Source organism: Phaethon aethereus, assembly GCF_964289735.1.
Source record: "Phaethon aethereus genome assembly, chromosome: 2".
In the NCBI taxonomy this organism is placed as follows: Eukaryota; Metazoa; Chordata; class Aves; order Phaethontiformes; family Phaethontidae; genus Phaethon; species Phaethon aethereus.
The window spans coordinates 46,160,908-46,232,996 of record NC_138582.1 but is presented as its reverse complement, the minus strand read 5'-3'; positions in this window follow the sequence as shown (position 1 = coordinate 46,232,996).

Genomic DNA, 72,089 nt, shown 5'->3' with positions numbered 1-72,089 from the left:
TGCCTCGGATACTAAATGGCTTCCAGCTAACCTCAGCTGTGAAGGATGTTTTAAATTTTTACGCTTAATCATTGAGTTCTGGAGAAAAATAGAATTAGTTTCCCAAATTTTGAACCATCATGTCAAAGTGATTTCTTCAGTTCACAGGTAAGCTGAGTTGCAGTTGGAAAAGCAGCAAAGAAATGGAAGCTCCAAGCTACCTGTGCAAAAGGTTGTAGTAGAAGCCTCCTTCCTATTAGCTCACCCTGCACTGTACCTTCTTTAAGATCTTTTCTGATTATTCTCTGGGTATGTAGTTACAGCCCCTTGGGAACCATTTCTGTTCCTAAGGAAATTAACACAGGATTTTGATCCAGTGGCAAAGGACGAGCTGCTCTAAGAGGAAGGATAGATACAATCAACTCATTATAAATAAAACAAAAATAATGTTCACCAGATGTTATGCTTGAATTAACATTCTATTCTTCATATCTGTCGCCAGTTAGAGAAGCATACACGAGCTGGCCTGTAATCCTGTATTTCAATGTGAATAATTCTAATGGACATTTTAAAAGTACTTTTCGCAAAGAAAAAGACATAGAACCAAGTTTTTTCCTGTCTTACGTGTATGATCTTTCATTCTAATTTAATTCTGACAAAATCCACAGTTCCAGAGATCAACTATATTTAGTAAAGTACTTGCCTGTGTGGTTAAACTGGTGTACCTGCTTAAATCCAATAAGGTACAGGAAATTACTGATTTTCTCTCCTACGCGATTTAACAGCAATGCATTTTAATTTGCAAATAGTGAATTTTCATCTTGTCCCCCAATATCATTGATTTCCTTTTGACTAGTCACAAATATAAAAAACTAAATTATACCTCTGATTTTCCATAGCCGTACACAAACACCTACTTTAGAATATCTCAAAAGCCACATTTTTCAAGAAAAATGCTGTACTTGAAGGTGTTTCTTTTGACTGAAATCATCACTGGAATACTAAGCCTTGATGAAGATGCTGATGCAAAACATAATTTAACAAATGCCTGATACATCAGTATTGTTATACATTGTTTTAATACTAACCTATGAAATTTAAAGCAGATTGGTTTGCATGCTTTGACACAAATAACATAAAGCAAGTAAAAAATTTTTAAAAACAGCAATACTATAAGACATAACTATAAAGAAGCCTTTGCTTTACCTTTTATAATTTAATTATACAATGGAAATACAACATTTATAATTTGCATCACCAAAATATTGTAAATAAACTTGTTGTGTGGAAGAACACTTATAATAAGAATTTTATAGACACAACACTTAAGGAAGGTTTTACTTATAATCAAATAGTACTTAAATGTAAAGCTATGATACTGCTATGCTTTTCAGTGATAGTCATGCTCACATTACTTTGTATCTCCAGATTTACACAATTTACAGTCTTTCTATTTGGCCTCATTTTTGCCAATAATTCTGCCCATGTTCTTTGAGAGATCTGTGCTTTCAAACACAAGTGTTATCCTGCCACCAAGACAACTGACCAGTTGTCTCAAGGTAACATCTAAATTTGATCCGAATGAATCTCTACAGTTCCCCAGAGTGGCACTGTTAATAAGAAAAAGAACAATTAGGTACAAACCTCACACAATTTCTAGAGATTTCTTTCTAATATTTTTTAAGATTCTCTGTTACTTTTATTCAATTACTTTTTAACTGTAGTAATAAATGTGCACTGATTTCATTTAAGCTCATTCTGGATTAACCATCTGTGAAATCTAAACAAGGCCAGTTATCTATAGACACCTTGATGACACCCTGTATTAGGAAACAGAGGTTAAATGTAGAAACAAACAAATGCAACATTTTAATGTTGCTTATTCTGCAGTCTCAGTATTAGGCTTTTTTTAAAGTCATGATAGAGTATTAATAACTTTAATATTTCTAAATTAAAATTGAATATTTTAAGTAAAACTAGAAAATTTATTATGGAAAATAATTTTATAGATCTATAATGCAGATTATGAAGTCATATTTCAGGTATAACTTTTGCACCACATCTATATAATCATCCCAGTTTTGTTTATTTAAACCCATGTATCATACCTGAGTTTTACTATAGTTGTTTGGAGATCACAGAATCACAGAATCATTAAGGTTGGAAAGGACCTTTAAGATCATCAAGTCCAACCATCAACCCAACACCACCATGCCCCCTAAACCATGTCCTGAAGTGCCATGTCCACATGTTTTTTGAACACTTCCAGTGATGGTGACTCCACCACCTCCCTGGGCAGCCTGTTCCAGTATCTGACCACTCTCTCAGTACAGAATTTTTTCCCAATATCCAGTCTAAACTTCCCGTGGCATAAGCTGAGGCCATTTCCTCATGTTCTATCACTAGTTACTTAGGAGAAGAGACCAGCGCCCACCTCACCGCAACGCCCTTTCAGGTAGTTGTAGAGAGGGATAAGGTCTCCCCTCAGCCTCCTCTTCTCCAGACTGAACAACCCCAGTTCCCTCAGCCGCTCCTCATAAGACTTGTGCTCCAGACCCCTCACCAGCTTCGTTGCCCTTCTCTGGACATGCTCCAGAAACTCAACATCCTTTGGGCAGGGAAGGGCCCAAAACTAAAGATAATATTCGAGGTGTGGCCTCACCAGTGCCGAGTACAGGGGCACAGTCACTCCCTACTCCTGCTGGCCACACTATTCCTGATACAAGCCAGGATGCTGTTGGCCTTCTTGGCCACCTGCGCACACTACAGGCTCATGTTTAGCCAGCTGTCGACCAGCACACCCAGGTCCTTTTCCACTGGGCAGCTCTCCAGCCACTTCTCCCCAAGCCTGTAACGTTGTATTGAGGTTTTTGTGACCCAAGGGCAGGACCCAGCACTTGGCCTTATTAAACCTCATACAGTTGACCTCTGCCCATCGATCCAGCCTGTCCAGATCCCTCTGCAGAGCCCTCCTACCCTCTAGCAGACCAACACTCCCACTCAGCTTGGTATCATCTGCGAAATTACTGAGGGAGCACTCGATCCCCTCATCCAGATCATTGATAAAGATATTAAACAAGACCGGCCCCAGTACTGAGCCCTGGGGAACACCGCTTGTGACCGGCCGCCAACTAGTTAAAACCAGTTAACATATCATGTTATAAAGATTTCGAGGATAAAGAACTGGCTTTAAGATATCATGTTAAAGTTTTCAGAATATTATTTTAACAATACAGACTGCTGAAATCCTATTGAATATTGAATTCTGAAGTCTGCTGTAAATATTACTATATCAGCTTCCTTCAATATATGAATTACATATGAGCATTAGTAACTATTGGATGTACTCTAAGAAGTCATGTTGCACATTAGTTTAAAAGATTTTCATGTCAACTATCAGTATGTTCACCTTATTCTTCTTTGTTTTGGTTTGCTTTTTTTTAAAAATAAGTTTTACACAAAGACAGTCAAAGGTATGCATATCATTTATGTTCTACTGACAGTACACTTTATTTGGAAGAATTCTACTTTCAGTTAAGAATTCTTATAAATACAGAAGGGGACGTCCATAATGAAAGTTGATACTTCTTTCAGCTCAGTAAAAAAAATGAAAAAACTAACGAACTCCCCTTTTCTCCCCTAAAAAAATTTGCCCAAAAACATCTACGTTACTCATTATACGTCTTACAAGAATAATTGATTGAGATATCTGCATTTCTGCTATTGCATAGTAGGATGGATTTGAGATTGCTAAATATATACTGTAACACATTTAAAGTGTCATAACTATGAAAGCATTTAACTCAGCTTTAAACACTGATCCAGTAGATATATGTCAGTAATTACCACAGTTTATCTATTAAAGCTTTAGAGTGTTATATTGTTTTGATTAAATATTCTCCAATGAACTCAGTAAGATATAAAATCAACAGAAATGAGCATTTTCAATACAACCCATAAAGTCTTGATCTGTTTTACAACATACCCTGCAGTGTCAATAAAAAAAAAAAATCTTTACAGAATTCAGTACTTTCTAAACTATTGTGCCTGATTAGAGAGCTCTGATTTTTCTTTATACAGATGTGTGCATTAGTTTCAACAGAAATTCTTTAGCATGGTTCAGCAGGAAGTTGATTTCTCAAGTTTTTCTTTCTGATTGCAATATTTTCATTGCACTTTTTCATTGTATACAAGTCCAGATTTTTAAATGCCACATTTCTGATTTTTTGCAGGTCCTGCATAACAAGTGGATTCTTTTGTGAATAAGTATATCTTTTGTGAATATTTTGTGAATGCAGTTTAACGATCTGGCATTTGTGTGTGTGCATCAATTTTTATGTTAACTAGGTTATGTTAATTATACCATTATAAAGTAGTCAATTATAGTACTCAAATGGTGACAAAAGGTTAGAAAGTAAACAGAGGAGGAAAGTAGCATAGATTTTATCATTTCAGGTGCAGCAAATGTAGCACAGCAGTTTTCCACATCCTTTTAAGAGATGTCGAGCCATTGAAGCTCCGTAAAAAATGTACTTGGACATGCAGATATTAATGTCTAAATTCTGCTGACATATTCTTGTTTGCACAATAAAACTAATTTACAGTAAACTGCATATATGAAACAGTGATATTGTAGCAATGATATATTAAGATTATAACAATAGCACCATTGCAACAGAAGTAATATGTTTCCTGTTAGACCAACTGATATCTTGGGAAAACAAGAAAGATCTTGGGTGCACAGACCCTTCCTTGAAGTTGAATAAGCAGTCTTCAAAACTAAATCTTCAAGGTTGAGAACAACCTATTCAATTTTAATCACAGTCAGTGGGTTAATAGGGGTTAGTGTGATACACTGAATTTTGAAGATGTAGCTTTTCCAGATTTTTGAAAGAGCATCACCACCTTTACATACCTTTTAGAATATACTCTCATGCCTTTTATAGAAATAAAGGACACAGTGCTGTTGGATTTTCTTAGCTAACTCTGATAACCATATATACTCTTTGTAAACATACTAAAAATTCCATCTTGTAACAAAGTTAACTAGTATTTCTGTTGGAAGACTGTTTCAGAACCTGGGACATAGACAGTCACAATATCATAAAAGACACTTGTTAAGGGCTCTACTTCAATGTTATGCATATGGACAAGACAAAAAGACAAGTTTTTGCTGTGTGTGAACAACGTGTGCACGTGAAAGGAAAACATCTGCATAGGCCAATGCACAATTTTCATGCAAGTTTTGTTATACCTATGCACTCTCTACCCTTTTTTGAATACATGTACAGAAATGACAAGTTCTCTGAGGCACGTTTTAAATTTCTCATCATTATTTCTCAAGGAACTGTCCTACTCTACTATTACATTTTGACTCTGATAGAAAAAAACCACACATTATAATGTCGAATCAGAAAAGAGTTTTGTAAAATGAAATCAAACTGCTTTTCATAGAACTACAGAAAAGGAAAAGAAAAAAAACACAAGTCATGTACATACCTCTTTTCTAGAACTCTTGTTCAGAACAGTGCAATTCAAAGAAAACCCTACAAAACCATGTTTGAATTTTAAAAAGAACTCTCATTTGCTGCTTGAACACTGAAGTTCAAAGATACACCATGCTTCTGACTTTTCTTCCTGGCTTCTTGACCAGAATGGAAAAAGGAAAAGAAAATTTGCAGCTCAACTTATTAAACTGATATATAAGATGTTCTAATATCAGATCAGAATATATATTGAATTGTAAAGGGCTTTTAAGTGCATTCTTCCGTTATGTTTCTCACTTATCTATAATAATTAGCTATAGCAAAAGATAATTATGTGCAGATCCCCATCATCATGAAAATGTTTAGTCAGCATGCATATTCAAATCAAATATTTTAGTTCACATTTTCATAATCAGCAGTACTACTTGATGCTTGGCAGATACATAAATTTGGAAGCTATATCCTGCACCAGGTAGCTGCAGAAGTCGCTCATTTTCAGAATATTCAACTTAGCTGGTGTTTCTGCATTGTTATTATCATCTTTGCAGGCTGGACAGTATTTCCCTTTTAGCTTTGTGGAAACTGTATGCTTTGCTAAGGGATAGTTTTCCACAGTACAGAAGATTTGGCCTTTCTGGGGAGAAACATTGGAACATTAGCATTTTTTCACGTAAAGAAGAAAAGAGAAGGAAAACACCCAAATAAAGACCATATCAGTATTTTTTAACTGCAGTTTTTCAGGCCTTCAAATCAGAGAAATACAAGTCAAAACCACAAAGCAGACACGTATCACATACCTTCTTAAAAAAGAAAGAAATATAATTTATTTAAACAAATAAGCAATCATTTTAGCAGTTGCCAGACAAATTGAAAATTTTCTATGTTACCTCAAACTCTAAGACACAAACAGTTTTTTCAAGTGTTCAAATTAATACCAATGTCTTCTAATATGCCCTCTTTGGTGAGGAGGAGGCAGCAGTTCAGTTTGCTCTCTGCACTGTGCTACACCAGCGGAACTTCCAGGCAGAGCAGAGCAGAGGTTTCCCAACTGAAACACAGCTTGATGAAAAAGTTCATGTCATAAGTAGGTTCTGTTTTGTCGATATCTGTGGATATCACATTAACTGCCTATCAAAAAACCTTAGTGGTTGGGTTTTTTGATTTGGAGTTGTTTTGGTTTTGTGAGTTTCCAGTTTGGGGTTTTTGGGTTGGGTTTTGTGGGTTTATTTATATTTTACTTTGGCAGATGATTGTTTAACACAAGATACATATATAATATGATAAGAAGGCCATATGCCAAAAAAAGGACAAACCTCTGAATAAAAAAATGAACATTGATGTGCCTGTATGGCTTATAGTAACAAAATCTAAGCTAACGGGAATTATAGGCAAAGGTCCAACAAGGAACAACAAGGAACTTAGATGATTTTCAAGCGCAGTCAAACAAAATGCAACTCACTGTCTTAAGCAGAAATTATTCTGAATCCTGTATAAATAGTCCCTTCTCAAGTAATTGTATGCAAACAATTCTGCTGACATACAGTAGTTTCACTTACTCATGTATATAAAAAACCCAGGAGCAACCGAGACCTGCGGTCTTTAAGATATTTCATACAAGTGAGCCTTGGGAGCTGATGTTTTTCTGGTGTACAAAGATGCATGGAGAATGCAAGGTCCATATACTTCCTAACACTTGCACGTAGGACCTATAAAAGCTTTTCATATGCCTCATGCCTAACCTAAGGGAAACAAACAAAAGAGGTATAGAGATCTATTGCTTTTTCCCTGCATTGTATGAATTTCTTGCCAAATACGATATGTCAAGGTTTTGTATCATAAAGTAGATTTTTTAATATTCTTGTGGCTAGCTAAAATACTCAGGTACAAGGACACAGTAGTCTTTTTGAGATCACTGAGGATGCCAAAACTGGTTATATAAGAAGGCAGAATAGAGAGCATATACGTGTGGGAGATAAAACATGAGCAGTTGCTGGACCATAGCAAAAAGTGTGTAGTAGTAGTCACTATTTTTCAAGATTATAATCCCATCAAGAAGGCTCAAAATGGCAGAAACCTGGTGATATTAGAATAAACTAACTTCTACATAAAAAACCAAGAACAAGCTGCTGTTACTAGACTTACTTCCCAGAGATAGAGGAAAAATAAGAGTTTGTACCTCTCAGAGTTATTTTACTGAAGAATTATTAAAAGCATGCACAACAGCATCAAAATGGGAATTTAATACAGCACAAGTGAAGGGCAGAAGAAATTCAAGCTCCATTTTTTCCTGTTTGTTTATTCATGATTATGGTAAATCTTCACAGACTTTCTCCAATAGCTTCACACTCCCTACTGCCCTTACACCATAGAAAGTTGCAAGAAAACTTTCATCCCTTAATCCCTCACTGCAGCCGGCATAATAACAGAGCAAAGAGAAAAATAAACTGTAGAGGAACTTTCAGCAACACATACCTTACAGCTACACACTAATGCAGTCTTCCTTCCTCCGGTGTTCATCTTCTTTCCGTAGAGTCCCATTACCATCCATGCATCCTTCCTGCCTAAGGCAAGCCTCCAGTTTGTTTATGTGCAGAAAGCAAAAGGAAGCAGGGTCGGAAAAATACAGAAACTGAGACGAATATTATCACAACTTAGGAAATTACTATCCTTAGTAAGGTTAGAAAATAAAGCCTAAGAAATTCTCAAAACTTAAAACAATTTAAGCCACAAAGTTCTCAGTGCTGGTCACCTGTGTTTTCACCATTTTTTTTTCCTGCCTGTAACATGTGTGGATAATGTTTAATTTTCTTACAATTATTGCACTTTGATCTATATTCAATGTCACTGTCAGAAGAAAAATGAAAGACCTAAAACAGTAAGGCAGAATAGATACTGATTTCTGTGTTGAAATTAAGATTAAAACTCCAGTTTATATTAGCAAAAGAACATGGTTACATCCCACTTCACAGTAAGTGTGGTTCCCACCTTTCACAGCATTTGACAAAGTTGGTCTGGAAACTCTTTTATAAGTGTTTCACATGAGAATGTGAGGGGCAGGTTAAGATGCATTATTCTAGAAACAATTTATAGAGGTTTTTGTTCTCTGAATTTGAGTCCAAACATTTTTATCTTGCAGGAATGCCAAATACTAGCAAGTTTAATGAAATCTGCGTGGAAAATGAAAACATATTTTTAAATACACTAGTCTGTTCTTGATACTTGCAACCAAGTCCTAGGATTTTTAATAACTTGCTGAAATGTACAAAATAAAAAAGATAAATCATGACTGTGATGCATTTTTTTTTTTAAAGTGCTGAAACTTTCCATCAGCCCAGGATCATTTCAGCACTGGCATATTAGGAGCTCAAGTACTAGGCACTCTGCAGCAAAGTCACACAGTGCTTAAAAGTGATAGTCACATAAGCCCTAACTATGCTACAGGAGACATCTCTCTCACAGCCATGACTGCCATGTCAGCTTTCTGACCAGATCTTTCCAGAAATCCCTCTGGATCCTTGACCTTTTATACCTTTTCTACATACATGTGACACTTTTGAAGAGACAAGTTAAGAAGATGGCTTCATACTCTTCCTGATCTTGCTCCATGCATTCATACAATCAGGATCTCAGAGACCCAAAGATCAGTGCCAGGTTTCCTGAGAGATCTAAGGGCTGGCTTAGCTTGACATGTCCTGCTGATCTCACGTGACTTTGAAGAAGGCAATGCCGGCGTCTGTCTGACAAGTACACCTCTTCCTAGCTTTCTGTCCAACATCACTGCAGTGCATGATAGAGCAGGTTGACACATTCAGGGGAGGTTTAGACTAGTTATTAGGAAAAATTTATTTATGGAGAGAGTGGTCAAGCATTGGAACAGGCTGCCCAGGGAGGTGGTAGAGTCACCATCACTGGAAGTGTTCAAAAAACCTGTAGACATGGCACTTCAGGACATGATTTAGTGGGCTTGGTGGTGGTGTATTGATGGTTGGACTTGATGATTTTAAAGGTCTGTTCCAACCTTAATGATTCTGTGATTCTGATTCTGTGACATGTTCAAGTTAAAAGAGAGCAAGGTCCCAAATTTTCTTCCCTTGTGTGATGTGTTGGTTGTTAAAGTTTATGCTTGAATGTTTGTATTGATATATGTACTATGAATAGAAGATGACTTTTGAAACTGATAACGCATTGGGCTCAGAGCTAACATACAGCGTAGACTCTCCTATCCAGGGATTATCTGCAAAGCAAACCCACACACATCTGATGTGAGGACTGGCCATATAGGCACACATTCCAAAAATTTTAGCCTTTCCTCACTGGGAGGATCATTTGATCATACCAGGTGAAAGACAAGCAGCAGCTATTCCAAGATAATCTGCTTATAAAAAAAAAGTGGAAAAGTTTCTCTGTGTATGTGACCACTTAATTATAGATAATAAGGAGCATGGCATGACCTCATCACTTTCAGGAAATTTCAGAGAATTGTCTCTGAAACCAAAATGCTAATGCAAAAGAAAAGGCATAAATAATAAATATGATCGTAAGAGACTTGTAACTCAGCTCATTTCTGTTGTAAACAGGCAGTTTTAGGGTCAAAAGCTGCAAGTCAGTCAAATAATTTTGTCTTGGGAGAAGTCACCTTCAACATATCCCACAAGATATATGAAATAGTCACACTATTTAATAATGAAAGCCATTCTGAAAAGAAACATATCACTTAAGGTGTTCTTTCTCCACAGACAAATTGCTTTTGAGAGAAAGGATGCTGGACTTGACAGAAAATTCAAAACTTGATTCAATATTTAAAATAATTAGCAGCTCTACACCTGTAAGATGGACTTACCTCAAAAGTTAAGAACTATAACTCAAACAAAAAAACCTTAAAAATAGACAAAAATATATGTGGTTATATGTTCAGATGGCAGAAAGGATTGCTGGTCATTTTATGTCATTAAAGAGCCACGGCATATCTAATGAAAGGCAATTTATTAATCTGGGCTGGTGGGGTTCCAGTGCCTGATCAAATACAAGGCAAATGCATTAAGATAAGTCACTCCATTTCCCATGTCTGGCTAAGAAAGAACCCTAATGGGCTTCAGAAACATATACTGTTTTCTGAGATTTCAGACTATAATGAAAACCTATACTGAAGTGAATAAATACAATTATCTTCAAAAAAGCACATTATCTTTTGAATACAAAGAACAGTGCAATACAAGTCAGTGCAGTTGGGCACTCTGCTCACATACACTGTGAATACTTAAAAGAGGAACATCAGTAGGTTTGCACTAATGACAGTTTTCTGGTGGAAGTTCTAATCTGACAGAGCACTGTGCCTCAGAGACATAAAAGTTTTTTTTTTCTAAAATGGAAGCCTGAAATACTAATTTCCATTCCCTATTGAAGATTATGAAGTATATATTTTTAGAAGAACATATGTTAGTGAAGACTGCACATAGCTCTAATACAGAAATGTCTTATAATTTTTTCCCTTGATGTGTTCTTATATGATAATAAGCTGGAACAGGATAAATACTGACAAGTGAGTCCACCTAGCAGTGGTACCCATTGCTATATACATGGCATACAGGATTATCTTTCAGACTTTAGTGTTCTTAATGCAAAATCAAGATGTTTTATGCTTCAACATCTTCCACCACAGCAGTACTTAGAATTAGAAATGGTATACAGCTTATGTGCTAACTATGTTAACAAATCTAACTTTATATATAATAAATGGCTTAAATGGGAATAAACTGATTGAATGTTGTATTGGTTAATTTCAAATATGCTTCTGCACCACTGCAATCATTCAGGTATTGAACTGATACAGCACTGCCTGCCAGCTGCATACCGAATGTATAAATGTAATACGTGTAGAAATTACTTCTTCAAGTGCCGATCTCTCCTTTCTACTGACCACAAAGTTACAAGGTTCATATATCTGACAAATAAAGCCAAGGAGGGTCATGCTCCTCTTCTCCCTTTTACCAAAGAAGGTGAAAGGTAACACAATATATTACTGTTGAGATTAACATTTAATGCTTACTTTTGGAAACACTCACTATTACACCACATGGGTTCTCCAATTCAACTGTTTTCTAAGTCTATGTAGTTTAGCCCTTTACATAAATACTCTGTCAAAATACACACATTCTGAAACACAAACTTCATTTCAAATATGAAAGATTAAAATTTTTGTTCTAGATTCCTTAAAAAAATTCTGGGTTTCTCACATTTTTATCTCTATTTTTCTGGTTGTCACAACAATTGGAGTTTAACCTGAATTCTACTAATAATTTGTTCTTGTTTAAACTTTTGCTCAATAGTTATAGAGATGAAAGGACTCCATTAGCCCTATTCCACTCAGCTTCGTTAGATTTTGTGCGTCTGAGCTGGGCATCAAATTAAGACAATCTGTTTTTTCCAACATGATCTGTGCTCCCACTATAGATAATCATCAAGTAGGTGCACTGTATGTTGCCATGCATGATTCTGCATGTCTACTGGTACACCTCTAATAAAGATGTACGTTTACAGTGATAAGCATTTGCATTTGTACATAAGATTCCACACAGAGAGTAACTATTGTATAAGTATAGCCACAATCAGAGTACTGAAACACTTTCTTCCATTTTATGGTGAGAGAATTTCTTCCTCTTTACATGGTATTCATCTGAGCTGTTTTCTAAACTTCAACCTACACTACCCTTCAACAACTGTGAATTGCATGTCACCTCAGTGCTTTGTTCTTTTCATAATTCTGTACTACATAATTTACCACAAACTTGCAATTTCAGATTCTCTGTGATGATGTACTTCTGGGAAAAAGAGTTTGTTGTAGAAAAACAGTGTTAGGAAACAAGAAACCAGAAAAGGAGAGGAGAAACAGAAGACAGAATTCACTTATAATACATTCAGTCAATTGAAATTAATCTTCCTTCATCTGTTTTAGTCCTTGGAAAAATCTCATAAAATTACCTATCAGTGTGTTTTCAGTGTTGATGTACTATTTAATCTTCTCTTTCCTTCAACAGAAATTTAGCTAATAAACACTTGATTGAGTTTGAAAATAAATGGCAACAGCAAATTTGCAAAGTCATTTGGATCTTACATCAAATAATTTTAAAAGCCCTAGAGAGGAACTTGGTAGGTATATTTGCAGTTAACTCAGTTCCTGAGCTTCAGACTCTTTCCAAGTCTGTGAAAGCCACGAACTGCAGCAGTTCATGTAGTTCTTCAGCAGAAGCATGTCAGGAAAAGAAGTTCCACATGCACAGAGGAATAAGAGAGATGCCTCCCATGGGTTTCATTTTATTATAAAAATAAAAGGAACTCCAGGCTTTTCCTAGATATGAAAGCACACACTTTCCCCAGCTCAGGGAGGTTCTTGAGAAAACTTTTAAATTTAAACATGTAGTTGCCTATTAAGACTACTTGTACATAGGCCCAGTAGAATTGGGCCCAGTGTTTCCACCTTTTCCTCAGAAACTTTCTATGCTGATTGCTTATTCTCCCCTCTCATTTCACCTAGATAATGTCTGAAGAACTTCAGAACTACATTAGATAATAGTGGGTTGGAGAGACTCGCTCAACACAGGTGTCTATTCAAGCAATTAGAAGGCAGAAACTTGTTTCATAAGGACAACTGCCTTTTGCACCAAAGCTTGACTGCTTTCCTCTTAGACTACTGCTCCAAAAGTAATACTGAAGGAGAAATATTTCCTCATTATCAAAGGGCAGAGATTAAACTCAATTTTTTCTGGAATTGCTCAGAAGCTACTCTCTACTTTCTGGTAATGGGCAACAGGTGACTAATGGATGTAAAGAGGAAGAGGTATTTTCCTGGTTACCTGCTGAGAAGGTAAGGATACTGGTTAATTCTGTAGGTCAAGTGCTAGAGAGCAGCAATGTGAAAGTGAGTATTATGACTTTATTGATGCTGTTAGAGTTTATTTCCTATTATTAAGCCTATTATTTTCAATGTATTTATTGAAGGGATGCAGTATTACAACATCCATAGCATTATGACAAAACTCAGGGAAACAAGGGAGGTTTTGAAATTATGCTAATTTGTTTTGTGTTAAGTAATTAGTATAGCAGTTTAAGAAATTTGAACAAAGCATGAGATGAAGTCACAAACACAGTATAAAAGCCTAACAGTGGGTGCTCTAAAGAATGCTCATAAATGATAAATAAAAACCTCATAAATTTAAATATATTATTGCAAACAACTGTCTGAACAAATGTGAAAAATTCCTACTGAATCACTCTCTTTTTACAAATAATTTAAAAAAAGGAAAGATAGGAAAAATAGCAAGGAATAGTTCCATTATCTCTACTCATTGTTTACCTCATTATTCTTTGAAATTCTGGGAATTCCAGTAAGCTATTACCTGACAGCCACGTGGTGCTGGAGGAGGTCAGGCACATAGACAGACATCTATAAATTTTATCATCACTATCTCACATAATAATATATTCCTTTTCAAAGTTCTCTTCTGTATGGCCAGCGTGCAGTGATGTAAGAGTTTCCTGCAAAAGTAGCATCTGAACTGTCTCTTGTTGCTCTGTGTCTGTCTATCCAGGTATAATACGACACTTTCAAAATACAGGCAACAGCCACTGAACGGTAGCTTCCTATTTATCAAAGTAAGAGTTTCTCCAAGGCTGACAGATTAGATAAGGTATTGACACTGACTTTTGCAAAAATGAGAAGGGTAAAACACTAGCTGCCAGAAAGCATCATTCCTAACCATTCAAAGATGATGGAAAAATGATGATTATGATGATGACAGGAAACACACCCTAAATGAATGAATAATTTACAAATTCTTTCTAAATTATGCTTTCCATATGCAGAGTAAAGTGACTGGTATGATACATTGCTTGTACACCTGTCTTCCTGCTATCGAAGTCTAATTCTTCTTGCATATCCCTTCGTCCAAGCAAATATTTGTTGAGAAGATTTCAGAAATAACAGCCAGACTTGAAATTCACTGAATATAGTAGGAAACAGAAAACATGTTCTGTTTGGAAAAACGGGGATGAACGGCACTGTGAAAATTGGGAGGAAGGACCTGGCTTTGATGCAAGGATGTATGTTTGTCATTCAAGCAATTTACTGTTCAGTTCTTTTCAGCTATCTAGTTCCTAAGCATTGCACCATCAGCTCCATAAAACACATTTTCCAATGTTTGGTTTAACTACCAAAAAGAATGAATTAAGCACTTTATAGTGTTTAGATAGTATCCATGGCATGATGCATGTATTCTCAGCACTAGCCTATTCTCTTCCAGCTGTTTATCAATTGGCAAGTTAAAAAAAGAAAATTAAAAATATTCAACTGCACATTATGTCCATATTCAGGTATAAACCACAGAGATTTCATTATAAATATTGCTTCAAATTTCTCTATACAAGGAATTTCATTAATTACATTCAACATAATATGAGTTTTAGTAGCGCAAAAAAAAAAAAAATCTGTGAGAAAATCTGTTCTGTACAAGCTGCTTTCATCTCATAACAGGGAAGATGTGTAGCTGATATGGTCCTAACTGCTGTTGTAATAGATGTATTTTCTCCATATTCATCCAAAAATTTCAGCCCTGCAGAAGTCAAATACATTTTGTTAGGTGTTATTGATCTGTGTATATGCAGCATTCTCAACCACTCAAGAGTGGTTTTAATTTACTCATCTCAGTAATGGCACCTGCATGGCACCTAGGAATGTCTGTGAGACCAAGGCTAGCTGGAAGATCAAAGTCCTTAAAGCTGTTTATCTATATTTCCTTCATTCACTTGCACAAATTCAGCTTCCCGTATATGAGTGAGGAGCCTGTCTCATTCTTCACAGACACTTAAGTCTGTTTCTGATTCTTGTGCTCTTTTTATTAAAATAAGGTTTGTTTAGTCAGCTCTACTTTCAGGTTACACAAAACATGACACCAAAATTAATTTAAGTCTGGAAAGAATTTGAAAATGCAGCTTTTTCCCAACATAACTCAAACAAACAATCAAACAATTAAGTAAAAAATTGTCAGGCATGTGTGCTAGCTAGCTCAGGATGAAGTGACAATATTATATAGCTAGAAACAGGAAAAGTAGTATAGTAATAATGATCTCTCTTTAAATGCTCTGAACCAAGCACTTTCTAAAGGACTATCTGTGCTCCATGGTCATAAAATTAATTAAAACACAGGAAAGGTATTTAAAAAAATTAAAACAGGAATCTCCAGAGAATTAGAAAGCATAAACACTTATTGACTACAGATAGAGCAATAAAAATGCAAAATCCTCCTCAATGAACCAGAGGAAGGTTTTCAAATGAAGTTGCCCTTTTATGTCTCATTAAACACATACTATGTATTATTGCACAATTTCAGGTAAGTGCTTTCATGCTTAATTCTTGCAGAAGGTAAACTTGTGCAGTACCACATAAATGCCAGAACATAATTGACATTGTTCTTAGTTACAGCAGACTGGGTATCACATCTACTAAAATTGTAATTTTGTTAAATTTATAGGAATCCGTTTATGCTTATTGTAAGTAAAAACTGACCACTAGAAAGGAAGGAAAATAATGTTTTCAACATGCTTTACAAGTATTTTTTACAAAAATGCAATTATCACAAAGGTAATTATTTAGACTGATCTTTTACTTGGTAGCAGTAGCAGCAAGTACAAATGGGCAGTTCAAATAAAATATTGAAAGAATCAGATATAATTTACTTATTTTCACCAAGTACTCTACGCTGGAACTCTCAGAGTATTCTAGAAGAAAATTATGATGTTGTAATGAGAAACTATAATTTTTCAAAGAGTGATGGATCCACTTGAAAAGTCTGGTTTAAAGCGAAACAACAGACCTGCTCCTTCAAAGCTGTGGTGAACTTCACTTCATCAGCAAACCGAAAAGTCTTGAACACCACTTAGTGACTCCTTTTTTCCTCAGCTGCATTTTTATGTTGATTTTTTTAGTAACTGAGATAAAAAATAAATACTGGAAAAAGAAACATTTTATCTAAATGGCAGGTTTCACAAAAAAATCAAACATTTTGTAATGAGAATTAAACAAAAATTGGAGAAAATTCAAAACACCGTTCACTTCTTTATGTTATTTTTTTCACTAGATAAAACCCTTTGGAACTTAAGAGGAATGTAATGAAATTCTGTTACATTAGAGATGCCATTAATATATGATTGAGATCCTAGAAGCAGGATCTTTCCTGAAAAGAATTTTTTCTGCTTTGTTGAGTGTCAAAACACTTTGCCTTGACAAATCAAATGTCACAGTTCATGCAACGTATAGTTAAGAAAGCTTCCATCTTTCAGAAAAATAATAGTATTGCCATTAACTCATTAACTGAAAACAAGACAAAAAATGCCTCATGACTGAAGCAAAGCAAGCACAAGAAACAAAACCTGCTGAATAAAGCAAGGTAAAGCAAAGAAATTAAAACAAAACAAAACCAGCTAAGTTGAAACAGACCTATGGCCCAGTTAACTTTTCAGCAGAAATCAAGAAGTAGAATTAGTATTCCTTATTGCTAAACTCAAGGCAGGTATTTCTCTTGACACTGCCAGAGAAAACCACAGGGCCTGAAAACTTCCAAAGCAAGTGTTCCTTAAATAAACCTTCTTTCCCCCAAATAATCTTCTTTAAGCATTTTCTAAGCTTAAGTGTATACATAAGTTCTAATGATATTTTTTATATTAATCTCCTTTGTCAAATTGAAGCTTGCAAAATCTCATCACTTTTCACCAACACTTCTATGGTTATAAAATTGTTACAATATAATCTGAATTACTGGCAAAAATAATCCAAAATTTTCTAACTTTCCTAACATGTTATAGTTAATGTACAAATATCTTAAAACAGAGAGTAATTGCATCTACAATAGATTTTTTTGTATCTGTTGTTCGGATGTCTTAGGGAAGCAATTATTAAACAGATAAATCTTGTCTACTTGGACCTCCAAATGCTTGTTCCAAGGTGTTCCAAATCCTTCAGAGGCTCCTAGGGATATTACTGAGACACTGGGTAGAAAGGAAGGTCCTAGAATAAATATATAATTAGGAGGTAAGAAAAAAACAGTAGGAAAACTGTCTTTATTTGAGGTTGATGAAGGTCTTTGCCATTTCATTGTGTTAACTGTTCAATATATTCATAAACCATACACAGAAAGGAATGAGAAGTAAAGGAACAGCAATAAAAGGAAGGGCTTATTATGAAGAACTGGAAAAAGAACTTATGAGGCTGACTGACTTGGCAGATGAAATTGTAAGTAAATAAAGGTACACACATTGGGAAAGCCAGTTTTAACTTCACATATAAAACAAGGAACTCTGAGATAACCATTATAATTCAAGAATGAAATAAAGATGACCAGACCTAAAATAAATCCAAATTAAATTCTGAAATTTTGCATGTACCATTGTTTTTATTATCCAAAGGATAGGAATTGTGTTTAAAATCCAGCTACTTCCCTTCCTTCTGGCTTTTGAAAACAGTCTAACAGCAGGTTTAAAAAAACTTTGTTTTCTAAAGCTACTTCACACTAAAAACAGACCAAAGGATTGCTCCAAAAAAGTCAATCAGGCTTTAAGTTTCTGGGTGCCACCACAGTTGAACTCTCAGCTGACATGGATGCTAAGGAGTACTTGAATGGGTATTTGAAGCCTATGTTCTACACAGAATTAAGGTTATTATGAAATTATCCATATAAGTTATAGACCATTTGTCTGAAGACAAAACACCTAACTTGGAAATGCATCTACAACACAATATCAGCTTAAAGGTGAACACAGCACGTTAAGGATGAAGTCACTATTATATGCCATATGCATTGGATGTTTAGGAATCCAGCAAAACACATTCTCTGACTTTTGTCTTCCTTTGTTTGTCTTTAGCCTTCTCTGTTTCTTGATTTTACACATGCTTCTGAAAGGCTAGCAGAAATAGTCTTTCCACAGCACAAAACAATTTCTGAGCATTTTGAATGGTGGAGCCGCAGCTACCGCTTCACAGCTGATGCCAGGAGCACTTTCCATTATGTTTTGCAATCATTTAGCGAGGAAGGAGTCAGCACAGACCACAGAGACCTGATGTGACAGAAACAATGTTTTGCAAATGTGAAATACAGAATGCCTGTTTTACTGAAATAAGTTTTATGAAAGCTGGCTGCCACTAGTTAACCCTGCCACTGCCTCTGAAGATCAGGATTATGAATGTCAAATTAAAGTCACAGTCAATAACATCTGAAAGGAAACATCACAGATTACTTATTCAAAAAAGGAGTTGATAATTAAGGAGTGAGATTCAGTTTTGACTTCTGCTCAGCTCAGGGAAGAGTTGCATTAGTGTCGTCTTTCATTTGTTAGTAGGAGAATAATTCCAATAGCATATAACATTGACCAATGTAGAGGAGTACTTGATTGGAACAACACTCATATAAGTTACATATGAGAAGCAAAAGATACTTAAAAGGTAGGCTCTGTGTAAACAGAAACTCCAGCATGAAAATAAATTCACAAAAAGAATGACATGTATAACTAAAACAAGACTTGACATTGTGACCAATTTCTTAACTTCAGAACATACTCCAATGACCTGAATATTGTGACTGATGGCTTTAAATTGGCAGCAGTTACCCAGAATGACAAGCAGAAGACGGCAGTTAGTCAGTGTTCACAAGCTGTTGAATTTCAAAGGTATCTGTAAATTATGACAGAGTACCTTGTCACAAGAAGACCTTGTAAAATCAGCAGTGTCCACAGAAGGTGGCATGTATAATACATTACCAACGCAGTCATCACTTTCAACCTTTGTTCAAGGCATTCATAAAAAAAGGACAGCTATGTAAGTAGTTAGGCCTTTGTTCATTAAATATTTGCTCACAGTGTAATAAAAGCATTTATCAATGAATCTTCAGACAGCTGCATGAGAACTCTTCATACAACTGAAAAAGATTTTTTTTTCTTAACTTTTCTTCACTCCTGCAAAATAAGTAGGCAAATGTATTGCTTTATCTATATAAATCTTCTTTTAGAAAAGCTGATGCGAAGGAGGGCGGGAGGGGGGGATTGCACCACCACATGACACATGACAAGGCACTCCACCTCTCTGGGTGAGGTGATCCCTAAAATCAGGTTACTTCATGTTTACAATATTGCTATCAGATAACCTAAAAAGTAGCAGAAATTAACACAGCAGGACCAGTCCATGTCAGATGAATGGAATGCTCAGGTAACATGAGTGAGTAAACACACCAGGTGTAATAAGACGTTCCTTCCACCAGAATTAAATAGACAGGGTATGGGATTCTGGCGAGACTCTTGAAGAGTGACAGGGATTGTGCACCTCTTGTGATTTTTGCTGGAATTTGGGGGGATCATCAAGGGGAGAAGTGTTAAATACATTTCTGAAATGACATTAGGATTCAGTGCTTTAAGTCAAGAGTGCAAAGTAGAAACAACCAGACAATGAAAGTACAGAGAACTGCTCTTGTGTCTCCTCTAACAGACTCAAAATCTGTTTCTCTCATTCAGAGTCATAAAGTTCCCATGACAGAGGACTCCAAGTGCCTGTATCCTGAATACTACCTCCTGCTAATGTTGGAGTCCCTCGAAGAAATCTTTGTTTTAAAACCAGCACTAATTGTTTATTTTAGTCTACTACAGGTTACAAACACTGAGTTTGACAAATGATGACAGATGACACAGCCTTCAAACTCTATATATTCCGAACAGGAACACTGGCAGTTTGGTAAATTTTACCAGCTATGAAACATAGAGGCATTGCAGTCACCTCAAGATAGTTTCAGTATACTTACGTACAATATTTCCAGGTCAGTGTTGAGTGAACCCACAAAGCAATACATTTTTATTATGAGCAATGTGAGAAAACTATTTTTCTTATTCATAAATAGTAAATAATTTTTTGACTGTTAGCTATGATCATCAAACAGAACAATGGAATTCTAGAAATATATGCAAAGTCAGGGAAAAATACACCACCCCCTTCAGAGTATGTAAATGTTTTGTCAGAAAAATACTTTTTCCAGTGTTGAAATAAATTTGGTACTGCCATACAGCCAGGAAAGAAATATGAAACTGGTACATTTTCACTTCCCCTAGACAGTATAAAATATCAAAAAATATTTACAAAATGACAGAATTAAACTTAACTAAAACTTAATTTAAGGAGAGCAGTTCTGAGACTCAATTTTCACTTAGCCTGAAGAAGTGTAAATCCATCTTGGATGGCAATATAAAACTTAGAGCCAGCTCTTTTAGTCCTAATAGGGTTCCACAAGTGTTAGGGTTTGGAGGGGGGTGATTGCTTTGTGCTGAAAATAAAGACTGACCGTAGACACAGCTAATTTGCAGTAGACAAAAATATTAGGGAAATTATCTGTGCCATATTTAACTTAGAAACTTCCAAAGTCCATAACAAATTAACCAAAATAGAGCAATGTTCCAGAATTATATGCATAGTCTGGAGAAATATATACCATAAATTCATACAAATTATTAAATAAAAATTTTATAACTTTGAGTATAAAAGGACAAGGTAAGGGCTTATGAATATGACACTAAATTCCAGTAAGTCCTATATTTAGAAAGATCTATCCAAAACTCATGAAAGCAAAATCTCATGGCTGCAGCCACTTCCTTAAGCTCTTTTACTAAGGTGGAAGGAAAAGCAATTATTAATAAAACAAAAGCAAGATACTGGAACAATTATCTGGTTGTAGTTGCATCATACACCTGTACAAAATGCTCCTGCAACATTCACACTACTTAATTCTAAACAACTAATCATGACAAACGGGTGATTTAAAAATCTTCATACACCTTTTCCTTCCTTACAATGTTATGTCCAAAACTCTCAAGGTTTCTGTTTTGTGGAAATCTGCTATCATAAAGAAACACGGAAGTTTTTAACATGCAACCAATGTTTTTAAGAAATGGACAAAAATAATTTTTTTATTTTCCATCCCTTTAATGGTCCCTTCCAGCCCAAACTGGAAAGGGACCATTACTCTAAAAGACGATGGCTTGTCTGACAACCTTAATACTGACTGGGAAGTCCTTGACAGATTCTAGCTGATAAACATGTAAGAATTGAAGTTCAAAGAGCTTGCGCTGTTCTTCTCTTTGTCTGTTTTGTGGATGAGAAGCACAGAACTTGTAAGCACTTAAATATGTGTGTATAGAGATGGAGAAGTGGAGAGATCAATATTGTCTCCAGGACCTGTCAATCTCTTTAACTACTTTTAATAATGTTCTTTTTAGGTTAAAACCCAGGATTATTAAATATTTACTATTATGAACAATAAAGTAATCATTATTTTAAAATTTTTAATTATATTAAATTTTTCAAAATATTATCTGCTACTCTGCAAACTGAAGAATAAACCCAAGACCCAGTAACTGTAAAAACAGAGTGAAAGTGGAAGAAAATGCAAATAAGTATGCTGCAAGGAAATCAGGTAATGTTGATGCCTCACAAAGACCAAAAGTGGAAACTCCAAAAGTGGAACTATTCCTCCCCATCAATGTGCTCCCCTTGGCAAGAATGCAGGCCAAGGTAGGTTGGTTCATCATGCTGGCTGAACAAAGTCTGATGCCTTTGGCCAGCATGAATACATCCTCTAATCCTTCAATTAAAAATTAACAGTAGTGAATACCGTTCCTAAGCCAGAAAACTGTCTTCTTTCACTACCCACTGCATCAAAGCTGTCCATTTGAACTCTTTACTTTATTAATATCTTCAGATGAACTTTTAAAATTTTATTTGTGTGTTCCATTTTATCTAATTTCCTGAAAATAACAGATTTGCTCTTCATTTTCTAATTGCTTTCTTGTTCTGTACAATGTATTCAGAAATTATTTATTTTATTTTCATCAGATGAAAACAGAAGAAATAAGACCAAAGATAATTTGAAAGCTTTGGCTCTGCTTGCAGGTTAAAACTTACATCATTAAAAGGGCTAATTTGTATGCCATTAAATGGACAAGCTATAATGGTATCAAATCATTTCAAGTTAGCTTGAAACTCTCCTGAGCGGAGAGTTTCCTTAAAAAATTTGTAATAATAAATGACAATTTTTACAGTTGAAGCCTATTTGTAAAAATAACCTAGGGAACTCACATATACATGGTTCCATTATATGTAGAACATTGTGTACTGTTAATTCCTAGTGAGCAGCCACTTCTAAAAATCAGGCTACCAGGCTGCTTTCCAAGCATTTCTTGGGAAGTTTTGGGGACATCTAATGCAATTAAACATATGGCACATTTGGATCCTGGGAAAGAATTCATTGTCGTCTTTTTTTACTGCACTGATGTCCCCATAATTAGCTCAGGGGGGAATAAAATTAAAACACAAAATTAAATATTCTTGTGTAATGCTGCCATGGTTTAACCCCAGACATCAACTAAGCACCACACAGCCACTTGCTGACTCCCCCGCAGTGTGATGGGGGAGAGAATCAGAAGAGTAAAACTGAGAAAACTCGTGGGTTAAGATAAAGACAGTTTAATAGGTAAAGCAAAAGCCACGCACACAAGCAAAGCAAAATAAGGAATTCATTCACCACTTCCCATTGTCAGGTATTAGCCATCTTCAGGAAAACAGGGCTCCATCATGAATAATGGTTACTTGGGAAGACAAAATGCCATAAATCAGAACGTCCGCCCCTTTCCTTCTTTTTCCCCCAGCTTTATATGCTGAGCATGATGTCATATGGTATTTTCCTGGTTTCAGCTGGGATAGAGTTAATTTGCTTCCTGATAGATGGTACAGTGCTGTGTTTTGGTAGTGAGATGAAAATAATGTTGATAACATACTGATGTTTTCAGTTGTTGCTGAGCAGTCAAGGACTGTCCAGCTTTTCATGCTGGCCTGCCAGCGAGAAGGCTGGGGGTGCTGGGAGGGGACACAGCCAGGACAGGTGACCGCAGGGATATTCCATACCATATGACGTGTGCTTGCGTGCACGGCTTTTGCTTTACCTATTAAACTGTCTTTATCTCAACCCATGAGTTTTCTCTTTTACCCTTCCCATTTTCTCCCCCATCCCACCACGGGGAGTGAGCGAGCAGCTGTGTGGGGCTTAGCTGCCAGCTGGGGTTAAACCATGACACATCATATATCCCCTTGGTCAGCTGGGGCCAGCTGTCCCAGCTGTGTCCCCTCCCAATGTCTTGTGTACCTTCAGTCTTTGATTCAGAAGTTATTTTTGTTCCTCTGGATTCATGAAGTAGCATAGAACTTTAAAGCATGCTTCCATTAAGTAAACTTCTTCTTTCCATTACCCTGCTAAAGAGTTTTCTAGATAGTCTTTACATGGTGGAGAAGAGAGGTCTGACAGGTAAGTTCATAATCTAGGTAGACTTGATAGCAAGAATTATTACTGAAGAATTTTACTCAGTTATATTCATCTGCTCTTTATCATGCTTCTGCATAAAACAATTTAAATCAACAGTCATCCTGCATCTGGTTAGAGAAATGATTACCTCCATTGGATTCTATAAATGAAAGAAGTTTTGGTACAAAGAGAGCTACAGGCTGATAGGAATGACACGCTAAATGATGTGCCAAGCTGATTAAGTAAATCCTTCTTCAAATAGAACCAGTTATACAAAAAAGTGACAGATGTATATTTTCTGCTGGGATTTATACAACCATCTGGCCTTGTAATTTCCAGATGGAAGTTTCACATTAAGTTCTCACACTGAGATTCTAAGGTGTCTGAAAGATCTGTGTTTTCCTTTTTTCAAGTATCTATGAGATAGATGAAGTGCTCTCGGCACTTACAGTTGTTGCTGACTAAGGAAATTTGAATTTTTACATAGTATGAGATCTATTAAATTGCAAAATATTTCCTTAATAAATTAACTCTATTAAAAGCTGCTGCATGATTAATGAAAATAGTATCTTCAAAGACATTTGCAGAAAGTCAGAATTCCACAGCTCATAGAAAACTTTAATGAGGCAATTAAGCCATAAAATTGTTTTCAGTCTTTCATTTGAGTTCAGTTGCTATATTTAACTTTATGCCATAAGGCAGTCTCTCAAACTTGTCTTTCCACTGTTTCAGAACAACCTGTTAGAAACTAATATCGTACACAGGGCAAGGACAAACATACCAGGACTAAGGACATTGAAAATTCAAGTTAGGGATGACAGAAGCACAAATGGAGATAGATAATACCAAGACAACAGGCAAAATGATATGTAGATATATTAATAAAAGAAAGGCTAAAAACCCTGGGAAGCATATGCAGTCTGAACTAAAATACTTCACAAAAGTGATTATAGTTGAATACTTCCATGCACATGTGCAAATAGTGGGTGACATCATGGAAATCTCTGAGAAATTCACAGACAAATGTTTCCTGTGTAAAACCCTTAGAGCATGATATCAGGGATGGACAGAGTGTTTCTAAAATGTTTTCTGTGAATTCTTCCCAAGGAAGTTTGCATACACATGTTAATTTTAGATGAGGTCTTATGTTCTGAAGTTTCACAGTTATTAAATATGAGATTTAGGGATCTGATTGTTGAGGTACGGACAAAAAGAGAAACAATAACTTGTCTCACATAGAGACAAGAGAAATATATGAGAGACATACATCACTTTTCTTTTTTCCTCCTACTTTTATATAATCCCAGATGGTCCTTTTGAATCTAGTTTAATACAAACACAAACATCTCTTTCCACCAGCTCATTAGCACAAAAGGTACCTGTTTGACCCAAAAATCAGTCCGGTTTTCCCTTTTATACTTTTACCACCCTCTACTCTGTGGAAGGCTTTGCTCATGTGCCTTGCTTCAAATAGTTCCAGCTTCTCACTGGTTAATATAAATTTCCCACTGGGACACCCGGAAGATATCTTTCAAATTTATACCAAGATGACAGTTTTTCACATTTTAAACCATCTCAAAAAAAAATCTAGTAGGTCTTTGTAACCTTCTTGCTATGGTCAGAAAACAAACCCTGCTCCTTACGTAACATTGGATGATTACAGATTTGACAGGCTGCACAACTGTGTGCAAAAAATCCAGTGAAATCAGGTGCACAGCAGCTTGGGTACAGCTAGGGATCAAGGAGGGTCATTTAAAAATAGGGTTGAACTAACTCAGGCTCCAAAACAAGATACAAGTGATGTGGGTATGTTTTCAATATTATCTGGGACAGCCCCCAGCCCACTTCCTCAGAGAAGCTCTCCTGATTCAGGATTTATGTGTCTTCTTCCAAAAAGCCACAACTCCTAGGAACAGCTCTACCAGTATGGGATCACAGCAATCAGGAACAGAATTACCTGTTTGAGTTCTCTGTCCCCTTGGCCTGACCCCGGTGGTTGGTTGGCTGGCTGTTCAAACCAGTGACTGCTTGTAAAGGACAGGGGAATGTACAGAGAGAGGGAAATCCTTGACAATACCACAACTCTTCTGGTTGCAGAAGAGGGATGCAGGTGGTGATGACCACCTCAGTACTTAACACGGTTGTTCACTTCCAGCTTAACTTAATGAGCCATGTAAGGCTCAGACCTTCCTTCAGTTACTGTGGTTTGAAGAACATGTGCTTCACAACAAAATCTTCTTCTCCTCTTACCTCTTTGAGCTGCAAAAGTTAATGTACAATATACTTGATACTTCCCCTGACTTTCAACTCATGCTTGAGCTTCAGAACTATTTCCCTTCTTCTTGTCCCTTCTATGGAGCATCATTCGCGCCACAGTTACCTGTGAACCCTTGCAATCTGTGTAATGTATTTACTATGCCAATCAGTATGTTTACAGAGTAGATTCATATTCAGGTTAATGCCTTATAACTCAAAACCAGCTTGACTAATTTTCTTCTTACTTAGCAGAAAAACACAATTGGGAGTTATCCCACAAAAAAAAATTACTAGATAACTACACAATATTAAAACATTAAGAAGCCAACCTAGGTCACATAGTTTCAAAATCTGTGGCCCTGAGGTAGGATAAAACTCATTTGTAGTCCTAAAGTATCTGCAGATACTATACTCTCTCTAAACTGCCACCAGAGGACAAATTACTTGTTCAATATTATACACACTATAATCATCACAGTTGCAAACAATAATTATTAACTCTGGTAAATGATAAGCAGTCTTCTTCAGCTGTAGTTAATGCTTAGAAAAATTCAACTAGGTGGGTATTTTGTAGCTGCTAATAGGGAATCAACACTGAAAGTAAGTTCAAATTAGGTTATTTTAGTGGATAAACTTTAGCTACTTACGGGCAAAAATATTTCTTTTGCCAGAGGCTGTTTGGGTTTTATGATACTGCTGAAAGTAACATAAATGTTCAACACAAGCCTTTTTAATAGGGCACTTGACCAAGAAACTGCAGTATTTTGAAACTAAAATTACTTATTTGGAACTTAGTTCACCCTCTTTTCACTATATATCCTGTCACATTATATAATATTAGCATGGGAAAGTACGTTAAATACCAATGCTAACATTTTAAAAATACTTAAGTTTGGAATTGGACATTCCAACTGCTAATTCTGTTCCAGAGTATCGCAGATCTTTGCATCAGTCTTGCCAGATTTTTAGATCCATCTTTGGAAGGCTGCTGTTGCTGACTTATTTCTGAAGATCATTTGCTTTTAAGAGAACATTAGGTTGGACTTGCTAGATGTTGTCATCATTGTCACAGGGTACCCAAGTCAAAGATAGTAAATTGTGGGGTAATAAATACTCCAGGATTTTTATATTAAAATCTGGTTAGCTGGTTAAAATACATAAATATAACAACTGAATTACAGGTGCTGCCTGAGTATTAAACATCATGTGAAATTATGTTAATGAGGCAAAAGACAAAAACAGAGAGTGTAAATATGGGAAAGGGTATTATTTGTTTTCATGTCAAATATTTTTAATTGCTTTCACGTATTTGTTAAATTTAATTCTCAGGTTTTATGACCTTATACAGTTGTTTCAGATATGATTTGGCCTTACCTTAAGTTGAAACATGTTTTGAAACTCCAGTTATCACATCTTATTTATCATTAAATTAATTTCAAATAGTTCATTACTTTTGTAGTTTTGATTTTTCAGTAATTAAACTATCACCATGCAAATATCTAGAACCAAAACAAGCAACTGGCAATTTACTAAAAACATATCTACTTTCACTATCTACATTACAGTATATCATGCCATCTTTCAGCATTTTGCTTTGTATTTTCAGAACTAAGATGCCATTTGAGGAAGGGACTGAAAGTTTTAAATTATAATTTGTTGCTTATAGAAGGATTTTAAAGATAATTTCTTCACAAATTCTTGGTCATAGAAGTGTGATGGCAGCCTATAGCATCTTTCAAGAACTATTAGATTAAAAAAATTTCATGATTGTGACCATATATACTCATTAAAAATCACTATGCTCAGATTTAATAATGTTAGCTCAAAATAAATAAATAATAGCAAAGCAGGAAAGGTTACATGCCTTCTCTCTCCTGTCTCAGGGTCCACTAAATTATCCTTAATTTTAAGTTAAAACTATCTTTTTTTTTTTATGTCATAATTTATTGCAAAATCAGAAGGCATGGGAAGATGAAAGGATACCCTAAAAGTTTAAAGTGGAGTTTACTACTGAATCTTGGTATCTTTTATGTAAGGTATTATTATAACCTGTTTGCCCCTGTTTCAGAAATTGTTAAGATTAAATCAGATTAGACCAGCAGGAAAATGGTCAGTTATAAAATAGAATCATAGAATCACAAAATATCTCAAATTGGAAGGGGCCCATAAGGATCATTGAGTCCAACTCCCTGCTCCTCGCAGAACTACCTAAAACTAAACCATCCTCAGGCCATGAAGTGAGACACTAAAATAATCACTTATATTCAGCTATATTACTCTCTCCCTGCAGCCAGAACACTTGTTCTTACCTCTAGGATTGTTCTCAGTTCAGTTTAATCAGCAGTTCAAGAAGAACTAATCATCCCTTCATATATTCATAGTGAATCTGCCAGGATACTTGGAAAGAAAGACGCTGGTAATTTGTTATCAATGTTTTGGACATGCAGCTTTTACCCTGAAGGATTTCTGGGTTTGAAGGAGCATAACCAAAAATTTAACATTAGGAATCAGCATGGAAACATGCAGTGGATCATAAATGCTTCTGATGGTCACTGTGGATGTGAGGTGCAGATGCAAAAGTCTGGTTTTAATGTTTTAAAGAAAGAAAATCATAAAACCCTGAATATCGTTAATGTCCATAGCATGCACTGACTAAGGAATTCTGAAAAATTCTCCCCATGTAAAAAAGAAGACACAGAATTTCAAATATGATTCAAGACCTGGAGATTAAAATAAAGACAAGTAAACTGCTTTATTTACTGATTTGTGGCAAAAGAACATTTAATCATTCAACGAAGAGCTGTTAAGTGCTTCCCCTTTGAAGTCATGAGATGAAAAAGATTGATAAATGCCATCAAAGTCAAATTTTAGTCTTGTGTTAAGACTACTTCTCAGTGCTGCACTGTCCTGTCCTACTCTCCCTATATGCTTTGGTTGGTACACCAGTAAAGCATAAACCCCAACAATGTTTTCAATCCTCGTTTAGCTAAATCTGACAATTCAGATAGTGACAACTGATTATAAAAAGTATTGCAGGAGCTAAAGTTGTTTAAAATTAAAATTTCCCCTGATTTATCTCTTAATCTAGTGATAAAATTCCTTAATGATGGTCATAATGGCATCATGAAAGTTATTAGACACTATACTAAATCTAAATTATAAACTATAAGTACTATAGAATTAGCATTCCTTGGACAAAACTACTATCTTTACTATTGAAAAGTTGATTACTGGTCTGCATCCTTGAGATACTAAAACTTAATTACAGAAAAACACATTAGAACTGGTCCCATTCTTTTACCAGCAGTTATTTCTTCCACCATAAGTACAAGCCAGAAGTTGATACTCAGAGATGTGCCACATAGTCTACAAAAAAACAGATAAAGTATCTGAACTTTGATATTTGCTATTAAAATTTAAATTTGATAATTTTCAAATTAATTTTCTATTTTTTTTAATTGAAAACATTTTAATGGGTACAATTTAACGGATAATAATATCTGTAAATATGAAACTACAGCACTGGTGCATGAACAAATACAGTTTTCATGTCTTATGACCTTTGGAAACCTTCCTGATGTTCTCATAGTAATATTACAAATGAATGCCGATATCCTCAGAAGGCAACTACTGAAATATAGGAGAGAGAGATATATATATAGGAAAAATAGTAGGGATTGGATAGACGTATTTCACGTCCCACACTAAGTTCCTCTTTAAACAACTAAGATAAATTAGGTTAATATATGCTTTAAAAACACAGTCTTAATGAGGATTTTTTTTTAATAACAATAAAATGTACTGCTTGACCAAGAATAATCAATTGTAACCAAACACAAGCAGTATTTCCCTTCTTTAAAAAAAAAGGGGGGAGGGAGGAGAAAAGATCTTAAAAAAAAAAATTCCAAACCCAAATTTTCACATACTCTTTAAATGTTTACTCAATTGATATTTTGATATTTTCAACTTATCTGTTATTAACACCTGTGCCCTTCAAATTCTTCAGCTGAACTGGAAAAACATATTATGAGGTGTCCTGGTTTCAGCTAGGGTAGAGTTAATTTTCTTCATAGAAGCTAGCATGAGGCTGTGTTTTGGATTTGGGATGAGAAAATGTTGATAAGGTGCTGATGTTTTGAGTTGTTGCTAAGCAGTCAAGGACAGTCCAGCTTCTCATGCTGGCCTGCAGCGAGCAGGCTGGGGGTGCTGGGAAGCTGGGAGGGGACACAGCTGGGACAGCTGACCCAGGCTGGCCAAAGAGATATTCCATACCATATAACATCATGCTCAGTATATAAAGCTGGGACAAAGAAGAAGGAAGGGGTGGAGGGACGTTCGGAGTTATGGCGTCTGTCTTCCCAAGAAACCATTACACGTGACGGAGCCCTGCTTCCCTGGAGATGGCTGAACACCTGCCTGCCCATGGGGAGTGGTGAACAAATTCCTTGTTTTGCTTTGCTTGTGTGCGCGGCTTTTGCTTTACTTATTAAACTGTCTTTATCTCAAACCATGAGTTTCCTCACTTTTACTCTTCCGATTCTCTCCCCCGTCCCACCGTGGGGGAGTGAGCGAGCGGCTGCGTGGTGCGTAGTTGCTGGCTGGGGCTAAACCACGACATGAGGAAAGAAAGAACAATACTAAGGTACAATTAGATTAGCTTACATTCAGCAACTATGATTCATTTCATACAGCCCTAAAAACATTTCAGCTTGACCCTGTCCTCCCAAAGGTGTTGTTCTGTATGCTCCCTTAAGTCCTTCAGCTCAACAAAAATCTCCCAAAACTTCAGTTTTATTGTCATTATGAAACCAGTCTTTCATAGGCATTGTAACCTTCTAAGCATGAAATAGTCCATGTGAAAGCTCCACCATCCTGTTGAGAGCGTAATACTTTTATGAGCAATGTTATCTGCTGTTTCAAGGTCTGTCACTGATAAAAACAGAAACCAAAATCAACATTAGACAGCCTAGCTCCTGAACAGAGGAATTTATATTGTTTATAAGGCTAAGAAAAAATAAGATATCATACTTGGAAGTTAAATCTTTTAGCTTATAAATGTTTATACATCAAAGAAACAAGTCGTGCTTTTTTTATGGTATAAATTTTTGCAAGATTAAGATCTACTGACTTAGAAAAAGTTATATGAACTAAAGAAAGTAAGAAGCAATAGAAAAATGGAGGTCAGACTTTGAAAGTCTCCAGTATACAGGTAAATTCCATTTTACCTACTCATTTTAGTGCTTTTCTGTTTTGGCTCAAAAACCTCAGAAATTTGCAAACAGCTTTTTTCTTTTTTTCCTGTCAACACATTTTATTTGTAAAAGCAGATGGAAAGATGTTATGAAAATTTAAATTGCATCTAAAGTATCCCAAATAAGAAATGCTAAATGTTGTCACAGTTTTACATGGAGGAGAGCTGTGTGTTAAGGTCTCTCAGGATGATCTGCTATTTCTATGATGACAAGGTAGTAGTTACCATTTCAGCTTTGATGGAAGCCTTTTTCTCCTTTTTAGTGGAGTAGTTTAACTTCTAAAACCAATTTCAGGTTCAGCTCTTCCAAGATGTCTGGAGGATGGATGATAGGTTTGCTTGTTGGCTTTGACAGGAACTGTAAGTTTATCTTGGCTTGTGCATTTATAAAAGTGTCACCTTTCCACAAATATTAGCAGTCCCTACAATACATACTAAGCTGAACGAGCAGCTTAACAGACTGTTCTATCCATCTCACATGAAAGTTCATGCAAAGGCTGCAGGCAACTTTACTTTTCTGGTTGTGAATCAAACTTTAGCAAATTTGCTAACCCACAACAATATATCTTCCACAAATATCTCAGCAAAGCACTACTCACAAATGTACCCCTAGGAACAACTTACATGACAGCCTTGTTAATCAACCATTTCACAATTACATAGAATCTTATAAAATTATATTCTGCTTTTCTTCTCTTTGAAGATTTTTCTGAATTAGAGAAATAGTCTTCATTTTTGTAGCAAGCTGGTTCTAAACTCGATTTTATCTCTCTTTCCTGCTACAGCAAGCTATTTTCAGCTACATTTATTCTGGGATAGAGGTCTTAAATTTTTAGTACAGTAAATCTCAACTATAGATTTGGATTGCATTCCAATAATTATTTTTATTATACAGTCAAAATACTCTTCTTTCATCACTCAAAAGAGACCCTTCAAAGCTAATACCAAAACTGACATTAAGGGGGGATGGAGAAAGAAATTGGATAGTGAAGAGATAACTGGAGAATCAAATACAAGACCAATATCTAAAATAATGCATATTAATGTGCATCTGGCTGAAACGTATGTTATTGTCTCTTAATGAAACAAATTAGTAACACTGCTACTTTATTTAAATTATTTATTTTTAAAAATGTTTTAAGACTGAAGATGTGTGTATTTTGAAGGAGATAATCCAAAAAAGAACAGCAAATTAAATAGAAAACCTAGAGGGACACAGAAAGGAATAAAAGGGATTATTCAGAGAAAAAAAAAGAAGTGGAACACTTAAAGAAAGAAAGCAAATAAAAAGAGTAAATATCAGACAGAGAGAACAATAGAAAGAGTTTAGGAAGTTGAGGAAAGAGGGGAAAGAAAGGATTTATCTAGAATTAATTAAACATTTTTGTTGCTCTTGTTTGACCAAAAATATTGTTAAGAAAATCCATGGAAAGGAAAAAGGATTTTGTGTGACTGACATCTTAGAGGAAGCTTTCATCAGTACAGTTGCGAAACCAAAGTCTCATTCAACTGATGGAGAACAGCATTTGACCAAATCTAAAAGCAACTGGTGCAAATTTATGAATAATTCCCATCACATAGATAGGGGTCATAACTTTTTTAATTGCCCATCAGTTTCACGTTACAGTCACCAAAGATCTTGCATAGCTGGTGACTGAATGTGATAAACTGCATCCCAGCACAATCTTTCTGACTTCCTTATCGACAATGTCTCTAATGCCACTAACAGCTGGTTTTCAGCAGTTCCCTTGCTACAGGTTTATGTTTGTGAAACCACAGTGTATGCAAAATGGTTAGTCCCAGCTTCTCATTTCCTCTGTAGTCTGCTGTAAGAAAACAAGGTAATGCAACTGTGTTTTAATTTTCCTCTCGTATTTAATTAGTTGGTGGACCTGTGGCAAATGGCAGTAAGCGCATTCAGGATTAAATATGAAAAATATCTTTGAGGAGACCATATTGAGTAATTTGTCTCTTAGGTCTTCCAAGTCTCTCTCAGAGCTTCTACACACATAAGAAACATCGACATACAATATGAGATGGTTAGTTTTCTCCCTTGCGTAAACCGAGTTCATTACGAAAGAGAGCATCCTACTGCTGCAAACTGGCTTAAGTGAAGAGCATGCATTTGGAATTTGTTGCTCAGGGATCATCATGAGGAGTAACTATGGGAAAACAAGGTGGAAAACCTCCTTTGTCAACTGTTGTTTTAGACAGTTTACCTGTAAGCCCATTTCCAATTTCAGTCAATCCGATATATCACTGATAGGGTGATATTATCCAGAAGCAGCATAGGAACACAGTCAAATATTCCACAATGAAGCATGAGTGGCATGGGTTGAATTCTGCAAAGTACACTGAATGGCAATCTACAGTAACTGCCTACAATGCACTGGCAAAAAAGATAAAACTCTATATTAATGACCAGACAAAGCCATTTTCTTATTTTAAAAGCCTTACTGTTGATCCAGAAATGGCCAATGCCTACAAAATGCTATAAAGAAATTACAGGCAATCTACCCACAAAAAGTTTACAGACAGTTTTTACTGTTATACTAGTATCTGCCCTGCTTGGAAATGTTCAGAATCCTTGAACTAATAGGTCATTACTCACAAACAAATTATTCTAGCCCCTTTGATTCTTTTAGAACAAATTGAAAAATAATATTGCAACCAATTCAAGGAAAGGATTGATTTTTTTCAAAGAATATGTTTGTTATTTAATTTTGCCGAAACTTAAACTGGAGCTTGTAAACATGGAAGGAAAATGTTCTTTTTATTGCAAGTGCAGAACAATAAAGTCAAAATGAATAACACAGAATATGATCTTCCACTAACAGCAAATCTTTAGCATTTCTCATTGCCAGTTTTCTTAAACTACCATATAATATATTCTCTGCATTATGTCTGATGCCATATGTATTGAAAAGGACATTATTATGACAGACAATATTGTGGACTTCCACATAATATATATTATTCATAATATATAATATTATGTATCTACAGACAGCATGGAAGTTACCTGCACCAATTGCAAAAATGTGTAAAAAGGCATAGTACATTATGCAGGAATGTTAGAAAAGAAAATAAATACTGTAAACAAGTCTTTTCACAATCATTCTTCATACAGAATTTGAGACAGGGGTGCTTACCATCCACAGTCAAAAGTATAAGCTAAACTAGGCAGAACTCAATGTAGATTTTAAGCAAAGGTCAACATAGAATATGTAAATATATAAATACATAAGCATCAGTATTTACAAAGAGACAGATTATCAATATACTATGTTTCTAGGACCAAACTATGATGACATCATAAAAAAAAATGCCTTTTTAATCCAATGTCAGCTCCCCCTTTTATTCTGTCACCAGCGGGATTTTTTTCCATGTTTTACTATTCACAAAAAAAGCTTTGATTTGTTACACTAAATTAATAATAGTTTTCAGCATGCCTGGGAGACCAACATTATACACTCCAGGGGAAAGTTTAACATATTCTAAAGGCTTGAAAAGTGAGCTTAACCTCATAGTGTTGTAGTTAACTCTGTATCTTTACATCGACAAATTTTTCACAGATTACCTGTGTGATGGGAGAGTGGCAGTGTGCGGGGGGACATGGACCTCTCTGTACAGAGCAGAGCTGGATCACCTCTGGGACTGGAAATACAGCAACCCCAAAGCCACAGATCACTGAACACTAGTTTGTACAGAAGGTTCAACATAAATTTTGCAGCCAAGAAAGCTGAGAAACAGCCAAAGAAGTACTAAAGCCACCTTAGATCCTGCTTATAGATCCTGCTTACAGATTTAACCTCTCAAAAAGCTCAAAAAAACCCTCAACCATCAAGCTCAGCACTGCTCGAACTATAAGGCTGGGTACCTCAACTGAAGCTAGCTTGAGCTGAAAGTAATATTTTTGAGTAAAACATAAACACAATTTTAGATCTTAAAATTAGAAATCTTTCTGCAAACATGCAAAACAAATATATTTGATTTTTTAATTATTTACAGAAGATTTAATTCAATGGAGTAGAATTAATGCAGAAAAAAAAGCAATGCATATGAACACCTTTCATTTATTAACATGATTGCTATCTTCACCCTCATTATCACCAGAGGTCAGTTTACAAAGTGTCATTTACGATTTTTTCAGAAAACATTGTTGTACTTCCTCACACCTTGTTTTTTGGACAAACCTGATTTCTTTTGCCAAGCATTTGGAAATAATATTAGACGTATGTGCTTGCTTGAGTTTATGAATGGTTGAAGACCACCATTTGATTAAAAACAAACTGAACTTTCAGTGCTTCCAAGTTAACCTGTAGCAACAGTGTGGAACCACTTTAGCCTTTCACAGTAAAATTACAAAAGAGTATAATACTCATAATTCTCCAGTTTTTGACAGGGAAACTAAAGACCATGGGTTTACACACAAAACAAAAGAACAAAAACAAACCAAAGCACAAAATCTCTATAAGAATGCTGCGGACACTGTCAAGACTTGTTAACTTTATACTATGTTAGGAAAATTTCTAGCAGAAACAAAAGTATTGCCTCTGTTCTGAAAGAAGGATGTCGTGATGGTAAATAAATAAATTTTCTCTTTTTTTGAGGATATTTTTTCTGTTTTCTTGCTCATGTTATAAAAACATAGGATATGTTTTTTCTGTAGATTGGCTCATCATGAGACACACAAAAAAGCAGTATGGGAAATTCATAAGTACTCTAAATATGTCTCCTGGCTTTGCTTAGTATCACACACTGTAATTAAAACCAAAAACAAAAAAAAAAATCCCACAAACCAAAAGAATCTTAACAACAAAAAAACCCAAGCATACCCCCCTCAGAAAAACCAAAAAACCCCCAAAAAACCAGTGGCAGACCGACATGCGGTTTTTGTCTTAAACATTTCGCGGTACCGAGGAAACCATAAAGAAGAGCGAGATACTGGTTCCTGCAGAGCAGAGATACGGTGCAGGCGAGAGACACCAAAGCCTGCAGATGTGCCGTTGCCTGGTGCCTATGCATGAAGTTTCTTGGAACGGGGCGGAGGTTGTGGGACTCGGACTGTATAAAAATTACATCATCAGAAGTGAAGGGGGAGACCCCCTCCACCAAGGAATAACGAGAATCAAGAGGACCAACGGGACGCCACTGGATCCACGGGTGGTGAGATCTTCTTTGTCTCTCTCTCCCCCCGCCCCGCACCTTTGTCAAATTGTGGAAGACGTGCTGCACAGGACTTGTTCATCTAGTTGGATTGTTTGGTTAGAGTAGTTGCCATTGAGTTATTCCATGCAACCTCATGCCTTGCATGGTTGTACTATTAAATTGTTAAATTGGTTGGCTGGTGTCGTTTCACCTTAATTCAGTCCAGGGGGATCACGGACTTGGTCATTGGTCCCAGGGGAAGGGAGGTCGTCCTAAACAACTCCTTTCGGGCCACAAAAGTAACAAACAACTGAATGGTTGCAGCTCACTGTTAAAAGAGAAAAATATTTTTTTTACAATCATATTAAAGTATCAATTTTGGAGTTCAATAAAGAGACAGGAAGTAAGCAAAATAAAACTGAATTATTTCTGTAAGCAAAGATAAAGCAAATTTCTACTGTGGAAACAAATTCCTTCTTATGGAGTTAACTTCACTGTGAAACCTACTAGATGACATAAAGACTGGATGATTCTGATTCTACATAGTTATCACTTGCTTGTCTATCTTGTGCTACTGCAAAAACAATTTCATGATTTGAACAATTTCTTACTCTAAAAAGTTCAAATTTTGTGTGACATAAACAGCACTTCTACGCTCTCAAACAGCAGCAAGTTTGAGAAAAACAAGGAAACTTCAAAATCTCTAATTGATAGATAGAAAATGAACCTACTAAAATCCCAGAAGAATTCTTATGGGGAATGGTAAAGTAAGAATCCTTTTAAACTTATGTAAATAATTCAGATTTGGTTATTGAGGACAGGCTGTTGTCACCATTATTGCTGTTTAAAGATTTGCCTGAAACAAATTCCCCATCTTTCTGGAGAACATGTAGCTGTATTACATACATCACTAGAACCTCAGTACACTGTAATAAACAGCAATTTTGATATCAGCTAAGGGAATCAGTTCAAGTTTTATGCACAAAAAAACCCCACAAAACCCCCAAAAACTCCAGAAGATTTTTTTTTGAGAAAGCAGAACATTTTTTATGGAGCAGACATAAACTGATAAGCTTTTGACCATAACATGTCTCTGCATTGCTGAGACTGAGGAAACTGTGTTCAAGGGACAGAAAATGACTTCTGGAAATGAGACATCTGGGTTTACAGAAATGAAGCAGTTCTTAAATAATTTTACAGTCCTTAAGAGAGATCCAACATCCTAAGAGATAAAACAAATAACAAACACATGAAATCTGTCAAAACACATGTGCTGCCTCCCAGTTTCTTTTTGCTCTCTATTAATACCCAAGGACTATAACTGTGCAGTACAATGTAAAAATGAAATGAGAAAAAAAAACCCTTTTGGGGTTTTTGGGTTTTTTTTTTTTTTGAAGAGGTAATACACAGAATGTATTGAGTTCATCTGTGAATATTATGAAAAATACAGATGTAAATACAACAACATTGTCTAAAAACTTGAGTGGTGCTGTGATATCTCCATGTCTCTGACATCCAAAAAAATACAAGAATGTCTGTATGAGTCAAACCAAAGATCCATCCCACCCAGTGCTTTGTTTCCAACAATGGGTAATAGATCTTGCCTGGAACAAAGGAAATATAAAGGGTTACTATGCCAGAATATGATCCCAAGCTCCCATAATTTGCAGTTTAGGGACTTCCTGACACAGAGATTTATATTCCATTGATTTCTCTACCATGAAGAGATCCAACTGCTCGGTGATGCCTGGAAAATTTTGAGCACCCATGCATCCTGTTGCAAGAAGTCCTACGGCTTAACTATAGCCTAGCTTATGTAGCTATTACTTACACAAGAACCATTCCAAATTCAGTCACCTTGCAGAAACACTCAGTTTTCTGAAATTCTTCACAGTTATCTTCATTGCCCTGAATATCTTAATATCTTCAATAAACTTTGTCATCTTACTATTCACCCTTTTGTAGATCATTTATGTATATGTGAAACAGCATAAGTGCCAGTCGCTATACTGGTGACTTTTTTCCACTGTGAATGCAGAAAAAAAAAATATTTTCTGCTATTTCCTTTCTTTAATCCATGTGAAAGTGTTTATTTTTACTTGTTTAACTAGTTTCCCTGAGAAACTTTGAAGGGGGAACTTTGTCTTTTAGAAATCCAAGCAGCCTATACTGAATTATACATACACCTTACAAACATGAAAATACACATGTCTATATGTAATGGAGACTCATTTATTAAGCTACAGAAAATGTCATTCTGAAGAAGTCCAAGAGCAAACCATATGAAGTAAGGGCACAATGCTACGCAAAGCAAAGCCATCAGCAGCATATTCCACTCACCATTGGTTCCTTTAACCATTGACTTATTGTTAAAATGTAATTTGTAGTAATTTGTAGTGTAATTTGTAATTCAGAAAAGTGTCTGTTACAATAGTCTCATGTTTTGAATCTTACTACAGCAGTAACCTTTGAATGGAACAAAAAATAATCTATATGCTAGTACATAAAGTATGAAAACTCTCTCACTTAAGGAGAGAATATATATATATACTGTTGTATGTACAGTAAGCTAAGGTTTTTTATTGACTCATAAAAGGGCTGACATGATAATTGGGGAACAAATGCCAGCAATATACCCTTTGATCTACAGTAATTAATTCCAGTCATATGTTTTCATGATACAATACTCATTTGTCTGTACTGCATCTCCATCACCACTTTGTGACTTTTAAGAAGTAAATGTAGTTTGTTTGCTTATTAAGCAACTTTATGTTTAAAACATCTTTCCATTTTGTCTCTAATGATAAATTTTTTTTAATAACGATTTTCCTTGCATACATTCTCTGAAAATTACAGATCAGTTATACAACAAATCTATGTGTTGAGATCTCTAGATTTTTCAATAGAAATGCATGAGTATTTCAGCTATGCTAGAAACATATGTCAGAACTTGATTTTATGCCTATAGAGGTTCCTATTGTGTTAACAATCTGACATTTACTTTAAAAAATGTACATGCCTGGCAATCTGGTATAATAAGGATCTGAAGGCAGCTGCAAACTCCTTTTACATTACTTTAGCCATCAAAAGTATTGGCCACACAGATAAAAATAACCATTTTAATTCCACCTTGGGTGAATTAAGAGAGATAAATGTCTTTTACAATAAGGGGGAAAATCACCTTATCTTGCTCAATAAACCATTAGTGATTGAACCTAGACAGTTAGTTATTTTAACATGAAAACAGTATATGAAGCTAAAGTGAGATTAAAACCTCCTTGCACACTAGAACCAGCTGTTAGTATTGCTACCTGTACTAAGTTGTAATTTTCACAGGGACTGAATTTTCTGACAATTTACAACTAATTTCTTAACAACTGAATCAGTTGATTCGGTTCTTGAGTCTTCTGATCATTTTACATTTTCCATATTGACACCAGAATTATAATCGGTAAAGTGTAATGAAAATTTAAATTGAAGTTTTGGGCTCGTAAGCAAGCAAATTCTCAGCAATCCTAAATTCTGTTTCATATGAACACTTGAAAATCTATCTATCTCATGTTTGTGGAAGATGGATCAAGCTGGGAGACAGAGTCAAAGACTATGCTTGTACCTTATTTTGCGGGCATTGTGATTTCAGTATCAATGTTACTGAGTTTAAAAGTCTGCTAGCTCTAGTCACAAGCCCTATTCACATGTATTTTTTAGAAGTGATAAAAAAAGTTTTGAAACATAACTCTTCCTTAATGAACTTGCAAATCTAGAAGTAATTATACTCAGAATAAAACCATTTAAAAGCAAGCCTTAGTAAGATATTTACCAATGTATTAGTAGAACTGTCAAAAAAAGAGAGTCATTTCAGTAGCGGACAAAACTATGATTGCTAAACAAACTCGATTATCAAATAAAGCATGAAAACATTCATGGGATTAATATTTTTCCTGAATTATGTTATACTTTCCATGGTACTTAATATCATAATATATATAAACAGGGCACATAAGGTATAAGCTTGCAACACACTCGAAACACACTTATACCTTCCCATCTGTGATAGTAAGGCTGCCCTCAGAGTTTACAAAGGAATTTGCTCCTTTTCATAATCGAAATGCCCATCCACAAATACAACTAGACAAAAATGAAGTACATTTTACCAAATTCTTTCTGTTCTTTCATAAAAGATATTTCAAAATAAATTTCATGTTTTACCTGTCCAAATCCGATGTCTAACAAAACATCACTTGCAAGGGATTCTCAGATTTTGTTAAGGGAAGTGGTAAAAGAGAAGGGCTAGGCTGACTTTATTAACCAACTAAGCAAAGTAGTATGTGTATTATTCATCTCCATTCCTACTGATATGTTTATCTCTATGCTTTATATGCACATTGTAGTTGCAATCCTGATTGATCACCTGTAAGCTTCACAAGGAATATTTGTGTTCTTTCCAACTTCTAAACAAGTGAAAAGTCATTACCCGTGTTCATAGTGATCAATAATTACAAGGAGGGATGCAGATTTAAAGAAAAAGAATAAAGCATTCTTTATGTGAATGTCATCTCTTAGCACATCCAGGCATCCTTGTCTAAATACTGATTACCTTTGCTATAGACCAAACTGAACAATCCAGTGCAACTCATGAGCTAATGTTACATGAGCCAAATTGTAACAGCAATGTTGATTTCAAAAGGCATGCCAGAAGAATTTACAACAACCTAGTGAAGTTATTGGAGTGACTAAATTACCAAGCCACATTGAAATAAGAAAGAGGAAAATGAGAGCAATAAAACATTTTATGAGGGTGTATTTCCAGTCAAATTGCCATCACAATATCTATTTTATTTATTGTCATCTGAGCCTTCAAAATCACATAATGGTCCATAGTAAATTTGGGGGAACAACTGAGAGTGGACAGTGGTATTCAGTTATTTGAGACTCTTGAAGCTGCTGAAACAAAAATTAGTCTCTCATAAAATAACATGATGTAAATTCCACAAGACAGGGAACATCTGCAGCCATTGAAGCAAAGAAAACTTTGGATTACCTTCTGTAAATTTGATTTGGATGCTCCTTCTGCATTTGGTATATCTATCAAAAAGGATGATTGATTGCTTCATCATCCTAAAGCAATTTTCTTTCAATTTTCAACTCAAATTTGTCCTTTAAACATATAACCTCTACCTCTAACCTCTTGCTCTATTATTGTTAGAAAACTGATCATTTCCTCTCTCACAAAAATATCTTAATTTACAATATTCCTAAACCATTATTATTATTATTCAATTTCAGAAATTTGCGACAGTCCCTTATCACTCCTGATGGGATCAACCCGAGGGTACTGAGGAAGTGCTCACCAAAACCCTTTTAATCATATATCAGCAGTCCTGGCTAACCAGGGAGGTCTCAGTTGACTGAAAGTTATCAGATGTGGCACCCATCTACAAGAAGGGCTGGAATGAGGATCTGGGGAACTACATGCCTGTCAGTCTGACCTTGGTGCTGGGAAAGGTTATGGAGCACATCATCTTGAGTGCCATCATGTGGCACGCACAGAACAACCAGGTATCAAGCCCAGTCAGCATGGGTTTGTGAAAGGCAGGTCCTCCTTTACCAACCTGATCTCCTTCTATGATAAGGTAACCCACTTAGCGGATGTTGTCTACCTAGATTTTAGTAAAGCCTTTGACACTGTCTCCCACAGCATTCTCCTGGAGAAACTGGCTGTTTATGTCTTGGATGGGCGTACTCTTTGCTTGGTGAAAAACTGTCTGGATGGCCAAGCTCAGAGTGGTGGTGAATGGGGTTAAATCCAGTTGGCAGCTGGTCACAAGCGGTGCTCCCCAGGGGCTCGGTTTTGGGGCTGGTCTTCTTTAATATCTTTATTGATGATCTGAATGAGGGGATCGAGGGCACCCTCAGTAAGTTTGCAGATGACAGCAAGCTGGATGGGTGTGTTGATCTGCTGGAGAGCAGGAAGGCTCTGCAGAGGGATCTCGACAGGCTGGATCAATGGGCTGAGGTCAAATGTATGAGGTTTAATAAGGCCAAGTGCTGAGTCCTGCACTTGGGTCACAACAACCCCATGCAATGCTACAGGCTTGGGGAGGAGTGGCTGGAGAGCTGTCCTACAGAAAAGGACCTGGCCTTGTTGGTTGACAGCTGGCTGAATATAAGCTGGCAGTGTGCCCAGGTGGCCAAGAAGGCCAACTGCATCCTGGTTTGTATCAGAAAACATACGGCCAGCAGGAGTAGGGAAGTGATTGTCCTTTTGTACTCGGCACTGGTGAGGCCGCACCTCGAATACTGTGTTCAGTTTTGGGCCCCTCACTACAAGAACGACGTTGAGGTGTGTCCAAAGAAGGGCAATGAAGCTGGTGAGGGGTCTGGAGAACAAGTCTTACAAGGAGCGGCTGAGGTAACTGGAGTTGTTCAGTCTGGAGAAGAGGAGGCTGAGGGGAGACCTCATCGCTCTCTACAGCTACCTGAAAAGGGGTTGTGGTGACGTGAGTGTTGGTGTCTTCTCCCAAGTAACAAGTGATAGGATGAGAGGAAATGGCCTCAAGTTGCACCAGGGGAGGTGTAGATTGGATATTAGGAAATATTTCTTCACCCAAAGAGTGGTCAAGCATTGGAACAGGCTGCCCAGGGAAGCGGCTGGGTCACCATCCCTGGAGGTATTTGAAAGACGTATAGAAGTGATGCTTAGGGACACTGTTTAGCGGTGGACCTCAGGGTCTTTTCCAACCAAAATGATTCTATGTTTCTATGATCTCAGAAGAGATGAGGATAAAATTTACATAGGTGAATTAAATGGATTAAAACCTTTATTCATTTAGCAAAAGGTATCTCACTTGGTTTAAGTATGAAAATGACCATACTCCTCAGTAAGTCCTAACTTCTTCTGAACATATATCCCATACAACAAAAGCACTGTAAAAGTTTCACGGCAGTTGGAAATGCCCTTTATGGATTTTGGTGTGTCAGTGGGATTGGTCCTATTACCTGTTGTTGTAAAAACGATCATGTGCTATCATGGTAAACATAGTTTTCTGGAAATATAGCAAGAGAAAATGTGATAAATGTATATGTATGCATAAAGACTATCTCAAATATCTTTGACACACTCACAAGTTTAAAAGTATAACTTATACCAAAGGGCAAGTTTATCCACCAGTAACAGATATGAAAACCCAATATGCTGTAACAGTAACTATTGTAAACTGGAAGAATCAGAAGCCAAATCAGCTCAGGACCTAGGTGGCCTGGCTGTGGACTGGACTAGATGACCTCCAGAGGTTCCTTCCAGTCTAAAGTATTGTAGATTTCTACAAAAAAGAAGGGTGATTTTCCAAACAAATTCTATTAGATAATTTTCTTCAGGGCCCATACTTATCAGCCTGAGGAAGCCAATGGTCAAGCTGCCCCCATTTCTTGAATGTCAGACTCCCTCCTTACACTAATACATGTGGTCCTTAGGTGCTGCGCACTGTCTTTCATGGTGCTTAGGCATGGGACATAGGAGAGAAAATCAGTAATCAAGAGAGGGCAATAATTTATCTCTGCAATAGATGGAACAGATTTTAGAAAAAGATACAGGTTTGGAAGAAGTCCTAATCTATACATTCTTTACGTGCTTGAGGATTTTGGGGTACCTTCCTGGTACTTTACCTTCCTTAGGTCAAGTCCCTCTCTCTTCTCCTCTGCAATACAATTCTCTACAATATAAATGCAAGTTGCTAAAAAATTCATTATAAAGTAAAATAATAATAATTTTTAAATCCATCTAAAGGATAAGAAGGTCCTCTGTTAGCTTTGGGTTTTACATTCAGTTGTGAGATCATCCTCATCTTCCCCAAGATGCTGATATGTTTATTCATACTATTTGTGATCCTTCTGGGCCCCATGAGCAACCCAAGGTAAGGTTTCAGTAGGCAACACAACTCAGTATCCATTGTGTGGAAGTTAGTTTCTCATAGCATATTAAAGGACTGAGAAATAAACACGGTAAACTATACTCATAGATCACTCTGTATTTAATAACCTGAGAGGCTATATATAAAAGGCTTCTATCTCAAGATTGTTTATTTAATACATTGTAAGTTTTGCTTTCACCATTTCTACAACCCTTGATTTTGACAATTAACAGGTCAGTTTAGCTACATTACTAAGGAAAAATTTAGCATAGACCTTATGGAGTTTTTGATCACTCTTGTTATTGTCAGGTTCAAAATGGCTTGCATTCATCATTAGCTCTTACTGTCTAAAAAGATCCAGTCTAATAAAAAAGAAATTGAAAGGCTATTCAATCCAGTGAATTGTTAAATCAGCTTTTCATCCCTAGAAAGAATTAAACAGCTTAATTTTAGAGACCACACTGTGTAGCAAGTGATGGGTTTTTAAGTACTGCGTGCTGCATGCTTCAATATTTGTGATATAATGAGTTGTCACTTGCTAATGCTCATGGGCTTTATTGCTGGGTGACATCTTGGAGAGATCACCACCTATGGTGAAGGCAAACAATAAGAGAATCTAGATGTAGAATCATATAATCAAACTATTTGCTTTTATTTAGGGCTTTGCATCTACTTAGTGTGTTGTAGAAAAAGAAGGAACCATTTTTAGCACAAAGAAGGAAAGTGCACAGGACATTGATCATTTACACAGTCAGCCAGGTAAAGTCTGTGTAAAGTATGGAAATTTCGTGAGTCCCAGTGGTGTCCTTACTAAAATAAACTGTTCTTCAGTCATTCTTAAAACATGGTGGCAATTCAAATTATTAATGGAAGCGTTTAGAATCTGCATTACAAAAATGTAATCAGCTCCTATTATACATCTAGCTCTTGTTTCAGAATTGCATGGAGATTTCAAGTAATTCTACCAGGAACAATGGAATAAAGTTAGCTAACTTCTGAAAATATACGTGGGAAATTAAATACAAAAACATTTCTAAACAAATAATTCTGTCTGTATAATCATTCTGTGGTAAGTTCCACTACATAGACTTGGAAAGTCACAAGATTCAAAAAACAAGTGTTCAACGTATTGAGTTGCCTGTTAATTAGATGTTCTCTTGGAAAGTAACACCCCACCCCAGGAGGTATTTTCCAATTTAAACTAAAATTTTCAAGCAATTTACCATAACATGTAATTGCTATTTAGCCAGGCCAAATTCTGAGGTACTGAACCTTTGCAATTCCTAGAGCTTTCAATGGCAGATTGCGGCCCACGGTGCAATTCACTATATAGCTACAAACAGGTTATATATCCTCGCGTTTAACAACAGCAAACAGTGCCAAAACATTAGGAGGTTGATATGATATAATTTTATAAATATTTCTTTAGAAGTATTCACTCTAAAAAAAAAAATAAATTATGTAGCGTGGTTGCAATCAAAATCAAGTTTTATCCTTAAACATTAAAGTTAGTTATTGTTTGTATAACAAAAAACACTAGGGTAAACCTTAATAATAAGGTGAACCTTAATGAATGACATAGTATCCTAGCTTAGGATAATGCACAGTTCAAGGGTAATTAAGACTGAAAGATTAAAAAGAAGGAGCAAACAGTGGACACAGAGTAAGGTTGTGTGTGGAACACAACTGAAAAGGTCATGATATTTCTATTTTTTAATCACAGAATCATAGAATACTGGATTGAAGGGACCTCAAGGATCATCTGGTCCAACCTTTCTTGGCAAAATGACAGTCTAGACAAGATGGCCCAGCACCCTGTCCCATTGAATCTTAAAATCATCCAATGTTGGGGTATCCACCACTTCCCTGGCAAGATTATTCCAATGGCTGATTTTGTTCATTGTGAAAAATTTTCTTCCTTTCCAATTGGAATCTCCCCAGAAGTAACTTGTACACATTACCCTTCATTGTTTCCATGTGACTCCTTGTAAAATACTGGAACATGGTGATAAGGTCTCCCCTAAGCCTTCTTTTCTCAAGGCTGAACAAACCCAGTTCTCTCAGCCGTTCTTCATACGGCAGGCTCCCCAGTCCTTTGATCATCTTTGTGGCCCTTCTCTGGACCCTCTCCAGCCTGTCCACACCTTTTTTGCATAGCGGGGACCAAAACCGAACACAGTATTCCAGGTGTGGCCTGACAAGCGCTGAGCAGAGTAGGATAGCGACTGCTTTATCTCTGCTGGTGATGCCCTTGTTGATGCAACCCAGCATCCTGTTGGCTTTCTTTGCCACAGAATCACACTGTTCAGTTGGATTGAGCTTGTTGTCCATGAGGACCCCCAGGTCCCTTTCCACGGAGCTGCTCCCCAGCCAGGTAGATCCCAGCCTGTGCTGCACTCCTGGATTATGTTTCCCCAAGCGCAAAACCTTACATTCATCCTAGCTGAACTTCATAAGGTTCTTGTAAGACCACTCTTCCAGCCTATCCAGGTCTTCCTGCCGGGTGCCTCTCTCTTCTGAAGTGTCCACTTTCCCACTCAGTTTTGTATCATCAGCAAACTTCATCAAGGTACACTTGAGCCCCTCATCCAGGTCACTGCTGAAGATACTAAAGTGTTGGGCCCAATATAAATCCCGGGGGGACTCCACTTCTGACAGCTTGCCAGTTTGAAAAGGAGCTATTTACCACCACCCTCTGGGTGGAGCCTGTCAGGCAGTTCCCCAGCCACTGCACAGACCACTTGTCTAGACTGTAATGCATCAGTGTCTCTAGGAGGAGGCTGTGAGAAACCATACCAAAAGCCTTGGAGAAATCCAGGTAAACAGTCCACCACAAGCTGGTTACTTCGTCATAAAGGTGATCAGGTTCGTCAGGCACGATTTGCCCTTGGTGAATCCATGCTGTTTTTTCCCAATCATGTGCTTCATTTGACTTGTGATAACCCCCAGGAGGATTCATTCCATAACTTTCCCAGGGACTGAAGTAAGACTGATGGGCATATAATTTCCTGGATCCTCCTTTAAGCCCTTCTTGTAGATGGTCCTTCCAGATGTAGTCCTTCTACAAAGTAACTCAACGAAAAAAATCCACGCACTGTGGTATTTATGCAGAGAATGTGTGAGTGTTGATGAATACAGCATGTCTTTATGCATTTACGAAGATAAAATGAGAAATCAAGCATGGGTGATTTCTGTAAGTGTCTCAGCTATATTAATCACAAGCAGTAATGCATTAACAAAGGCAGTAATGCATTAATATGTTCATATCATGAAAGTGACAGGGTTTCTCTTTTTTTAATTTAGACATACAATACTTTCTCTTATTTTTCTTATTGCATATATTTTATGCATCCTAGGAACATGACCTTATATAAATTTGATCACACCTTTTTTTTGTTCCAGGTAATCACAAACTGGTCCTTGGGCTGCACTATGAAATGTGGCAAAGAGAAACAGGAGAAAAAAAGCAAATGGGACTGAAGTTAGAACATGGTCTGGTCTTAGTTCCTCTTTTAAGTGGTCTTTTAAGTGATCTTCATATTACAATTTATGATTATTATAGCAGATATAATTAAAAAGTGTATATATATATTAATAATGAAAGCTTATTAAAGGTCATAACACCTACATTTAAATTTACTACTCAATTGTTTTTTCTTTTTCCATTTTACCTTCATGCAATGGATGCTTATTTGGGGCTAGATGGGCTGATAACGAAATATGTAATTATGTCTCAGCTTCCCTGAATCAAAAATTTTAAAAGTATAGTAAATGGGAAATTAATCATAAGAAAGAGGGCTTTCAAAACTCGAGGCAATTCAGATTAGGTTCAGTGCAAAAGTTGCAGGTTCACTGCAACATATTGTCTAAGAAGGTATAAAACTGAATAATTCTTTCAGCTGACAGCTTTTCATATTAGCAAAATTATTTTCAGAAGATGTGGGCACTGTATGACTCTGCCATCTGTGAAAAAAAATTATTCAAACATTATTATTTTTAAGGATTTCACTAAATAATTTATATGAAAACATACAGTGCACCCAAATTGTTCTCATGTTGCCATCTTCAACGCATCTTGAAAAATTAATCCTAACAAATCAAAGTTATGTTTACTGACTGCACATACAGGTAACCATCAGTGCCTGACTGCTAAATATGCCTTTACAAATGAAGCACTTTACCGAGTGTGATTCTAGAATATATTAATGTGATTTTTAAAATTATTTCAGGTTACTGTTGTTTTTCCCTTATGATTTTTGAAGCTCAGAGTGATGGTTGTTCCTAAAATGCAGATTTTCATGCCTCCGCACCAGTTAACTTCTTTTAAATGCCGAATCATTTTAACCTGAATTTCCTGGTATTTGGTTTCAGGAACAGTACAGAAGTCTTGCAGCATTTTACACCCAGGCTTTTTATTTACTTACATTATTTCCATGTTGGTATTTTCTCTACCAATGTGCAATGTACGCCGTCTAGTAACCACATTTAATTGCCTTAGGAATCTCTAGTAAAATCTTTACAAAGTTAATGGCTACAAGATTGGATTTATATCTTTTAATGGCACCTGTTTCATATGTCTCTGAAAAAAAAGGAACACTCACTACAGAAATATTCAGATAGCTTGTAAAGACTTAACTCCCTGGAGATTAATAACTATTTATAATTCTTCCCCTATAAGAGCTATGCTATAAAATGAGTTACTATTAATTATGGTATCACAAACAAAAGACACTAATTTTGTGCCAGAACAGTTCAGTAATGGTAATATATCATCAAGTGTAGTGAGACTTTTCTCTAAGGTCCTAAGGAGGAATCCTTTCAGTCGATATTATGGCAGTAGATGTTCTAGAGAATTAATTTGAACTACATAAATTATGTGCAAAACCTAATACTAACTATTTAAAGGGAAAAGCAGAGACTAAAATGCAAATGGATTTATAATTGACATCTCTCTTTTGCTACTAGTTAGCTAGTATTCGTGGGAAACCATGCTTTAACTAAGAAAATACTAGAAATTGAAATGACCTTAAATTAGAGATATTTATAACTTGGTGGTAACTTGCCTTTTTCATACCTTTATCAGTTTAAAAAACCACAAGTCCATCTCTGACTCTGAAAACATTTATAACATCACCTGAAAAAAACCCACCATTTCCAGTGGCAATTCTTGTTAAGCATTAACATAATTTTTATATTTATCACATAAATAAAGATTTATGGCCTGGTTAAAATCAGCCACAGCAATAGTCTCCTTGCCATTTTTTGTAAAGATTCATAATGGGAATTAATTCTGATTAACAATATTAATTTTTCTATGTCATACAAATACTGTATCTGCCTCACACACAGATACATACATTTCAATGCAAAATCTTTTCTCCTTTGATATTCATCACTTCTCAGCCAATCTACATTAGGGATTTTTTAGTTTTTACTTCTGTTACTGAAGCAAAATAGAGAGATACTATAGACACAGAAATACATAATCTGTTAAAATGACAAAAAAGCCTTAAATTACCTTAAATTCAGGCAAAGGAGCTCAATGTTTAGACACAGGTTATTAGGGTGGAAATAGAAGGTTAGACAGTCTGGGATGAAGAAGATGAAGAATAACTTTTTTGTGTCAAATTAACAACATGAAATGACATAATTTTGCATGGTGGTCAGAGATGGTTAAACCTAAGATGATACCTGTTAAAAACTATCTAGCCAGAAGCAGTTATTATATCCAGTGAAGATGATGAATAACCATACACAGAATAAGAAAATTAAAATAGTAACATTAATTACTATATCACAACAACTTCAAATCTAGGCTTTGGTTTATCAAAAGTTAAATAGTCCAAAAATATACACAGTAAAAATATAAACAGAAGATTAGACATGATTTTGGTGTATTTTGTATTATTATTCTCTTTCAAATCTTTAAATATATATTATTGCTATTATTTTGACCTTTGTAATATTCCAGCTTTAAACAGAAAATAAGGCAGGAGTCATAAATATTTGGTTTAATTAAATAATTAATTAATGATGCTTTGATAGAAGACATTTTTTTTCTGTTCAGCCTTTTAATCTGCCTTTTTTCCCATAAGCAGCAAAGCAATACTAAGTAATGATATTAAATAATATTTCCTTCCCCCACTGTCATGGTTTAACCCTGGTCAACAGCTAAGCTGTTTGCTCAGTCATCCATGTAGGAGCAGGGAAGGAATCTCAAGAGTAAAAGTGAGAAAACTCATAGGTTGAGATCAAGACATTTTAATAGGTTAAGCAAAATTCTCAAGTACAAGCAAAGCAAAATAAGGAATTCATTCACCACTTCCCATCAGCAGGCAGATGTTCAGCCATGTCCAGGAAAGCAGGGCTCCATCACATGTAACAGTTACCTTGGAAGACAGATGCCACAAACCCAAACATCCCCCATCTTCCTTCTTCTTTGCCCCAGCTTTATATGCTGAGCATGACATCATACAGTATGGAATATCCCTTTCATCAGTCGAGGTCAACTGTCCCAGCTGTGTTCCCTCCCGGCTTCTTGCTTACTCCCAGTCTACTCACTGGCGGGGCAGCGTGAGAAACAGAAAAGGCCTGGACTCTGTGTAAGCACTGGTCGGCAATAACTAAAATATCCCTGTATTATCAACAATTTTAAATTGATACGCAAAGCTAAACTGGACTGAAGAAAGTTTAACACTCAGGCTGATCTTCTCAATCATACCTACAATAAATGATTTATGACATTATAAAATAAAAGTTTTAACAAGAGAAATTATAAAAGAGACTAGAAACACCACAGGGGATAAGAAGATGGAATAAAGCAGAGTTACACTCATCTGATGGAAATTTGATGAAACACAGACTACCCAATTAACTCAATTATTGAGCTGCATTCATCATGGCTTTAAAATATTGCAAAGACTGTAAAACACATTACCAGGCAGCCTGCACCACATAGGTGATGCTGTTCTCGCCCATCTTGGTGCTGTGCATGGTCTCCCTTGTAAATACATTGTTCATTGTGACCAGCAAAGCCCTCCAACAACTATCCCCAGGTGTTTCAGCCACTGTAGGGCTGTCCATGACAATAACAACTTCCTGTGGTAGATGAGCTTGACCAGAATAATGATGACAAAGAGCATAGGAAGGCTCCAAGGAATATTTTGAAGCTGCAGTAGTTGGCACTACTGGGACTATTCCCCTCTCTTGCCAGGGGGAATCACTGAACATCCATCACCACATCCACATTCAGAACCAAAAGCAAATCACGTTTGTTTTTATGTCAACACCAGTCAGCAGTTTCTCCATGCTCCCGCACATAAGGAATACCGCCACACTCCATAAATACAGCCACACACGGGAAAAAATATTAGACAACCATGTTGTTTCTTCTTCAAAACAGGAAAAAAAGGGTGTATTTTATTTAAGTACTTAAACATACACAAGAATTGCTCAGAAATGTAGCAATTCAAACACCTGCTTTGTAAAGGAAGAAAATATGTTGGACTCTTCCCTGTGGTGTGCTGTGACAGGAAAAAAGGCAATGAGTAGAAGCTGAAACACAGGAAACTCCACCTGAACAAAAGGAAAAAGCTTTTTTACTGAGAGGCAGGTGGCTGGAACAGGTTGCCCAGAGAAGTTGTGGAGTCTCTATCTGTGGAAATATCCAAAACCCAACTACTGTCCAACTTTGAGCAGAGGTTTGGACTACAAAATTCTCCAATGGTTCCTTCTAACCTCAACTACTCCATGATTTTGCAAAAATACATTCTCCTTCCTCATCAATGTTAGCTGAACATGTTATGCTATTCTACAACAGGAGAGGTCTATTGGCATCCACCAAATCACAGAATCACAGAATCATTAAGGTTGGAAAGGACATTCAAGATCATCAAGTCCAACCGTCAACCCAACACCACCATGCCCACCGAAGTGCCACATCCACATGTTTTTTGAACACTTCCAGAGATGGTGACTCCACCACCTCCCTGGGCAGCCTGTTCCAATGCCTGACCACTCTCTCACTAAAGACATTTTTCCTGATATCCAATCTAAACCTCCCCTGGCGCAACTTGAGGCCATTTCCTCTCGTCCTACCACTACCTACTTGGGAGAAGAGACCAACACCCACCACACCACAATCCCCTTTCAGGTAGTTGTAGAGAGCGATAAGGTTTCCCCTCAGCCTCCTCTTCTCCAGACTGAACAAGCCTAGTTCCCTCAGCTGCTCCTCATAAGACTTGTGCTCCAGACCCCTCACCAGCTTTGTTGCCCTTCTTTGGACATGCTCGAGCACCTCAACATCCTTCTTGTAATGAGGGGCCCAAAGTTGAACACAGTATTCAAGGTGCGGCCCCACCAGTGCTGACTACAAGGGTACAATCACTTCCCTACTGCTGGCCACACTATTTCTGATACAGGCCAGGATGCTATTGGCCTTCTTGGCCACCTGGGCACACTGCCGGCTCATATTCAGCCGGCTGTCAACCAGCATCTCCAGGTCTTTATCCACTTGGCAGCTCTCCAGCCACTCCTCCCCAAGCCTGTAGCATTGCATGGGGGTGTTGTGGCCGAAGTGCAGGACCTGGCACTTGGCCTTATTAAACCTCATACAGTTGACCTCAGCCCATCGTTCCAGCCTGTCCAGATCCCTCTGCAGAGCCCTCCTACCCTCCAGCAGATCAACACACCTCTCCTGCTTGCTGTCACCTGCCAACTTACTGAGGGAGCACTCGATCCCCTCATCCAGATCATCAATAAAGATACTGAACAAGACTGGCCCCAGAACCGAGCCCTGGGGAACACCACGTGTGACCGGCCACCAACTGGATTTAACGCCATTCACCACAACTTTCTGGGCTCGGCCATCCAGCCAGTTCTTTACCCAGCAAAGAGTAAACCTGTCTAAGCCATGAGCCACCAGTTTCTCCAGGAGAATGCTGTAGGAGACACTGTCAAAGGCTTTACTAAAGTCCAGGTAGACAACATCCACAGTCTTTCCCTCACCCACTATACATGTCACTTGGTCATAGAAGGAAATCAGGTTGGTCAAGCAGGACCTGCCTTTCGTGAACCCTTGCTGGCTGGGCCTGATCCCTTGGTTGTCCTGCAAATGCCCTGTGAGCACTCTCAAGATGAACCTCTCCATAATGTTCCCCGGTACAGAGGTCAGACTGACAGGCCTGTAGTTCCTGGGATCCTCCTTCCATCCTTTCTTATAGATGGGCATCACATTGGCAAGCCTGCCGTCGTTTGGGACCTCCCCTGTTAACCAGGACTGCTGATAAATGATGGAGAGTGGCTTGGCAAGCTCCTCCGCCAGCTCTCTCAGTACTCTTGGGTGGATCCCATCAGGCCCCATAGACTTGTGGGTGTCCAGGTGGTTTAGCATGTCCTTGACTGCTTCCTCCTGGATTATAAGGAATTTATTGTGCTCTGCATCCCTGTCTTCCAGCTCAGGGGGCTGATAACCCTGCGGATGCCTGGGCTGGCTATTACAGACTGAGGCAAAGAAGACATTAAGTACCTCAGCCTTTCCCTCATCCTTGGAGACAATGTTCCCCCCTATATCCAATAAGGGACGGAGATTCTCCTTGCCTCTCTTTTTTTGTTGTTAATATATTTGTAGAAGCATTTTTTGTTATCCTTTACAACTGTGGCCAGATTGAGCTCTAGCTGGGCTTTTGCCTTTCTAATTTTTTCTCTGCTTGACTTAATGAGATCCTTATACTCTTGGTGAGTTGCCTGCCCCTTCTTCCAGAGGTGATAAACTCTCCTTTTTCTCCTGAGTGCCAGCAAAATCTCCCTGTTCAGCCACGCCAGTCGCCTTCCCCTCCAGCTCTTCTTATGGCACATGGGGACCGCCTGCTCCTGCATCTTTAAGATTTCCTTCTTGAAGGCTGTCCAGCCTCCCTGGACCCTTTTGCCCTTCCCAAGGGACTCTCTCAACCAATGACCTGAACAGGTCAAAGTCTGCCCTCCAGGAGTCCATGGTAGCAGTTTTGTTGACCCCTCTCCTTACTTCACTCAGAATTGAGCATTCTGTCATGTCATGGTCGCTAAGCCCAAGTTGCCCTCCGACCATCACATCTCCCACCAGTCCTTCTCTGTTTGTAAACAGAGGTCAAGCAAGGCACCTCCCCTGGGAGGCTCACTCACCAGCTGTGTCAGGAAGTTATCCTCCACACACTCCAGGACTGTTTCTGCTGTGTTATACTTCCAGCAGACGTCCGGTAGATTGAAGTCCCCTACAAGAACAAGGGCTAGCAGTTGTGAGACTTCTGCCAGCTGCTTGTAGAATGCTTCATCTGCCTCTTCATCCTGGTTAGGTGGTCTATAACTGAGTCCCAGCAGGATATCTGTCTCGTTGGCCTTCCCCCTCATCCTTACCCATAAACACTCTACTTGGTCTTCACAATCATTGATTTCTATGCAATCAAAACTCTCCCTAACATACAGAGTCACCTCACCACCTCTCTTTCTTGCTTATCCCTTTGGAAGATCGTATAGCCATCCATTGCAGCACTCCAGTCATGAGAAGCATCCCACCATGTTTCTGTGATGGCAACTACATCATAGCTGTCGCGCTGCACAATGGCTTCCAGCTCCTCCTGTTTGGTGCCCATGCTGCGTGTATTGGTCTAGACGCACTTGAGCTGGGCTATCGATTTCACCCCCAACTCTGGCACACCAACCCTAGGCTCATCTCTAGTAAGCCTGATTTTATCCCCTTCCCCCTTCAAATCTAGTTTAAAGCCCTCTCAATGAGGCCTGCCAGCTCGTAAGCAAGAATCCTTTTGCCCCTTGGAGATAGTTGCACTCCATCTGCTGCCATCAGGCCTGGTGCCATGCAAACCGCCCCATGGTCAAAAACCCCCAAATTCTGACGGCACCAGCCCCTCAGCCATGTGTTGACCAGGAGTGCTTTCCTATTCCTTTCAGCGTTCCTTCCTGTCGTTGAAGAGATTGACGAAAACACTACCTGTGCTCCCACTCCATCAATCAGTCGCCCCAGTGCTCTGAATTCCCTTTTAATTGCCTTTGGGCTTCTTAGTGCAACCTCATCGTTGCCAACCTGTAGGACCAACAGTGGGTAGTAATCAGTGGGCCGAACCAGACCAGGGAGTTTCCTGGTGAACCTATGAGCCTTATTCTGCTCGCATGTTTAGTGTTTTCCAAAGGCAGTAATAAGGGGACATTCACTGTTCTTACTTGAGTTTAAATAACAAATTTGTTCTGTAGTCAGATGATATGAAAAAGTTATGCAACTCATTTATACCTAGAGAGGATGCAATTTATTTTTGCATGCTTGTTTTCCAAAACATGGCAAATTAGAACTGTATAAATTAATGTGCTTACTGTCAACAGTGGTAGCAACTCTAGAAGCAATCCACTCAGGAAGAAGGAACTTACATGGCAAGACCATTATAAGAGAATAGCATTAGTGTGAGAGACAAGACTTACAATGTGACAATCAATAAATCAGTCACTGGAAATGATGAGTGAATTTTCTCTCCACAGAAATAATAATGAACAAAGGAGATATGAGCAAAGCATTTTGCTATCTGACAAATGACAATCTTAAACAAGGTAGAGATTCACCTTTGCATAGTGCAGCACAATCCAGAATTTTGCAAAGCTCTCCTTTACCAAGCAGAAAAGGTTAGTTTGGCCCCAAATGACATTTGGAGAGAGGTATCACCCAAAGGTAAGTGCTAGCCAAAGTTCTTTGGCAAGCTACAGAACAGAAAGAAATCAGTGTAAGAGTCAGGGAACTCTGTATTTTGACAGAGACATGGATAAATGAATGGTTGAAACAGAGTGTAAGAGAGGAGGTGGGACATGTGGCAGTCTGATATAAAGCCCTGAAACGTATGTATCACCTATCATCCTGTTTTACCTAGTTGTTCTCACAACAGGTTGCCTAAGGTAATACAAACACTGATTGTCTCTAATGTTTTCTCTCCCATTGTGAAATCATACTTGTGTAATCTTAGTTTTATTTGGCTTCTCTTAGAAACAAAAGCTATTAGGAAACTGAATTTATTTAAAAGCAACGCCTCGTTGGTATGACAGGCTTTTATGTGTTTTGAACATCCTTATCAATGATGCATGGAAAGGTAAAATATTTATGTATGTTATTATAATGTAATCATTTCTAATGATTAAATTATGCTTTTTATTTGTTCACATGCTTTCAAATATTACCTGAGGTGGAGTTTCATCCTTAGATATATTACTATAGCTAACAGGTTGCAAAACAACACAGAAAAGTCCATGAGATTCATTGTGCCATAACAAATGTAGCATGATAGTTTTGTCTTAACTTTGAGTAATTGGCCTCCCAACAATCATCTTCACATTGTGCTTACCTTTTACAATGACATTTGCTGGTGCTTGGAAAAAGTCCATGATTATGCCTAACATGACAGGTACAAGAATGTCCAGAAGTGACAACGAACCTAGATGCTACCATTTGCTCTTGTCCAGCACTGAGGTTGAATAACAGAGATCAGTTTGGTGAAGGAAAAATAAGGAAAACAAGAAGAAGGTTTTGCTTATAGTGTTTGTAGACTACATGGTCATCCCACTATGTTCTTGGTTCACCCTTGGCTGAGATTATTTAATTTCTCTGTGCTACCTCTTGTAAAACAACTCTCTTTTTCACAATTTCATTAATTAATTTTGTGCTCTTTTGAGTGGACTCATCTGTCACCAGCTTAGTTTATTAAAGCCCAATAAAACTGGATCAAGCCTTTACAATAAGAACAAATAAGAAAACATATTTTAAATTAGCATAAAACATAAAACTTCAAATTGACATTTTGGGATTTCAGAATAAAATGTGGTTAATCCACATATGTATAGTTGGATCAATAAAAATTCATTCATGGGCAGGACTGGTCCACATCAGGGGCTGTATATGGATATATGCCTTTGTCAGACCCTCTTGGGTTCTGAGTCATCAGGGACCCATCCTCAAGCAAATTCAGTATTCTGCCATGTTTCATGTCCAATGAATGGCAAGTCAAAATACAGTTCATAAAAAATTTTTCCTTCATAAAAGCTCACATAGCTTCTCTTTTTATTTTTCTTTTCATTAATTTTTTTTTTCTCTGAAATCAAAGAGATATGGATAGTATCAACCTTGATCAAACGAATGTACTATACATTCAGAGAATTGTACCATTTAATGGGAATGACTTTGCTTTTGGATTAGAAACTGTTATCAATACAGGGAGCATGAATACACTGAAGTGCAGTGCTCAGGAAGTGACTGGAGACCATCCTCTGAAATAGTACACGCAATGCTCTCTGTACCCAACCTGCTCCCTTGGCTTTCCTTGCCAGTCACTGTCAGAGAGAGGACTCAGAGCTGGAACGATGTTTGGACCAACTGCCTGTAAGTAACCTAATATTCCTAGCCTCCCTCAGTGAAGTCAATGGAGGACCACACTTATTTTCCTGTTTTACTTAAAAGTTTATAACATACGTTCGGTGGTTAAGACAGGGCTCAGCTGTCCTGAGTTCTAACAGCAAGAGGATAAACAAGAACTCCAGCTTCGCAGTGTGTCTGCATTGGGCTTGACTCCCGGATGAGTCACTCATTCCTCTCCTCTAAGAAATGTCAAAGATACTGTACCAGAGTACCGTTGCCCCTAGTGGTATCAACTGGAAGTAGAACTGGAGAGTACCAGAATTCCCTAACAAAGAGGACAAAGACACAGGTGGCATTGTGGTACAATTGTATGACACCATGCACTCACTGTGTCATACAATTATACAATTTTAGCTGTGGTTAAAAATTGGTATGTTGTCCTGGTTTCAGCCAGGGTAGAGTTAATTTTCTTCATAGAAGCTAGCGTGAGGCTATGTTTTGGATTTGGGATGAAAAAAATGTTGATAAGGTGCTGATGTATTGAGTTGTTGCTAAGTAGTCAAGGACGGTCCAGCTTCTCATGCTGGCCTGCAGCGAGCAGGCTGGGGGTGCACAGGAGGCTGGGAGGGGACACAGCTGGGACAGCTGACCCAGGCTGGCCAAAGAGATATTCCATACCATATAACGTCATGCTCAGTATATAAAGCTGGGACGAAGAAGAAGGAAGGGGTGGAGGCACGTTCGGAGTTATGGCGTCTGTCTTCCCAAGAAACCATTACGCGTGATGCAGCCCTGCTTCCCTGGAGATGGCTGAACACCTGCCTGCCCATGGGGAGCGGTGAACAAATTCCTTGTTTTGCTTTGCTTGCGTGCGCGGCTTTTGCTTTACTTATTAAACTGTCTTTATCTCAAACGATGAGTTTCCTCACTTTTACTCTTCCAATTCTCTCCCCCGTGCCACCGTGGGGGAGTGAGCGAGCGGCTACGTGGTGCGTAGTTGTTGGCTGGGGCTAAACCACGACATATGTCTAGCATATACTGTGTCTCACTGTTTAATGTCATTGCCTCTTGTACTATTTTATGCTCATTACACTTGGTTTGAGATTATAAACAAGAGGAAGATTTGTCTTCTTGTTAAGAGTTTTGTTTATGTTTGTTTTGCTCAAGGCAAAATATCTTGGTTTCTTTGTTGACTGAGTACTTGTGACAGCTACTGAAAACAAAACCTTATAAGCATCCCTACTAAACAATATTTTCTGTGAAGCAAAATTAGAATATTCTTATAGTACAGTAAGTTTTCAATGGGTTTTTAACAATTCTGTTTTTGTATGTGCTCTGCCAGTTTACAGAAGGGCTATATGGGGCGTTTAGCCATTAGAGAATAGGGTTTTTTTGTTTGTTTTTCAGTAATGACATCCCTGTTAGGAAATATGGTCTAACTGTGATACAGCAGTGCAAATTCTCTGGATGAGCCACATGGAACAGGCTGCATTTTTTTTTTTTCAGTGAATATGTATTTTTTTTAAAAAAAAAGCTTCCTAGCTGAAGTTACGTTTCAAAAATATATTTGTGAAGTAGTAGCCATACATCTGGCAACAACATCATTACTAAAAATGCACATTTAAAAACGTACTTGATAAGAATTTAAATTCAGAGAGTAGGTACAAGACTTATCTTAGACATTTTGCATTATAGGCATATTCATCTTTTCCTTGAGTGTAAAAGATGAATATTTAATCATAACAGGTCATTTTCATTAGTTATTTTAAACAACCTTGTTTATAATATCCATATATCTTAAAAGACATTCTTAAATGGAACATGTCAGCTCATCAAATAGCTTTGGGTATTTGAGATAGCTTAGTAATAAATATTCTTGGGAAGAATATTGCATGTACAGCCTGAAGGGAGAACATAGTCTCTTTATTCAGTTTTTCGAGGCAAGTAGTTTGGTCCTTTCCAAAGAGACTGAAAAGTTTCTGTTATTTTTATAATGTAGGTGTCACCAATCAACCCTTTCTGTTGATTTTAAGAATATGTGTGCAGTGCGTGCCCCCAGGGGATGGGAACTTTCTCCACAGTGACACAAGTACAGGTTCACAGTATGTTTGTGTTAATGCGGTAAATATTAGTTGATCAGTTAAAACCATGGAAACTTATGAACTCACAACTATATCAACACTGTAATATTTGTATCACTTTAGCTTGACTGATTCAGTAAGCACTTCAAAAGCAAAGAAGAAAAAGCAAAGAATAAAGCAACTTCAGCATCACATATAAAGGCATGGGATGTATAGGGGAAACTCTGTCCCAAGTAACAGAGTGTGGGCTTCTTTGTAAGAGAAACAACAGGCAAAAATAACTTTATCTCTTCTGTGTTCAGATATCAGGAAGGATTTGAAGCCAAAGATCTGTAGGGTAACACAAAATCTGTATAGGAATGACATTCTTTTGCTGTTGTGATACGGATTATGCAGAGAAACTCTGTGTGTCATCTAATGCATCTTGAATATTGAGCTTTAATGACAAGACGACAGTGATCTGTAAGTCTTCTCTAAACCCTGCCTCTTGGTTCTTGTTATTCAGACTCTGATGATGGCTGTTCACTGACATATCCTCAGGCTAAATAACATCACTTTTCTTTAGAAGACCTCCATAGTATTTTCATATATATCTCGTTAGTGACAGAATACTTTGGGCTGTCGGAGTTAATGCTCCAATTAGTGTCTTAATCCTGAATGAGACTTTTTTTTTTAATCTGTTCATTGTTGTTCTTTTTTATCCCATAGTTTAAACAAACAAATACACAGTTTTCACTTTCAGCTAGATAGCTTTTATTCTGGAGCTTTTAGAGCACTTACAAAGTCTGCATAATTTCTAGCTGGTATCAATATATTTAACATTGAAACAATCTTCATGGAGTTTCTCTAGTTTAGTGTTTGCACCTTGGAAATATAGACTTTTTACAGGAATATTGTCACAACAAATATTATCTTTGGCAAACTGTTTAAAACTTTACTTCCTTTTCAATGTTATTTCAGAAAAAACCTTTTTACAATTTCCCTTTAACATCAGGATATTTCAATGAGATGGAATGCTTTTACTACATCCTGCAATTTGCATTTTTTTTAATGTAGCTGAAGTTGAAGACCCGGAAGAAAATGTATTTCAGCAGCACTTTTTAACCTTGTCTTCACAGCTAGTTTCCATTAGAATTAGTTAAATCAGGAAAAAAATCAACCAACTATACACATAAGTTACCCCTTCCAAACATACAGATGTGTGAAATATAGTAGCCAGAGAGTTACCAAAGTCAAAGTACTGTTTGAAAATAAACAACATTCATGTGAACCACTTGGTTACTGTTTACTTTATTTTTTTACATATATATAAAATTATATACATTCATATATACACACACACAATTTTTCCTGGGCGAGGGATTTCCCTCCGCCGTGTAGGTGAAATAAACAGTATTCTCTGGTATTACATACACATCTTGCAGTTCTGGGGTAATACAAGGATCTCTGGAGAAAGGTGAAAAAGGTGAGAATAGAGTAGCTATCAAAATATATCTCAAAATAAATATGCTGGTGGGTTTTTTTAGTGTGTCCTTAAAACACAAACAAAGAGTTTATTAAGGAAAATGGGGTAACTTAATCTTAAATTTAAATCTTAAATCTAATCTTAAAACTGATTTATTATGAAGCCAAATTCTACAAAGTGGATAATTTGAGTTATGAATTTTAGTGTCATTTTAACTGGATTAATAATAAACCTTTGATTAGACTGTCAAGATACTAACTAGACTAACAAAACATCATTGGCTTTGCATATAACCAGATATGCAGATATCTGTCCAGATAACCCACACAATTTGCAGTGCAAGAACTGTAACTTGGATGCAAGAAAACGGTAAGAGCATGTTAGCACGTTCTGTGTATTATTCAGTGTTCAAGTCTAAAAGATACATTTCCTATTTTCATGAGTTATGGATTTTCTTCTTTACATATTTTATAACTCAACAGGAACCAGTGCAACAGTATATTATACATACTCCAAGAAACCAAAAAAAGTTGTTCAGGAAAGTACACTGATGTGTCTTCTTATGTGTTGCCTACAATACTGATTATATTTAGGTTTCATTTTTCAGTGCTATCGTAAAGTGCATGTGGTTTTTATGTTTTTTAAATATAAGATTTTAAACATCAAAATAGAAAAGGAGAGTCAACCTTTTTAGATATAAAGCATCTCTGTTCATTTGTTCCTAGCACTAAAAATTCTTCATGCCAAAGTACTGACTTTTTTTTCTTCAAAAAATGTTTCCAACAGTTCTATTTACAAAAATCCTATATTTTGTAACTTGTTTTAGTAACAATTTTGATGGTGTTTTCAATAACACTTTCAAAAGAGAAAAAATATTATTATTTAAAGACTTCCCCAGAGCTGCACTAATATAATTTCCAAAATATGATTTGTTGTTAACTTCAGTAACCATCATCTGTGTAATTTTTACCACCCTATCAACATTAATTATGGATTGGGATTATATCCTGCCTTTGACAGGCTGTAGAAAACATTAATTATCTCAAAAGAAATTTTACTGTGTTCTAATGTTGTTCATGGAGTAGAAAGTTAGAAAACTGGTCAGAACCATAGTCAGAGTGATGCTGCACTGCATTATTAATCACTGAATGTCTATTTAACATTTTAAAGTCTTTTTTAAATGGAGGGTGTTATATTTATGCTTTTCTAGCTGCAGTACTTTTCCTGTCTTGGCCTATGATAGTCTAAAGGGGCAGAATAATTGCTGTCCATTTTTGGGTCATGCTTCAACTGAAACAAAAATGGGAATAGAGACGGTTGCTCGAGGAAGAAGTTTTCAAAGTAGAAATTTTAATTAACATTGTAATGTCATAATAAACTATCAAAAGAGTAGGTTCTTCAAAAATCCATTGATGAAAAGTCTCGTCACCTTAATCTGTCATAAGTGCTCACAAAAATAGGGTGACATTAAATTAAATATAACTGGTAATCACCTCTTACCTTAAGTTAAATTAATTTAACATAATTGAATTTAGGATTAAAGGCTTTAGAAACCCTCAAATTTTTCAATTAAAATTCAGAAGGTTCAGAAAATTCTGGTAGCTGTTATAACTTTCAAAGTGAATTGTATTTTTCTGTACTTTTTGCTATGGACAATAAACATTAAGCTATTTTAATCTCTTATTAAAATTGTAACAATCACACTTTTCAGACAGACTCCCAATACCATAATATCAGAAAATGTTTCAGAGACTATTAGTTGAAATGTTTCAGAGACTATTAGTTGGGTAGGGCATGCCTAATCTGAATCCAGGAAATCTGGATAATCCAGGTTGAAGTTCTGCTTACTCTGCCAAAAAAAAATAGTCCTTGATGATTCAACTCAAGGACTGAAGGAGACTGATCAAATCCTACCTCAAAGCCACCTCATCAGTCCAATGTCCTGTTTGAGACAACAGCTGGTGCCAGACATTGGGAAGGAGAAACCCTATAATAATCAGTAGTGAAATAAATTCTTCAGGTAGGATGCCATCCAGAGGGACCTGGACAAGCTTGAGGAATGGGTCGATATGAACCTCATGAGGTTCAAGAAGGCCAAGTGCAGGGTCCTGCACCTGGGTTGGGGCAACCCCCACTTACCAGTACAGGCTGGGGGAAGAAGAGATTGAGAGCAGCCCTGCCAAGAAGGACTTGGGGGACCTGGTGGATGAAAAGCTGGACATGAGCCGGCAATGTGCGCTCACAGCCCACAAGGCCAACTGCATCCTGGGCTGCACCCAAAGCAGTGTGGCCAGTAGGTCAAGGCAGGGTGATTCTGCCCCTCCGCTCTGCTCTGCTGATACCCCACCTGGAGTCCTGCATCCAGCTCTGGAGCCCTCAGCAAAGGAAAGACATGGAGTTGTTGGAGAGGGTCCAGAGGAGGCCCACCAAAATTATCAGAGGGATCATGGAACACATCTCCTCTGAAGAAAGGCTGAGAGAGTTGGGATTGTTCAGCCTGGAGGAGAGAAGGCTCCAGGGACACCTGATTGCAGCCTGCCAAGACTTAAAGGGGCTTATATAAGAAAGATGGGGACAGACATTTTAGCAGGACCTGTTGCAAAACAACAAAGGGTAATAGTTTTAAACTAAAAGAGGGTAGATTTAGACTAGATAAAAGGAAGAAATTTTTCACGATGAGGGTGGTGAAAGACTGGCCCAGGTTGCCCTGAGAGGTGGTAGATGCTCCATCCCTGGAAACATTCCAAGTCAGGTTGGACGGGGCTCTGAGCAACCTGCTCTAGTTGAAGCTGTCCCTGCTGATTGCACAGAGTTGGACTAGATGGCCTTGCAAGGTCCCTTCCAGCCCAAAGATTCTGTGATTCTATTAACCTGCTTCACGGGTATTCTTCAGAGACAGATCTTCACACTCTATCAATTTCTTGATGTAGAGGGCAATGCCTTTGCCCCTCCTTCCTCAACTGTTCCTTCTGAACAGCCTGTAGCCATCGATAGCTGCACTCCAATCATGGGATTTGTCCCACCAAGTTTCAGTAATGACAACCAGGTCATAGCTTTCTAGCAGCATGGTTACTTCCAACTCCTCCTGCTTGTTGTCCATGCTGTGTACATTGGTGTAGAGACACTTCAGCTGGGCTGTTGGTTATGTCACCCTCTTAGAGGAACAACTCTTAATTCCTTTGAGATCTTTCATTGGTGCAACAGGCTGAGGGGCCTCACTAGTGCCCCAACCCTCTAACCTTGGTGTATCATCCCACAGTTTGACATGGGTAAGCCTGATATTATCCCACTCCCCCTTCAAGTCTAGTTTAAAGCCCTGTCAATAAGCTCTGTTAGCTTGCGAGCAAAGGTCATCTCCCCCTTTGAGAAAGGTGAATCCCATCTGATGCCAGCAAGCCAGATGCTGTGTGGGCCATCCCATTATCAAGGAACTCAAAACTGTGGTGGTGACACCAGTCATGGAGACATGTATTAATAGACTGGGCCCATCTGTTTCTTCCTTTGTCACTCCCCACAACTGGAAGGAGAGAGACAAAAATAACCTATGCACCATACTCCCTTACCAACCATCCCAAGGCCCTCAAGTCTCTTTTGATTGCCCTTGGACTATGAGTTGCAGCATCACGTCCACCCACATGGGAGAGCAGTAATGGGTAATAGTTTGAGGGCTGCACTAGGCTAGGAAGTTTTCTAGCGATGTCCTTAACCTGGGCCCCAGGAAGGCAGCAGGCTTCCCTGAGAGGAGTTTGTCCAGCATATGGGACATTCTCTTCCACTCAGAAGTGAGTCACCTACAGCTATAACCCATCTTTTCTTCCTCATGGGGGTGGTCGTGATGCGGGGGGTAGGCCTTTCTGACCTTGGCAGCACCTTGGGTGTATCAGAACTGTCATACACATCCTCCATGGACTGGTCTTCCACATACAGAGCTTCATACCTGTTGTACAGAGGCACCTGGGGAGGTGAGGTGGGCAAGGAGGGGGCTCACCTGTGGCCCTGAGCATGGACCTGCCTCCATTCGCTCCTTTCCTTTAAGCTACTGCCTTCAGCCTGGCAGGGGAAGGATACAGGATCCCCTTGACCTTGTGTTTTTTTCTGGTGGCTGTACCTGTTTCCAACCCAGGGAAGACAGATCATGGTTCCACAAGTCCATCTCTTTCTCAGACTCCCTGATGCTCCTCCTTTCTACCTCCTCTTGTAGCTCTGCCACCAGGCTGAGCAGATCATCCACCTGGTCACATGTCACAGCTGTTCTCACTACTGCCATCCATTACCACTGAGAGGCTCTGGCACTCTGGCCTGGATCGCTCACAGTGATATGGCCCACCTGGATTTCACAGTGGTAAGGCTAGCCTTGAGATTGAAGGCTAAATTCTTCAGGTCTATAAACATCAAAAACTACTTAACTGAACAGCCATGAACTTTACAGTTATTTTTGTGATGTTGTTCATCAAAGCCTGATATGATGCATTTTGGATTGTCCATCTGAAAGAAATGTGTCAACAAAATAACATCAATCTCTTTTCTATTGCTTTGGAGTCCCAAAAGTACAGCATTTTAGAAATTTACAGATTTTAATAGTTATTTTGAGAAATTTGAAATATTATTACTCAGTCTAACAGACAGAAAACTAAGGCACTGTGGGTAAAGATGCATGAAGACCTCACTTCTGCTTCACAAGTTTCCTTGGATTAGTTGTACTGCTTTAACTGCCTGTTTTTCTGTTCTTACCTTATGTCAAATGCTACCTAATTTGTCATGCAATAAAAAAAAAATTATGGTATATTGCAGAATTTTGCATTTACAGTTATCATATATGAGCTGATGGATGGTATCTTGCTATGATGCTATGGTTTATGATCAAATTGTGATAAATAAATCAATTTTCCATCTGAGCCTTGACTTGCCTTGACTTGACAAATGCATCTGTAGCAGAACAACAATGTACTGTTAGCCTCCCCAATCCCAACAGTGTCTAAGCCACCGAGGCGAAGGGCTACGGAGCGAAGGATCGCGCCGGGGGAGCCTTCCCGAGGCGGCCAAACCGCGAAGGCGGCAGCACAGGGAGCGAGAGCGTGCCCCAGCTTCCCCCCCCGACCCCCGGCCGGCGGAGCGGGCTCCTAACGAGCGGCAGCTCTGACTCAGCGTGGGCGGGGCCCAGGGCGCCGGCGGCCAAAACCCTTCGCCTACAAGAGCCGCCCTCGGGAGCGCGAGCGACCCGGAGCGCGGCGAACAGGGCGGGGCACGTCAGGAGGGCGTGACGCGTCAGTCTGCGCGGGCAGGGCGTGCAGGGGAGGCGTGCGGGCGGGGTACAGTACAAGTGGCTATCGTCCTCCTAGAGGAGGCGCAGCCATGGTCGCCACTCGGCTGAAAACCGGGGCCAGAAAGACTGTGGCGACACAGACGGAGCTCCTGCTCAGGCACGCGGCTGTCCAAGTATCCGGCTGCAGAGAGTGCCTGAGCCTGTCGGTTGTCCCAGAGACCGATGGGGACGCTACCTGCGTGCGGTGCGACCAGGTCAGCGACCTGTTCAGCCTGGTGGCAGAGCTGAAAGAGGAAGTGGAGAGGCTGAGGAGCATTAGGGAGTGTGAGAGGGAGATAGATTGGTGGAGCCACTCCCTGGCGGCCCTGAGGCAGGGGCAGCTGGTGGAGCCTCCACAAGCAGCAGGAGATCCCCTGTCCTCTTGCTGCCAGGCAGAAGGAGAGGACCTAAGAGATGAGGGGAAATGGAAGCAGGTCCCTCCTCGGAGAGGTCGGCGAATTCCCTCCCGGCCTCCCTCACCGTCCCAGCTGCCCTTACACAACAGGTATGGGGCTCTGGAACATGAGGGACAGGAACATGAGGACCCTGACGAAGGTCCGTCCGAGGGGGTGCCTAGGGTGAGTCAACGAGCCCCATGCATCAAGACGTCCTTAGTTAAGAAAAAGAGGAGGGTGATTGTTGTAGGTGACTCCCTCCTAAGGGGTACAGAGGGCCCAATATGTCGACCAGACCCAACTCACAGGGAAGTCTGCTGCCTCCCTGGGGCCTGGGTGAGAGACATCACCAGAAAACTCCCTGGTCTGGTTCGGCCCACTGATTACTACCTGCTGTTGGTCATGCAGGTTGGCAACGATGAGGTTGCGCTAAGAAGCCCGAAGGCAGTCAAAAAGGACTTCAGAGCACTGGGGCAACTGGTCAATGGAGCGGGAGCACAGGTAGTGTTTTCGTCAATCCCTTCAGTGACGGGGAAGAACGCTGAAAGGAACAGGAAAGCACACCTGATCAACACATGGCTCAGGGGCTGGTGCCGTCATCAGAATTTTGGGTTTTTTGACCACGGGGCGGTTTACACGGCACCAGGTCTCCTCGCAAATGATGGAGTGCAACTGATGCCGAGGGGAAAAAGGATTCTTGCTCATGAGCTGGCAGGCCTCATTGAGAGGGCTTTAAACTAGAATTGGAGGGGGGAGGGGCTAAAACCGGGCTCACTAGAGTTGAACCTAGGGGTAGGTTCAACGTGCCAGAGTTGAAATCTATAGCCCGGCTCAGGTGCATCTACACCAATGCACGCAGCATGGGCACCAAACAGGAGGAGCTGGAAGCCATTGTGCAGCGCGACAGCTATGACGTAGTTGCCATCACAGAAACATGGTGGGATGCTTCTCATGACTGGAGTGCTGCAATGGATGGCTATAAGCTCTTCCGAAGGGATAGAATGGGAAGGAGAGGCGGTGGGGTGGCTCTGTATGTTAGGGAGTGTTTCGATTGCATAGAAATCGAAGATTGTGAAGACCAAGTAGAGTGCTTGTGGGTAAGGATGAGGGGGAAGGCCAATGAGGCAGACATCCTGCTGGGAGTCTGTTACAGGCCACCCAACCAGGATGAAGAGACGGATGAGACATTCTATAAGCGACTGGCGGAGGTCTCGCATTCGCTGGCCCTTGTTCTTGTGGGGGACTTCAACCTACCGGACATCTGCTGGAAGTATAACACGGCAGAGAGGAAACAGTCTAGGAGGTTCCTGGAGTGTGTGGAGGATAACTTCCTGATGCAGCTGGTGAGTGAGCCCACCAGGAGAGGTGCCTTGCTGGACCTGCTGTTTACAAACAGAGAAGGACTGGTGAGAGATGTGGTGGTCGGAGGCCGTCTTGGGCTTAGCGACCACGACATGATAGAATTCTCAGTTGTGAGTGAAGTAAGGAGAGGACTCAGCAAAACTGCTATCATGGACTTCCGGAGGGCAGACTTTGGCCTGTTCAGGTCACTGGTTGAGAGAGTCCCTTGGGAGACAGTCCTGAAGGACAAAGGGGTCCAGGAAGGCTGGACAGTCTTCAAGAAGGAAATCTTAAAGGCACAGGAGCAGGCGGTCCCCATGTGCCGTAAGAAGAGCTGGAGGGGAAGGCGACCGGCCTGGCTGAACAGGGAGATTTTGCTGAGACTCAGGGAAAAGAGGAGAGTTTATCACCTCTGGAAGAAGGGGAAGGCAACTCATGAAGAGTACAAGGATCTCGTTAGGTCAAGCAGGGACAAAATTAGAAAGGCAAAAGCCCAGCTAGAGCTCAGTCTGGCCACAGTCGTAAAGGATAATAAAAAATGTTTTTACAAATATATTAACAACAAAAAGAGAGGCAAGGAGAATCTCCATCCCCTACTGGATATGGCGGGGAACATTGTCTCCAAGGACGAGGACAAGGCTGAGGTACTTAATGCTTTCTTCGCCTCAGTCTTTAATAGCCACTCCAGGTATCCACAGGGTATTCAGCCCCCTGAGCTGGAAGACGGGGATGGAGAGCACAATGTACTCCTCATAATCCAGGAGGAAGCAGTCAAGGACATGCTAAGCCACCTGGACACCCACAAGTCTATGGGGCCTGATGGGATCCACCCGAGAGTACTGAGAGAGCTGGCGGAGGAGCTTGCCAAGCCACTCTCCATTGTTTATCAGCAGTCCTGGTTAACAGGGGAGGTCCCAGAAGACTGGAGGCTTGCCAATGTGACGCCCATCTACAAGAAAGGCCGGAAGGAGGATCCTGGGAACTACAGGCCTGTCAGCCTGACCTCTGTTCCAGGAAAGATTATGGAGCGGTTGGTTTTGAGAGTGCTCACAGGGCATCTGCAGAACAGCCAAAGGATCAGGCCCAGCCAGCATGGGTTCATGAAAGGCAGGTCCTGCTTGACCAACCTGATCTCCTTCTATGACCAGGTGACCCGCCTAGTGGATGAGGGAAAGGCAGTGGACGTTGTCTACCTGGACTTTAATAAAGCCTTTGACAGCGTCTCCCACAGTTTTGACTTTTGGAACACTAGAGTGAAATAAATACATAACAGTACAAAATAGCAGAAATTTAAGGTTGAAAGAGATATGTTATTTTGCCTTTGAAATATTTACTTTGTCATTCTTTGAATAATTTAGGTTTGCAGTGGACTTAAAATTAAAATGTTACTTCTTTCCAAAACCTAGTGTCATCTCAATATATTTGCATAGTTTCCATTAGCATTAACAGGAGTTACATGTACATACTGACAGAACAACAGAACTCTAAGGATGTAGTAGCAATCCCAAACTATATCAATCCTTAATGTCTCTTTTGCCAGGATAGCAGCACTACTCACTCAGCATGATTTTATGGATCATATGGTGCTCTGTTTTCTCCAGCATTCACTTCTGATCTTAGCATTTTGTTAGGATCAAGCTAAGGATGTAGGCATTGTTTTTTTTATTGCAGTAAGCTTTAAGAGTCTCAAAATGTCAACACTAATTCAACTAATTTTAAAATAGAGATATATTTTCTATTTTTGCTCACTCAAAAATTGCTTAAGAATTTACAAATTTTTATAGATGTTATTAGTTTTCCTTAAGTTTTCCAAAAGTAGTGGAAAAACTTGGGTGCTTTGCTAAATTGGGAAAATCCTTTTTGTGCTGAGGATTTCTTGATAATAATGAGCTCAATCCTAGCTCTTTAGAAATAGATATTAAATGCTGATTAAGTTTGGGGACTGCCTGGGCAGGAATTCCCACGGGGCTCTGAAGCATTATGGTTTTGTAACAACGGACCCAAAAGAACAACTATGAGAAATTTAAGCTATGAATTATTTCCAGATCTCAAGAAAGGAAAAAAACCCACTTTCTTAACTTTCATACATAGTTTACCATCAATAAAAAATATATTCTATGAGATGAAGTGTACCTTTTTTTTTTTCCTTGAAAAAATAACTATACCATTGAACAGTGATATAAGTAGACAGGAAAGAACAGAAATAGAGTTAAAACACTTTAAGCACATAAGCATAAAATACTGCAAAGTGAAATGTGACATATGATTCTTACATCTGCAAGAAGTCATCCTGCTCTTTCTTGGATTCTGCACCTAGGATGGAATAACACCGGGTATAAACTGGGAGAGGAGTGGCTGGAGAGCAGCCCTGCAGAAAGGGATCTGGGGGTGCTGGTCGACAGCAGGCTCGATAAGAGTCAGCAGTGTGCCCTGGCAGCCAAGAGGGCAAACTGCAGCCTGGGGTGCATCAAACACAGCGTAACCAGCCGGTCAAAAGAGGTGATTATTCTGCTGTATTCAGCGTTGGTGAGGCCTCACCTTGAGTACCATGTGCAGTTCTGGGCCCCACAATTTAAGAAAGATGTGAAGGTCCTTGAATGCAGCCGGAGGAGGGCAGCAAAGCTGGTGAAAAGGCTGGAAGAAATGTCCTGTGAGGAGCAGCTAAGGACTTTGGGTTTGTCTAGGTTGGAGAAAAGGAGGCTGAGGAGTGACCTCGTTGCTCTCTGCAGCTTCCTGAGGAGGGGAAATGAAGAGGGAGGTTCTGATCTCTTCTCCCTGGGATCCAGTGACAGGACATATGGGAATGATTCAAAGCTGCATCAGGGGAGGTTTAGACTGGACATCCGGAAACATTTCTTTACCGGGGTAAAGGTGGTCAGACACCAGGTGGTCAGACACTGGAACAGGTTTCCTAGAGAGCTGGTGGATGCCCCAAGCATGTCAGTGTTTGAGAGGTATTTGGACTATCCCCTCAATAACATGATTTAACTTTTGGTCAGCCCTGAATTGGTCAACCAGTAGATGATCGTTGTAGGTCCCTTCCAACTGAATTATTCTATTCTATTCTATTCTATTCTATTCTATTCTATTCTATTCTATTCTATTCTATTCTATTCTATTCTATTCTATTCTATTCTATTCTATTCTATTATCACCAAATTCATCTCAGTTTTGGCCTTAATTTCCCAATTTAAAATCCTGTAACTGTGCGAAGCATTCCTACTTTTTTCTCTGATTTACTTCAAACATGTTTTAGCCTTAGTCTGTGCCTGCTTTTTCTCAGTTCTCTTTTTTTTCTAATACCTTTCACACTTCACTTCTATTTGAAAAAACACTGTTCAGTGTGCCATTTTCTCTGTTCTAAGGTGAGACATGTGCCAAAAAAAACTCAAGCAAAAGGCTGCTTGTCTTTGTTTAAGTTACCCAGTTAAAGGTAATCTTTACAGTTCCCAAAGCACTGCATAGAATAAAAAAAACATTATACTGAACTAACTTTTTGAAATTTACAGACTCTTCGGTGGTTCCATGTGAGAAAATCTTCCAGCTGAAATCTTGGACAACTTGTGCAGAAATCTAAAGAATAGAGGATATCTTTCAGTCACTGTTAAACAAAAGGATCTTTCATAAACTGATAGGTAAAACCCAGTGTTCTACGTAGAATTTTTAGAAGAGAATCAAGTGAAAAAATTTGAAAAATCCTTTAAATATTAATATAGAAAT